At 40.4% G+C, this 72,089-nt stretch overlaps 2 protein-coding genes across 4 annotated transcripts in view; both read right to left on the bottom strand.

Moving 5' to 3' along the window:
- LOC113152416 (desmoglein-2-like) overlaps positions 1 to 11,970 on the bottom strand; it is a 22,078-nt gene extending 10,108 nt beyond the window's left edge. Inside the window, exons 1-7 of the mRNA XM_026345660.1 lie at positions 11,914 to 11,970; positions 9,107 to 9,232; positions 6,385 to 6,540; positions 5,971 to 6,109; positions 4,186 to 4,355; positions 3,521 to 3,655; positions 1 to 143 (exon numbers count right to left, since the gene is read on the bottom strand). The exon at positions 1 to 143 is cut by the window's left edge and continues 43 nt beyond it. Of these exons, the coding sequence (XP_026201445.1) occupies positions 1 to 143; positions 3,521 to 3,655; positions 4,186 to 4,355; positions 5,971 to 6,109; positions 6,385 to 6,540; positions 9,107 to 9,232; positions 11,914 to 11,970 (926 nt within the window). The remainder of the gene's footprint in view (positions 144 to 3,520; positions 3,656 to 4,185; positions 4,356 to 5,970; positions 6,110 to 6,384; positions 6,541 to 9,106; positions 9,233 to 11,913) is intronic.
- A 4,078-nt stretch (positions 11,971 to 16,048) lies between these two features.
- Positions 16,049 to 70,176, bottom strand: slc5a9 (solute carrier family 5 member 9). 3 transcript variants are annotated; one of them, XM_026345105.1, is made up of 14 exons: positions 70,084 to 70,176; positions 57,870 to 57,994; positions 57,359 to 57,430; positions 39,323 to 39,427; positions 37,229 to 37,393; positions 37,017 to 37,122; positions 27,567 to 27,647; positions 26,865 to 27,070; positions 24,625 to 24,760; positions 20,623 to 20,730; positions 19,590 to 19,740; positions 18,406 to 18,574; positions 16,955 to 17,170; positions 16,049 to 16,461 (listed from the first exon to the last, which is right to left on the bottom strand). In XM_026345105.1, the coding sequence occupies exons 1-14, from the start codon at positions 70,103 to 70,105 to the stop codon at positions 16,144 to 16,146; spliced, it is 1,980 nt and encodes a 659-aa protein (XP_026200890.1). In that variant the 5' UTR covers positions 70,106 to 70,176; the 3' UTR covers positions 16,049 to 16,143. The 3 variants fall into 3 exon arrangements, with proteins under 3 accessions (XP_026200890.1, XP_026200892.1, XP_026200891.1); XM_026345107.1 differs by lacking the exons at positions 57,359 to 57,430; positions 57,870 to 57,994; positions 70,084 to 70,176 and adding an exon at positions 55,287 to 55,462; XM_026345106.1 differs by lacking the exons at positions 57,359 to 57,430; positions 57,870 to 57,994; positions 70,084 to 70,176 and adding an exon at positions 39,892 to 39,947.
- Positions 70,177 to 72,089: the final 1,913 nt, after the last annotated feature.

The following is a 72,089-nucleotide window of genomic DNA, read 5'->3' as shown; positions in this document are numbered from 1 at the left end:
TCAATGAAGAACAGATTATCCTCATTTCCTTTAGCAATTGTAAAGACAGTCAGCCAGTTGTCTGTGTGTTCAAGGTCTTTGTCAAGAGCTTTGATTCTCATCACAACTACATCAGCAACGTTTTCATCCACTGAGCCAGAGTACTGCAGACAGAACAGGATTCAAAACATACACACAGTTGAAAATGTTAATGTCTAAGAAAGGACAGTTTCCAAATTTACTGACCTTAAATTTCCAAAGTCACCATGGACTGCATTTTTTCTTTACTCAACAAGTGTTTCTTGCCATAATATGGATTTGTACAGTAAATGCTACTACTACTACTACTCGCTCTAATCACTATGTACCCACCCTTCCTCTGCACAAGACAACTGGTCTAAAGACAAAAAAATCCACAAATCTTGACAAGTCTGTACATTTAAAATTTCAGGCAACATATTTGTGTAGAATGGAACCTCTTGGGTGGCAGCCAGTTACAGTAGCTCCTCTCTTTGTGTGGCTTTGTTAGTTTTTTGTTGTAACCATCCAACTCATGTTGTCTGCTTTTCTGAGGTAATGGGCAGAAGTGAACTTACTGGGATCTTTCTAATCTTCTGCGTTTGTAAGAGGACTTTTGGTGACCTTGTCAGTAGGCACATGTTACAATGTTTATACATGGTAACAGCTAGCTAGTTACTAGTTATACGCCTTGGCACAAATCTCGACCCTTTCATTTGACCAATTTTAGTAATATTTGAATTTTTCATCATCTTATGGCAGTCAGAAGAAAGTTCCACCACAGTAGATATCTATTAACTGCTCAAAAAAATATAGGGAACACTTAACACAATGTAACACCAAGTCAATCACACTTCTATGTAATCAAACTGCCCACTTAGAAAGCAACACTGATTGACAATCAATTTCACATTCAAATGGAACAGACAACAGGTGGAAATTATAGCCAATTAGCAAGACACCCCCAATAAAGGTGTGGTTCTGCAGGTAGTGACCACAGACCACTTTTCAATTCCTATGCTTTCTGGCAGATGTTTTGGTCACTTTTGAATGCTAGTGGTGCTTTGACCTTCATGGTAGCTTGAGACGGAGTTTACAACCCACACAAGTGGCTAAGATAGTGCAGCTCATCCAGGATGCAAGGATGGCACATCAATGCGAGCTGTGGCAAGAAGGTTTGCTGTGTATGTCAATGTAGTGTCCAGAGCATGGAGGCGCTACCGGGAGACGAGCCAGTACATCAGGAGACATGGAGAAGGCCGTAGGAGAGCAACAACCCAGCAGCAAGACTGCTCCCTCCACCTTTGTGCAAGGAGGAACTGCGGGAACACTGCCAGAGCCCTACAAAATGAGCTCCAGCAGGCCACAAATGTGCATGTGTCTGCTCAAATGATTCACCACTGGTGCCCTGTGCTCTTCACAGATGAAAGCAGGTTCACACTGAGCACATGTGACAGACGTGACGTGAGTCTGGTGATGCAGTGGAGAATGTTCTGCTGCCTGCTACATCCTCCAGCATGACCTGTCTGGCAGTGTGTTAGTAATGGTGTGGAGTGGCATTTCTTTGGAGGGCCGCACAGCCCTCCATGTGCTTATGATATAGTTACTCTAGATGACATAGCATTGTCCTGATTAATTATTGTAAGAACATTAGAGTTTTATTTGAACCTTTGCCTTTCATAAAACATTTACTTTCATTTCATTTGGGAGATGCTTTAATCCAAAGCGACTTACTGGGATTTAAACTCCGACATTGAAGGCGGTGATTTTACCACTATAAACACTTATACACTATAAAAGAAACTTCTGTACTCCTGTCCTGTACCTCTCTGTCTTCCACTCGATTTCCGTTTGTAAAGAAAAAGTAAAGACATACATCTGAAGACAGTTCTCAAGACCTGCGGTTTTAAAAATGCCTAGAGATTACCATTGTTGTGATTTGGTGCTACATGACTTGACTTGACTTGAATTGAAATTAATTGAATGGAATTGCATAACAAGCTAGCAAGAGCAAGACCTGAGAGCAAATCCACAGGTTAGCTGGTTGTCTTTCTGTGTGGATTTTGCAAAACAACAACAGCAGAGTGCAAAGCAGAGATGGTGCATTGTCTCATCTTCCTTCGGAGTGTTTGTTTGTTTGCTGGATTAGCCTGTTAATTGTAGCCACATTAGCTGTACAGTAACGCTACAAAGTTAATGTGACTATTGTTAGCCACATTATAATTTCATCCAGTCCTACCTCATAGTAAGGAAGCTCATTGAACAGTTTTGGAATGTAATGGTAGACTTTTTAATTTCAGGACTGTGACCAGATAACAGCACTGCGTTCTTCAATTCAATTAAATTCAAGCAAGCAAAGAAACTATGGAAGTTTATATGAACAGTGAATGTAAATGAATCATAATAATCGGATTGTCTCTGATGAGCAAGCCGAGGGCAACAGTGGCAAAAAAAAAAACTCCCTGAGAAGGCAATAGGAAGAAACCTTGAGAGAAACCAGACTCAACAGGGAACCTTATGTGGTTGATTACATACTATGTTGATTACATGATAGTCTGTTCTTAACTCCCGGACACTATCCAGTATTTCTCTTGGACTGACTTGTTTTGGATTTTTTGGACTCTGCCTCCCCTGGACCCCGTCTTTGCCTGACCCCCCTCACAGTACTAGACCTGTACCTGTATCTGCCTTATTCCCCTTCTCAGACCTGCACCCCTTCTACCCTGGATTCCCCCTCACTGGACCAGCCTGACCTGACCCTCTGGTACTGTGAGTTTTCCCTCTGATCTGTTTTCTCCCTCGTTGTCCTCTTCCCTGCTCTGACTGTTTGGACCCCTTTGTGTTTGGACCTGGATTGTCTTTCTGTTGTGGATTTTGCCTGCCGGACTTATCTCGGAACTGCCTAACCGTGTATTACCTGGATTACCCTCGACCTCTGAGTTTAGCCTAGTGGATTATTGTTTGGCCTGTACGTGTTCTTAACCCCAGACACCGGGTTTTGACATTGGATTGTTTCTCATGGTGCTCGCGTGATAATTTTATTACACTCCTGAACCTTCTACGTTGTCCTCCATTTTGTCCATGTGTCGGCCATCTTGGTCGTGACGTCACTCCTGGTTTCCACCCAGACCACCATACTCACCCAACGTCATCTCCTCCCATCTAGTGACTCTTAAGTTTATTGATTTATGGTTGTTCTTTTGTTATAAATAAAGATTGACTATTAAGTTCTGTCTTGTCTTATCTCTGGCCATGGAGTCCTTCCTCCAGCTCGTGACAGGTTTGGCTCACTCAGTGTTAGAAAAAAAGATAATGACAGGGAAAGCTTCTTTAACCATTCCTTTTAATGAGCTTTACTCACTAAGGTAAATTGATTTCTTAGTTTACAGTTAGGGTAGGGTCAGATTTATTGTAGCTTGGAATAAGACTCCTTTGAAATTAATAGGTCACTATAAAGTCACCACAAAGAATGAATTGTGTTTATGTGAGAGAAGGAAAACAGAGCTAAGGCCACATTCCTCACCTCAGATTTTTCAAGAGTGGGGATATTGTCATTGATGTCAAGGACCCTGATCTCCACAGTTCCTGTGCCTGTTAGACCCTCTGCTGCTCCTCCAAAATCGGTTCCCTTTATAACCAGTTTGTAGAAGTCATATGTCTGTTGGAGAACAACAACAGAAGAAGAAGAAGAAGAAGAAACGCTTTTATTTGTCATTTGTATGTTACAGACGAAATTGGTCCTCTGCATTTAACCCATCCCCCTGGGGGAGCAGTGGGCAGCTACATACAGCACCCGGGGAGCTAGCGTGGAGTGTCTCGCTCAAAGACACACCTGGTGTCTGTGATGGGGTTTGAACCCCGAACCTTCTGCATCCAAAGCAGATGATCTAACCACTGAGCCACCAGGCCGCTTCAACAAACTATGAACTAAAAAAAAAAACTTATTAGGAGTCAGATCACACATCAACACAACAACGGTCTGGAAAAAGTAGCTCAGGTCCACATTTTGATGCTTTAAAACCTTTAAAGTAAGTTATTCAGATTCAGTGGCAACTGAATTACCCATTAAACTCAATGGTTGAACTGAATAGGTAAGTTAAAGAGAAACTCAATATTTGTCATCATTGTCATTTTAGAAGTCAGGAAAAGCTGTAGCTATGTATATGAATTTATGTACAGTACACTCACCTCTCTGTCCAGTGTGGGCTCCTTGACATAAAGTTTGCCTGTCTTTTCATCTATAGTGAACATATGATTTGTTCCTTCAGGCTCTTGACTAATGATGCTGTAGGAGATCTCTGCATTGATTGTTCCAGCTTGGTCATCATCTTTCCCCTTAATCTGCATAACAAAAGTTCCTGCAGTGGATCACAATACAACAAGGCCATCTCAAAATAATTTATCAAATGGGTTTAGTTGACCTGTTTAATCCAAGCAGCAACAACACTATATTTAGTGGTTGGAAGGCAGTCTATCTACATTATATATAAACAAATTACTGTTCATACAATATATATACCATGTATCAATCTCTCTAGTTCAGTACACGCAAACAAAATAATGTTGACTTGACAGTTGTCCAGAAAATGGTTATTGGCACTCGACAAGGAGGTTAAGCAACAGAGGTTGCTGAAACTGCCGACTATTCGCAGAGTTCTGTATCAAAGCATATTCGTGTAAAGGTTGTCCCAATCCATACCTGAGGGGTATTGCACAAAACCCAAGATAAGGGATTAAGCTGGGATTTTACGATGTCCTAATTGAATTTAGTTGGTTGCTTTAAAAGCTTTTCTCAGCCTGCCTGTTACCAGATTGTTGTGTCCTGTCACTCCAGCCCTGCTTCCAGTCCTGCTTCAAGACCTGCTTCTTTGCTTCCGTACACCCTGGACTTTGCCCCCCTGGATCTTGGATCATACAAGCCTGTGGTGGCAGTGGTGTGATCTGGGGTTGCTGCAGTTGGTCAGGTCTAGGGTCATCTGACTACCTAAATATACTGAATGACCAGGTTATTCCATTAATGGATTTTTTATTCCCTAATGGCACAGGCATATTCCAAAAGGATAATGCCAGGATTCAGTTCAGGGAGCATAACACATAATTTTCAGATATGGATTGGCTACCACAGAGTCTAGATGTTGAACCTGTTGAGAATCTTTGGAATGTGCTGGAGAAGACTTTGCACAACAGTCCAACTCTCCCATCATCAATATAAGATATTGGTGAATAATTTATGTAACTCTGGAAGGGAATAAATGTTGTGACACTTGTAGAAGACATTTTAGACAGTGACCTTTTAATGTTATGCGATGACTCAGCTGAACCCTTCAGTGAAGATATGTTTCTTTTATCTGTGAAACTGGGTGTGCAGAAAACTCAAGAAGCTTTGTGTACAAACATTGTACACAAAGCTACATAAAGTTTCTCTAAAAGAAAAATGACAAGCTTTTGGAATTGTAAATTGTCCAAAACTATTTCAGAAATTCTAAATGTGGTAACAATCTGATTCAATGTTTCATGCCACAAAATTTTACATACTGTAACTTTAATATAAAAAAATAAACAACTACTGCCAAAGAGTAGACAAAGAGTGTTGGCAGTTTGTCAGTTCACTTAATAACAACACCCCATTGTCTGGTTGATATGATATACAAGTAACTTTTATATTTCTGTCACAATGCATGAGATAAGCGCAAAATGAGGAATTCGATTCTGTCTGTTCTTGGGCTTCAGCACACATTGAAACTATGTGTCCACACTCTTCCAACCAACCAAACATTTTGCAAGGTAAACCGGTGGTAATCAGTACTTGTTCTTGTATGTACTTGTTACTTTCATTGTAACATTAAATACTTAAGTTTCACCTTGATACTAATTTGAGGGTGACATGATGTTCAGTTTGTTAATTATAGCTAACATTCATGTAGCAACTATCACTCACATCATGAGAAAATTTTGTTTTAAGTTTAGCAATACCTTCTTTGCTTCCTTCTGTGATGTTTCCAGTATGCAGCTCGAAATATGGAGCATTATCGTTCTGGTCCAGCACTGTGATTGTCAATGGGATATCATCCTCTGCTGTGGTCCCATCTCTATATTTAGCAATTCCGGTTAGCTGCACGAGTTACATGAAGAGATGGGACAGAATCAGAATATCTTTTTTGTAAAGATTAAAATTCATACAGATTTTTTTTTGCTTAGCAATTAATGGTAAACAAGCTGTTTAACCACTTCACACACAAACCTAGGCAATGCACTGCCATTGTAAATATCAAATGTTTGAAAACTGAGAGATGCAAGACATGAGGAACCCCAAGCATTGAACCTTTTCTCGCAACAGCCTTTACCCTATGGGATAGAAACCCCTAACAGGTTCATGGGAATACTTACATTGAAGAATGGATATTTCTCCCGGTCCAAAATATTTGTGATGCGTACAAAGCCAGTGTCATGATCTACCACAAAGAGGTTGAAGGGTGGTTTGTCAGCACCTGGTCCAGAGAGATAATACTCCACCTTTGCATCTTTGTCTTTATCAGAGCGAATCTAACAACAAAACATGGATGTGTAAACATTATAATTAAAAACATTAACTTTATCAGCATGCAATTACTTTCACGAAATTGTTTTGTCTGTTGCTCTAAGAAGGGTTGGCAAAGAATTACACTAGCCCCAAAAAGAAATCATCTGATGTATGGCATTCAAAACTGTGTTAACTATACCCACCTTACTTGCTTCACTGAGAACCACCTGGCCAACATACCCATTCTGTCCCATAACCAAAGCTGCTATTTGGTAAGGTGTGCCCATTGACACCTTTGCCAATTTACATTGCACTTTAATATGTTACTGTAAAGGTGCTCTGGTATCCATTTTATACAGGTAATTGGCACCCTGGCTTTACTTTGACATCATGGGATGTCAGAAAAGATACTACATAAAGTTTCTCTAAAAGAAAAATGACAACCTTTTGGAATTTTAAATTGTCCAAAACTATTTCAGAAATTCTAAAAGTGGTAACAATCTGATTCAATGTTTCATGCCACAAAATTTTACATACTGTAACTTTAATATAAACAACTACTGCTATGGACTTATACTGCTGTGAGACCTCCCTTGATGCACTAAGCTGCGCTGAGCTACTCTCTACTAATTTTATACCATCATTATATGTCATTAACTGTCTTCTTTCCTTCATAGTTGTACTTTCTCATCTTCTATCCCCCTTTCTTGGTACCTTTGTTTTATCTGTGTTTCCTCTGTTGCTTGTTGTTGCGTGTTTTTTACTCTCTGAGTTCCACTGACTCCAACTTGGCAAGGTAGATGACTACCAAGCCTGAAAGTGTTTCCACTAGAGATTTCCTTTGTTAAAGTTTATTTTACATTAAAACGTATTTAAGTTGATAACATAGAACAAATAACATTAGTGAAAACAATTTGAAAACAAAATAATACTTACATCCTGTTTGCAGTTCTTACTTTTAGATCAGGACTATAATTGCTAACTGTGCTTTCGAGTCTCACTCTTATCCTGGACTTGTCTATGTTCTGTCTTTTATGTGAATTTACCTTTAAATAAATGTAATTAAATTAGACTACCAGTGCAGTGCAGACTAGCAGTGGGCTTTTTAATATCTATGTGTATTAGGGCTGGACAAAAATATATATAAATATCACTTTACCATCTAAAAAATTTCAACAAGCAAACTGTATGTTACAGCTACCAAAATAGTTATCTAAACTCTACATAGGGAAGGAATTATCGCCCTGTGTCCCTCTTGAGTTTTGCTTCAGTATTACTCACACCATGAGACTCAAACATGTCCACACCTGACCCACTTGAGTGAGGAACAGAAATTCTTACTGCTCAGATCTTCTTGTTCTGTCTGGTTCACAGAATTTCACCCTGTAAGCATGCGCGTGTTGGTGTATCAATCAAGCAGTAACACAAATTACCACTATAACTTATAATACTGTGGAGTGATGTGTGATTAATTGCCTATGGTGCGTAGTAGATACAAAACTTTATCATAAGCTTCTGAGCTGTTGCATGCACTTTTGCTAGTTGACCCATAATTACCATCATGAAACAGGAGTTCAGTGAACATTTAGTTTATTTTGTGGATTGCATTAAATACAGTATGTTGCACATGTTATTTGGAATTTGTGCAATCAATACTGCAAAAATGTAATGGTAAACGGTCTGCACTTATATAGTGCTTTTCTACCTAGCTGGTACTCAAAGCGCTTTACGCTGCGTCTCATTCACCCATTCGCACACACACACACACCGATGGCAGAGCTGCTATGCAGCTGACCTGACTCACTGGGGGCAACTTGGGGTTCAGTATCTTGCCCAAGGACATGGCAGCTGGGAATCGAACCACAAATCCCACGATTAGCAGACAACTGCTCTACCTATTGAGCCACAGTCACAGCTTGAGAAATGATGATCAGATCACTCTCATTGAGAATAAAAGAGACAGATAACTTACCTCAGCAGTTCTTTACTGTATTCCACATTAAAGTGGCCGTACAACAACTTTCACTTCCTCCTCCTAACTCACACCTGTTGCTATAATATATATTCCCAAATAAGACCCAGGTAAACGCAAGGAACAACCACATAGGTGGATTTGGAAAATTTCTTAAAATTGTTGAGGAATTTATTTAAAATTGCTAAAAAACTATGTCAAATATCAGCTGTGTAAATGTAAATATATAAATACTTTAATTTTAAATATGTTAGTGTAATGGTAACTATTTTTATGTCTGCACTATATAGCGCTTCTCTACCTCACTGGTACTCAAAGGGCTTTTACATTGCATCTCATTCACCCATTCACATACACACCCTCACAGACCGATGGCAGAGCTGCTATGCAGATGTGACAGGAGGAGCCAGGAATCAAAGCACTGATCCTATGATTAGCAGACAACTACTCTACCTCTTAAGCCACAGCTGCTCCCAGGAAAGCCAATGATGTGAAGGAAATCAATTTTTTGGTTTAGGAAGTTTAGCAATCTAGACATTGGCAACTACTTCATGATACCACAATATGCTAACTGAGAAAGGAAACAAAGATTTTTATTTTCATCAAACCCAAATGACCTTAGCAATAAATTCCTTGTGGGTGTAGTCAGTGTTCTCCAGCAGTTTGGCAGGAGGAAGGATCCACTCCCTCTTCTTCCTCTTCAGTGTCTGTAGGCTCTTCTGTTTTGCCTCAGCACTGAGCATCTGGAACCATAGAGCAGACATACAGCTTTGTTTGCTTTAATGAAGACCGTAGAATACAGTATGATAATTTTCACCTCCTTAAAAAGCCTCCAGTTAATCCAAAATGCTGCAGCCAGAGTTCTGACTGGAATTAGCAAGAGAGGTCATATTTCTCCTACATTAACTTCTCTCCATTGGATCCATTGGATCCCTGTAAGATCCAGAATTGAATTTAAAATTCTTCTCCACACTTATAATACACCTAATAATCTTATAAGACCATCTTCCATATTTTCCAAGCATAATTCTACATTCTCAGCCTACTTGTGGTACTTTCCAAATGTAGAATGGGAGGCAGGCAGACACCCTCTCCACATTTAATACTAGACTTAAAACTTTCCATTTTTAAAAAGCTTTTAGGTAGAGATAGATCAGGTGACTCTGAACTATCTCCTATTTATGCTTATATAGGTTAGTCTGCTGGGGGACCTCTATTGATACACTGAGCTCCTCTCCTCTCTCCTTTCTCCTACATCAATTCAAATGACACCATTACATGTCATTAACTTTGTGTCTTCTCTCTCCTGTAGTTGTGTTTCCTCCTCTCTGTCTCCCTCTCTCTCTCTGTACTGTTCTACAGGTATCCTCGGCCTGTAGCCGTATATCTCCAGAATCCAGTTGACCTGCCCAATGTTCTTGCTGCTTGTTTTTTTTTTCTCCTCTTTCCACCCACCAGCCTGGTTCTGCTATAAAAATAAAATGGAATTGGATTGAAATAAATCTTTCAGGTTTTTGTGTATACAGCTCTATGTAAAATGGTAATAACTGATATAGAGTGTTGATATGTATCATACACACTAATGATATATACACTAATAACAGCACTGAAATGGTTAGATATAAGTTTTAGGCACTTTAAAGGACACAAAAAGAGGCTGGACAAGATATTTCTGCTTTATATGTGTTTTAATCTCTCTTTAAACTAAATGTTGTTTGCTAGAATGTAAGAAAATACTCAAAAACATTTGTTTAGAAATAATTACATTTAAATTAATTTAAACAATGGTTGATAGGAGGAAGAGATACCAGGATACATCCAAGCAAATCCCCAATACTGTTACAGAGCCTGAATTTCAGTGCTGGATCACGAGTATTGTGCAAAATTTTGATGATGACTGCAAATCTATCTCTTATAATGCAGAAGATTCCTTTACACGTTTAAAGCGATTTTAAATAATGTCCCCTCTCTACAGGACTATGGGAATTCTCTGCTGTTGCAGTATCTATCGCTGAAGTGCAGTCCAGTTTCAGTGATACGAACATGAAAGTATGCAAAAATACATTGCTGGCTAAAATATCAAAGAAGGTTAAAAACCCCCACCAGATCCCAAAAGGACTAGCGCAAACAAAGATGCAAGTGATCCTCAGACAGGTACAATAATATTACAAAAATGAAGCAACAGTCCAGCAAAGACAAGTTTCAGTCTATGGTGCTGGGCCTTTTACCAGCTGATCTTATTAAATGTACAAAACTTTAAGTCACCACTCAGACCATGATATATCAGCCTCACAACCCATCATACAGAAGCAGTGAAAAGAAAGCATGAGGCATAGTCTCCAAAAAAGGTGATAATTGCTTCTACTAAAGGAGAAAGAGACAAAAATTAACAGCAGTGCACAGGCAATCCCTAATGCCAGAAAAGACTGTATGAGATTGATGTGAGCCTGGATGCTGTATGCATATACCAGTCCATATCTGACACAAAATACATGTTCACTTTGATGCTACACTAAGCAGCTGAAAACTGTACTATAGTAAAAACTATAGGTGAAGGCCCTCAGGGCCACTCCATAAGGTGCCGTTCCAGTTTGGCTTGTTTAAAGACTCATGCTGATCTGTTCCCCCCTTCAGGTTATGTGTTAAAGGTGAACACACTTTTACTATGTGGGCCTCTAAACAGAGCAATCTTTTTCACATGTATATTCCCATTGAGAAGTGTTGCCAAATGTTTTTTGCTGTTATTTAGACTAATTGAAGAGCTAGACCAAATGCAGATATTCCCTTCAAATGTTTTTAGCTGTCCTGCTAAATTTTAGTAGGTGGGAAATTAAAAAGGTTGGCAGGAGCATAGTGAACTATCATAATCCGGAAGAGGAAGGGCAGGGTGGAATGTAATGGACTGATCTTGAGTCTTGCAGTACTACAAGCTATTATTTTGTGTAGTGGATGCCATGAATGTAAATATCTTTCTTTGCTCTGTTTCCTCATCATAGGATAATTAATTGGGAACAAATTATAGTTATTTAAGAGAAACATGACAAACATTACATATACAAATAATAACATTAGAGGACAATATCTAAGGACACACTCTTATGACGACGCTACTGTGGGGTGTTAGTGTCTTTTTCAAAGAACACTTCGACATGTAGCCAGGAAGAACCGGGAGTTAAACCACTCAACCTGGGGTTTGTAGATGAATGCTCTGCTAACTGATCCACATATCACACATTATCTGCTCTACAGCTAGCTTATAAAAATGTAAGTCTATTATTTGTGCACTATATCTGTTAAGTTTTATGTTTTAGAAATAACAGTAAAGTTAGCCCACTAAAAATAATTCATTTTCTTGTAACAGAGGCACTTATGTTCATTATGTATCAAAGTTCAAGATAAGATTAGCTTCAAGGTAAATACTCACCAAGGCCAGCACTAACAGAAGCAGCAGGCTCATCTTTATGAGGAAGATGTGACCCATGAGCTCAGAGAAGCCACAACTTATGCCAGGCAGCCTGTTCTGAAAGCTCCAGTCAAGTAGTCCAAACAGAACAAACTGATCTGCCTTGTCTATTTAAGTCTCACCCATGTCAGCTTTATATTCCTCACAACAACCACACCTGGTAGACCCCCCCCCCCCCTTAAAACTTCCAACTGTCATATATATGCATGTTTCTCAAAGGTGTGTCTGCTCACTGCAGCATAGTTTGAAAGGTTATACTAGCGCTTCTGGGTTGAATACTAAGCAGACTGAAAGGGACTGCTAGACAGGCAGTGTAAAAACACATGAAAATGAATCAGGAAATTATCTACCAGTTGCATATTAAATTTTTTTGCAATGTCTCTTGGGATTTTGCAGTAGTCATTCAACCTATAATGCATACACCACCCTATCCTGCAGTGATATTAGGCTCTTTCAGCGACGGTACAAGATCTGGTGTTATGATAACTTCCCTTTGGCAGTACTCACTGCTTGGAATCTTCTTGGGTAAGTCTCTACAAGTTCCTCACACCTGGATTTAGGCAGTTTATCACATTCTTCCTGGCAGTCCCATCATAATACACAGTCGTAAGAATAAGTATGTGAACCCTCATGGTTTTGTCATAAAATCTGATCTGATCTTCATCTAAATTAAGAGTATTGACTTACAATAGCCTCATGACGTTTTTTACGGTTGTTCTCAATAAAGACATGAAAGATCAGAATTCAATAGATAATAGAATAGATAATAACTAGACATCACAGTTGATTCTCGTCCTGGGGTGAATTTAATGCTGGAACATCCTATCTCTAATCCTATCTCAATCCATCTCTTTTATAAGCTTTATAAAAAAGGAAAGTTTTAAGTCTAGTCTTAAATCTAAAATAAACTAGGTGCTGGTTCCACAGGAAAGGGTATTAATAGCTATAGGCTCTGCCTCCCATTCTACATTTTGAAACATTAGGTACCAAGGTAAACCTGCAGCCTGAGAACGGAGAGTTCTGCTATAAGGTCTTTAAGATAAGATGGAGCTTGATAATTAAGTGATTTATAAGTGAGGAGAAGAATTTTGAATTCAAATCTAGATTCTATAGGGAGCCAATGGAGAGAAGCTAACGTAGGAGAAATATGATCTCTCTTGCTAATCCCAGTCAGAACTTTGGCAGCAGCATTTTGGATTAATTGGAGGCTTTTTAGGGAGTTATTGGGACATCCTATTAATAATAAATTACAATAGTCCAGTCTGGAAGTAACAAATTAATAGAATAGTTTTTCAGCATCACTTTGGGACAGGATGCATTACAATTTTAACAATGTTTGACAGGTGAAAAATGGCAATTTTAGAGATTTCTTTTACGTATGAAGTAAAGGAGATATCCTGGTCAAAGATTACTCTGAGATTTCTTACAGTATTACTTGAGGCCGATACTAAATCATCAAGGGTAAGAATGTTATTAGACATAGTGTCTCTGAGATTTTTCTCAATCAAATACAAATTGTTCAGATCCTGAGAAGATGGGAAAAGGAAGAGAAATTTTATCGCATCAGGCCCTTGTTTGTCTCTTCATAAGCCCTGAATTCTTTCAGCCATTTCAAGTCTGGTCTGTGATCAGTGCAGGTGAATCCTCTCAGTGACTTTTTTCAGTACTTCTCTCTTGCTTCACAACTCCATCTCCCCAATTGTTGGTGGTTTTCAGGTCCTCTTTCTGGGACCAAACCTGTGTTCTGTAGCTAACTAGTAGCTAATAGCAGGCTACTTATTGCCATATAAAACAAATCTGTATCCATGGTAGTGTATTACTCCTGATAAAGTAACCAAAAGTCCTCTCACAAACGCAAGAGATTTGATTTAACAGGTTTATGTTCTACAGCCACATCGGGTGATCATGAGTCATCAATACAGCTTTGCTAGAGTCAGGATGGTTTGTTGGCAGCCAGACTCAAGACAAGGAGAAAACAAAGACTGTCTGTAGGCTCTTCACTGTAGAATACAGTGTGATCATTTCACCTCCTTAAAAAGCCTCCAGTTAATCCAAAATGCTGCAGCCAGAGTTCTGACTGGAATTAGCAAGAGAGGTCATATTTCTCCATGTTAACTTCTCTCCATTGGCTCCCTGTAAGATCCAGAATTGAATTTAAAATTCTTCTCCACACTTATAACACACCTAATAATCTTATAAGACCTCACAGTTCCATATTTTCCAAGCAGAACTCTACATTCTCAGCCTGCTTGTCGTACCTAGGGTTTGTAGAATGTAGAATGGGAGGCAGAGCCTTTATCTATCAAGGCCCTCTCCTGTGAAACCAGCTCCCAGTTCAGGTTCGGCAGGCAGACACCCTCTCCACATTTAAGACTAGGCTTAAAACTTTCCATTTTTAAAAAGCTTTTAGGTAGAGATAGATCAGGTGACTCTGAACTATCTCCTATTTATGCTTATATAGGTTAGTCTGCTGGGGGACCTCTATTGATACACTGAGCTTCTCTCCTCTCTCCTTTCTCCTACATCAATTCAAATGACACCATCGCATGTCATTAACTTTGCGTCGTCTCTCTCCTGTAGTGTTTCCTCCTCTCTGTCTCCCTCTCTCTCTGTACTTTTCTGCAGGTATCCTCGGCCTGTAGCCGTATATCTCCAGAATCCAGTTGACCTGCCCAATGTTCCTGCTGCTTGTTGTTTTTGTTGCCTACTGTTCTTTTCTCTCTCCTCTTTCCACTCACCCCAACTGGTCTAAGCAGATGGCCGCCCATTATGAGCCTGGTTCTGCTGGAGGTTTCTTCCTCCAAAGGCAGTTTTTCCTCTCCACTGTTGCCTAAAGCTTGCTCAAATGGGATTGTTGGGTTTTCTATATCATTTTTTTATAATCTTATTTATAATATACTCTGTGAGGTCTTAAACCTTGCACTGTAAAGTGCATTGAGATTACTTCTGTTGTGAATTGGCGCTACACAAATAAAACTGAATTTAACTGAATTGAATTGAATTAAATTAATCTGAGAACTTAATAGTGATGGACTTTAGGTAATCTTTGAGTCCTATCACCTCTCTATACAGGAGGCAGGGGTGGGGGTCATATCATAGTACAAATATGGCTGAACAAAGAACTCATCAGCACTGCACAGAAAGGCTCAGAGCCAGATGTACTTTCTGAAGAGGCTCAGTTCTTAATAATAATGTATACTTTATTAATTCCCTTTGGGAAATTCGTTTTGGACAGCTGCCAGACTGAGTCAGCACTAGTAAGGGGTTTCGGTAGTGTTTTGTCCAAGGACACCTCAGCAAGTAGCCAGGAGGAACTGGGAATCGAACCACTCCCCCTGGGTTTTGTAGACGACTGCTCTATAACCTGAGCTACTGCCGCCCCAGCAGCAGACAGTGATTTCTACTCGGCCGTTCAAATGTTTTATATATTTATATTATTATATATATTATTATTTTTTAATTAATATTAAAACTACATGAAGGATTCCAGTAATAATGATGATAATAATAATAATAATAATAGCACAATCCTGCGGATGTTCACATAATCACTTCTTCATTAAGCTGAAAGTCCTTCTTTCCCAAACTTCACATACTCCCACCCCACTTGTAATTTTCTGCTGGAACCTCAGGACTTCTTATCTTTAGCATTTTTCCATCCTGGTCTTGGCCACCCTCCCTAACAACATGTCCACTCTACCCTAGACACAGACACTGGCAGGTTCTGCACTACACTTTCAACTTGCCTGGATAGACTCTGTCCTTTGTCTTCCAAGCCTGCCTGTACATCGGCTCCTAGAGTGCTGAGAGGAAGTGGTGCAAGTCCTACTCCATCTGTTCCACACCCACATTTTAGAGTTCCTAAAGAGAATCCAGAGCAAAAAGTGGCCAGAGGCAGAGAGCAGAATCAAGAGCTAGAAAACAAGGTCCAAGCCAAAGTGAGTGGGACTGATTAAGTCTGGGAAGGTACAGATAAAAACAATCAGGCTGATTAGGTGGATGTAAAAAAGGAAAACCAGTGAGTGAAGTTCATGTGTGGATCAGGACATTGTAGCTCAATTGATACACTGTACTATCAGATCATAGCTTTGTGACTTTAATACAGATTCTCCACATCAAATTTGATCAACACAAGACAAAATGGTAGTTCAGTATAGATGTCATAATAATTTGTTCTAGATTTTAGTCACATTAAGCAAAGTATCCCCATAGAAACACATTAACAGCCAAAAGCAGCAGGGCATTAACATTGCAAATTCTTCTCCAAAGGGGCTCCTCATGCAATGAGTTCAGTTCACTGTTTTCAGTCAATGGAGGTGCCGAGCCAGTGGTTGTACCAGTTAGACCACAGAGCCAGAGAAAAGTTCTTCGACACCAGGATTCTGGTAAGTGGTCATGGCTTGAGACAGGGTTGAGGTCACAGTCTACTTGGTCCAAAGTCATCGGGGGACCTGTGAGGTTGATCCGAGGCTCCTGGCTGTATCTGGATCTCCACGTCAGCCTGTATAGCTAGATAGTAGAGGAGGAGATTGAACACATGTCAGTGGTTCTGCTTGACACTCCTTTAGGTTTAAATCAGAAACGTTTTCTAAGTGAGTACATGTAACACAATGTCCTCTAGCCTTTTCTAACTACAGTAATTTAACATGTATACATTATGGTGGTACTGCTTTTGGTTCCACATTTTCCACCTGAGTTGACCGAGGTCAAGTATAAAGTTCTCTAAAGACCTGTCAGCAGTGCAATTGCTTACAGTGTATTGGGACCTGCATTACTAAAATTATTGAGAGGTTTGCAAGCAATGGCTTAAAGATAGTAATTGCAAGGTTCTGTTTGGTGCATATTTAGAAGAGATGCAGCTGGATGAAGTCTTATGAAAACTATTGTACAGTATACAAAAAATGAAGAATGTCAGTATGTTAATCTGATTAATTAAAACAAAATTTCTATTTCTCATTTTAAATATAAAGCATAAAGGAAACTCTTTCATGATGTTTCTTACATGTTCTTTAGGTATTGGAGCAGTAGTCCAGCTGATAACAACAATGACAAGACAGGTGAGAGCCAACAGGATTAGAGCAAAGTACAGGTAGTGGACATCAGCCAGGACAGCAGGTCGACCATCAGGCTGACCACAGGAAGGAGCTGTGTGAGAGAACTCCAGAACCATTCGGATAACTCCTACCACTAGTCCAGTCATCAGACCCCAGAATGCACCCTGGGAAACACACAAAAATGTCTATTAGGTGCAATGTCATTAGATACTTGCCAAATAAACTAATGAAAAAGAAAGAAAATGGTATTAAGTCTAGAAAGACCAAATGTAATGTAACAGAGTCTTTTGTTTTTCTAGAGTTCTGATTAGTATGGTGGCCCCTTAGAACAACAAAAGGGAAAACACAACATTTCACAAAACACAATAAAAAATATACATTAACATTTCACAAAATATTATGCCAAAAGAGAAAATGCAACAACAAAAGAGAAAACGCAACAACAGAAAACAAAATGCAATGACAAAAGAGAAAACACAATGACAAAAGAGAAAATTGGTAAATGTTGGCTGTATGGAAAGTCTCTTCCTTCCTTCCTTTCATCCTCCACTGAAATTATTTGTCTGAAACCTAAACTTGGACATCAGTTAAAGTTTGAAGCTGTGTGTTACAAACAGAGTTAGGTTGTTTTTGAGAGACTGTTTACACAAATTTTCAAACTTCAAAAATCTAGTGAGCAGATGCCAATGTATTTGCCTATACATTTTTCAGCATGAAAATGTATAGGCAAATGTAGGGTCTCTGGGGGCCATTTTTGGACACTTTACAGGAGTCAAATTATACTGCTTTTCAGGCTAAAAAATATTGGTCCTGGATTTTTTTTTCCTGGAAATTCTCATGCCAAAACAACATGTAGACCACCTCCACTGACTTATCATAAAATGTCCCTAAAACCTTCTGAAAGAACAAGCTGTTTTGGGGTGTGTCACTTAGAAAGCAAATAAGATGCCATCCCCATGCAGAGTTCAGGTTACAGTATCCTTCTCGTTGCCCGCTCCCAGGAGTCAATGCAACGGGATCAAGACAGTTTTCTAAATCTTATTTTTAATATGAAGATTAGAAATTGTAATTTAGTATTTTTTTAGTACTTGTAAGTTTTTTTATGCTTAAATTTGTCAGTGGATTAAATAAGTAATTGAAGACATTATTTCATGCAGTTCATTGTTTGACATGCCCATTGCCATTATTTTCCAGTTTCATGTTTCATCCCTTTTTTATTTGAAAAGTTAAAACTGAACATTAACTAACTTAACTAACAGCTTGGTAACTAAGGGCTTTTTTAAGTTCGTATAGTGAAGATTACTTTTTCTGTAGTTGTACTCTTTTTTTAACGATGTCAGAAAAACAATGATTTTGATTTTACAGAGTGTTTCCATTCCCCAGAAAGTCTTTGACCTACCTGCTCATTAGCACGTGGCCAGAAGATAGCCATTAGGAATACGGCAGTAATGGGAGGAGCTAGAAAGCTGGTCACTGACTGGATATAATCAAACAGCTGTCCACTGTTGGCTGTCTGAATGACTGGAATCCACAACAGACTGACACAAACCAAGACCAGGATGAATACCCTAAAATGCACAAAGTGTTATCATTAGATTACTTTTGGACGAGAGAAATTAAAAAAATGTTTCAAAAAATCATTATAAATGGCAAGTGAAAGTGAATAACATTTTTTCATTTGTCTCTAGGCTCTCTGTTTAACAACACAGTTATTGAATTTAAGTCTGACAGTTAACCAGCCATGCTGCTACTGTCATCAAATTTAGCTAATAATACATTCAGAAATTCTGAAATAAATATAATTAATGCAACAAAAAAATGACAACAACTATGTTTGTATTAATCCAATAAGACTGTACATTGATTTAGCCCACATCTGGATTTAGACTGCTAAAACTCTACCTATTCTTCTCAGGGTTAGAGTTAGGGTTAGTCAATTTAGTTTGTTAATTTCTCTGTCTTTAAAAACAGAGACCCATGACTTTCATTATGCTCATACTATTTTACCTGTCCTGCTCTATTGTGGATATATTAAACTGACACCGTTATATCATGTTGACAATAATAGAATCACATAATTGTCAATTAAGTGACAATTATGTGATTCTATTATTGTCAACATGATCCACAGTTGCTGATGTGTGCGCCACTAAGAAAATAATGACTTTTTAACAGTATTAATTTTGTTTTGTAGTTGTTATGTTGTTCCACAAACTTTTAAATATGAAATTTATTGCAAAAAAAGAAAATGTATATAGAAAATGTATAGTTATATTTTTGCTACCTGAGACATGGTGTAGAACAGAAATAGCAACTCTACCTTGTAAAATGTGTGCTTATGTGGATCTAGTGTCTATTGTGTGCATTGAAATAGGCTTCCTTTGCTCATTATGATTTGACTGATCTTAGTAGTGACTGTGTGTCCTGATGTTTAATTAGGCAATGCAAATTCATAATGAACAAAAATCACCACATAACTCTAAAATTCAATATCCAATATTATTATTTCTTCTGGACAGGGAGTACATTTATGGCGCAAAGGGTTTGGAGTTATTCAATATGTATAGGCCGATACAGGCCTACCTTCCAACGATCATGAGTTCCCTCTCAGAAGCTTTAGGCCTGGCTCTGTGGTAGAGGTCCAGCGTGAACAGAGTGGCGCTGCTGTTAAAGATGGACGTCAAAGAGGACATCAAAGCTGCTAACATCACTGCGAGCATTAGGCCACGAAGACCTAGAAAGACATGGAGCATCAAAAGCATGGGTACTTAGGGTAAATAATAAACTATTCAGGGTTTAACAGATTTTTTATATTAAATATCATGAAGAAAATAACACATACTGTAGAACATCAAATCAGTGGTCATTATGTGTGTTTGGTGTCAGTCAGAGTTCACATACAATATAAAGTTGATGTACTGGAACTCTAAATAGTTGAGTAATTGTATTAAGTTTGAATTCTAGCTAAAGGAAACCCATAAAAAAAAAAGGTAACCTATTTCTGCTAGTTAAACATCAACAATTCTTCCTCTATGCTCTGTGTTGACAACATCAGATCTGACTTCTTAATGAAGGGCCTTCTTTGTGTATACTGGATTATCATCCCATAGAGAGAAACACAAGACTGTAATTTTCCCTTCAAATTAATAGATAATAGTTTAATTATTCACATACTTTTGCCACACACAAATGTTTAATGAATCATGTTCTATGATTAATAATTGAATTTAATACACACAAGCAGACACCTTACATAGTGATAGTTGATTTTTGTACTTCCATATACCTTTCTTGCCTCCAAACTTTCGTACAACAATAAATCTTAGAATTGACTTAAAACAACTGTGAGTCTGCATGCTGAAGGTATTTCTCACTGTGGGGATTTAAATCATGCTATACAGTTACAGAGTTACTAGTGGGGACATGACCTTTCTCTTCCAAATGCTGATCAATTCTGGTGGTAAAGAAATTATTAAATTGATTATTTGGTTCATGGTTAGAATAAGGTTAGGTTAGGATAATGTTTAGGGTAAGGGGCAAAGGTATGCATTGTGTGTGTGTGTGTGTGTGTGTGTGTGTGTGTGTGTGTGTGTGTGTGTGAAACAGAGAGACTCACCCACAGGCATTAGCTCTACCACTAGTTTAGGGTAGGCGATGTTGGAGCAACCAACTGAAGCTCCACACACACTCTGACAGATATCTGGATCCACACAACCTACCTCATCTACAAATGCACACATAGATAGTAAGTAAGTAAGTAAGTAAGTAAAGACATTAAAATGCCCTATGCATCCATAAAATATTTATTCTATTAACACCTTTTCCACATTTTGTAATGTTATAGCCTTGTTCCAAAATGTATAAAATTAAATAATTCCCTCAGCATTCTACAAAATAAAAGTGTATGTAGTTTCTTTAAAATCTTGAGCTTGTGCATTCTGTTTCCACTAATCATTCTTAAGGTCTTATTAAAACTTCTTTGAAATCCAATAATACCACTGTCTTGGAGTTGGAGGTTGGAGCTGTTTTGTCAGGAACATGCATACCAGTAGTCTGCTGGAGGTTATTTTGTTAGGGTCTTACAGTGCTCCTTCTATGCTACTTTATTTTCATTGCATATCATGTGTACAACAAAATTAGACCCCTTCTTCTGAAGAGGCAGATGCCAGTCCTGCTGCTGGGTTGCTGCTCCTTTTGCAGTTATGTTAACACCCACCTTAGTTCCCTGTTTTGTGTAGTTTTCTCTAATAAATCTAGTTTTAGTTTATATATGCCTTGTCCTCTTTCCCTTACTTGTGACATACAAATGCCACTCCACTCCACTGCCTCTCTTTCAGTCCCCTGTCTCTGCTAAGGAGACCTCTCCCGTCTCCCAGTCTGCTCAACCAAGAACTCTCAGAATTACTATTAGTAATTCCATGTATGATAGTTTGGATTTCACTGCCTGTTTATGCAGCCATCTCTAGTTACTAGCCTTTGTCTTTAGTTTGATTTCGTCTGTCTGCTAGCTCTGGCCTGGCGTGTATTTGGTCTCTGACTGCAACCTGTGATTAAACGCTGTTTATGGCTCCAGCCTACCTACGCCGTGCTTTTGGGTCCTCGCCTCGTTGTGCCTGTGACAGTATGGGCTGACCACTATGGATCCAGCAAACGTGGCTGGTGAACTACAGGCACAGGCCAAGGCAATCAGGAGCCATGACCTGGAGGACCTCACACTGCAGCTAAGGCATCTGACTCTGCAGCAAAGATCCGCATTGGAGACCTTGTCACCATTAACGGCCGCATGAGCGCCTCAACTACCCCCACCTGAGAGGTTTTTGCAGCCATCTCCGTTGCCCTCTGAAGATGCGCAGATAGCGTACATCATCTCGCTACTCATAGGACCTGCCCAACAGTGGGGAACGGCAGAATGGGATCGACGCTCCGAGATCTGCTCTTCGGTTCGGATGTTCACGGAAGCCATGAGGGGGCTGCGTGTTTAACTGCGCAGCCCCCTCCAAGAACGCCTCTCATCGGCTGCTGCGTATAGCACAAGGGGACTGTTCTGTGATGGACTACGCCGTGGATTTCCGTACGCTGGCGGCAAGAAGTAGGTGGAACGAGGATGCCTTGTTTGATTTGTCAGGGCCTATCGCCTATTATTAAAGATGACTAAGCCACTAGGGACTTACCAGACACACTGGACAATCTGGTAGAATTAGCCACTCAGGTGGATCTTCGCCTGCGGGAAGGACGGGAGGAACCCCAACAGGAGGGCATAGTGCGGCACTGATCTTCCCTAGCCTCGGCCCCATCCCCTCTGGCACCTCGGCTCCAGTTGGGCAGTTCCCGCTTGTCTCCAGAGGAACGCCAGCGCCGTCTCAAAAGTAATCTCTGCCTGTACTGCAGCTCACCTGGACATTTTCTAAATTGTCTGAATTGGGCTCATCAAGAGTACTTCGTAATGCCAGTGGTTTTTGAGGCCTTGGACAACAACGTGCTGTGAGACATGATCAACTGTTTCGTATTTGTCTATTTGGATGATGTCCTAATCTTTTCCAAAGACATCCAGGAACATATCAAACAAGTCTGGGCTGTTCTCCAGAGGCTCCTAGCTAATGGCCTCTTCTTAAAGGCTGAAAAATGTGCCTTCCATGTCAAGTCCACTAGCTTTTCTCGGTTACATCATCCAGATGGACCTTGGGAAAATGAAGGCTGTCCTTGCGTGACCCGTTCCCACCTCTTGGAGAGAGCTGCAGCGTTTTCTGGGGTTCACCAACTTTTGCAGGCAGAATTACAGTTCTGTCACTTCACCTCTTCACCAACTCATATCTGGACCCTTCCCCTTCGTCTAGACCCCAGAGGCGGACCAAGCCTTCCCACTTCACCTTAGCACCTGTCCTCACCATTCCCGACCCCAAGAGACAGTTTCTGGTCAATGTAGATGTCTTGAGCTGGGCTCTGTTTTTCACATGGCCTGGCCTTCTGCATCCACTTCCCTTTCCTCGCTGTCCTTGGTCGCACCTGTCTCTGGACTTTGACACTGGACTCCCCACGTCTGAAGGTAATACAGTCATACTCATTGTTGTTGACAGATTCTCAAAGGCTGCCCACCTTATTCCTCTTCCCAAGCTGTCATCATCCAAAGAAAGGGCGGAGGTTGTTCTCTCTCAGGCGTTTCATCTGCATGAGAGTCGGAAGACCGACCAACGTGGTCTCGACAGGGGACCTCAGTTCATGGCCAAATTCTGGAAGGACTTCTGCCAACTACTGGGAGCCATGACCAGCCTAAGTTTAGGATTCCACCCACAAACAAACGGCCAGACTGAGAGGATGAATTAGGAACTGGAAAGGACCCTCCGGTGTCTCTGCTCCAAGGAACTAACTTTCTGGTCCAAGTCCCACCTGTGGGTGGAATATGCTCACAACTCCCTGCCTTCCTCAGCCACTGGGTTTTCCCCCTTTCAATCGCCACCAACCTCCCCTCTTCCCATGCAGGACTCTGATGTGCCTTCAGTCCAGGTCTTCATTCGCTGTTGCAGACGGGCGTGGATCAGGGCCCAGAGCACCCTTCTCCCTATGTCTCGTCATTATGTTAGGGCAGCTAACAAGCTCCACTCTCCTGCCCCCCAGTACGCTCCAGGACAGAGTATGGCTGTTGACTCGTGACCTACCTCTGCGGGTGGACTCCAGGAAGCTCGCCCCCCACTTTGTCCTTTCCCTGTCTTTAAAATTGTGTCCAGTGGCTGTGGCCCCCAAGCTTCTTAAGGCCCTCCGGATGCATCCCACTTTTCATGTCTCCCACCTCAAGCCTGTCAGGACCAGCCCTCTGGCTTGTTTATGCAGCTTTAGTTACTAGCCTTTGTCTTTAGTTTGGTTTTGCCTGTCTGCTAGTTCCTGCCTGCCTGTATATTTGGTCTCTGCCTGCAACCTGTGATTACAGGTTGATTTTGTTGTGATACACTGAGCTCCTCTCTTCTCCTTTATCCTATATCAATTCAAATGCCACCATTGCATGTCATTAACTTTGTGTCTCCCTCTCTCCCTTTACTTTTCTACAGGTATCCTCAACCTGGAGCTGTTATGTCCAGAATCCAGCTCACCTGCCCAATGTTCTTGCTGCTTGTTTTTGTTTTTGTTGCCACTATGAGCCTGGTTCTGCCTAGCATTGTAAAGTGCCTCGAGATAACTTTTGTTCTGAATTGGCGCTATACAAATAAAACTGAATTGAATTGAATTGAGAAGGCGAGAGACTGAGTGAATATTTGTGTGGAAAGTGGGTGCTAAAAATAAACCAAGGAGAAAACCAGAAGACCAGATATGGATCATGGCATTTCATTGTACTGTATGTATTGTATGCAAAAGTAGTGTTCTTCCATCCAATACTAATTTGTCTAATTGCAAAATTGACAAACACAATAGTAACACATTTTCAAATGTTTTAAATGTTAGCTATTCATTTTTCAGCTCTTATTTCAAATAGAAATAAATAACAACTGGATGGAGCATGCTTTTCTTGTTGTTTGAAGAAGGAAGTAAGGGTCGCAACCACCTTTAGGAAGGCGATTATCATATGTTGCATTTACTTCAATAAAGTGCCTTTGACATGACAGCCTAACAGAAAAACAAAAAGACTGACCTGGGAAAAGTGCTCGACTGATCATGCCTGGCATCACAATGAAGAATGTTGGCAGGAGTTTGAGGTAGCCTCCTAATACACTGCCTGCTTTGGCATGAGACAAAGACTTTGCTGACAGAGACCTCTGGACTATAACCTGAACACACACACACACACACACACACACACACACACACACACACACACACACACACACACAAGAAGAAGACACATGCACATACAATACATAACATAATATACAAATATTTTTTCGCACTGAAAGTGAAGGATGAATACAGTGATTTTGAATACAACTACAGTATAGTGCAATTGATTCAAAGTCATACATAGTCGTACCATAAAAACAACATTTAAAATCTTTTCAGGTAAATTTTTCAGGTTGTACAATTTTTTACATTGTCTCTTTCATCTAAACTACAGTAACATGGGGCCTTGTGGGTTAGGGTATTGCTGGCCTTGGGGGCGGGGGGCCTCTCAGCTAGTGCAGGAGCGGACCTGGGGGTCTGGGCTTTGGTGCCCTGGGCCTGTGTGGTGTTTCGGTGGGTGGCTATCTGCATCCAAAGAGGGATGGCGGGAATTGTGCCTGCCTTGGCAGTTGGGCGTCCTCTGGCAATCAAGGGGCCTGAGTGGTGGGATGTGGAGAGTGTGGTAAGGTAAGGGGGTAGTGACCATCCTGGCTGTGGCGGCCAGTGGGCTCTTTGCTAGGTTGTAGATGTCTTGTGTACCTGCGTCAACCTATGTACCTTTGAGCAGGAGGTATGTGTAAGTACAAGTGCTTTGTGTTTGACTGCACGGGGGTAAATAAAAGCATGTGTGTGGTAATGGCTGTGTTGATGTGTATGTGTGCATAGCTGTCTGGTGACAGAGTGCAGTTGTTGTCTGGTCACCTGTGATGCCCTGGGCATCACTGTGGCGCCCTTTGGGGTCAGTGGGCCTGGCATATTTAGGAAGGTCAGGGGAAGGGACGACCATACTGTCAAGCCAAAAGTCATTGTATCATGCAAAGTTGATGCCTCATGTGCTAATTGCTCTGCTCTCACTTACATGTCATATGACCACAGTGTAATCATAGACTTTGCAATTAGAAAGTCTTCTTTTTTCATTTTGGCATGGAATCGCAAATGCAATTAATTGTTCATCCCTAATAAAAAATGATTCAATTGACCCAACCCTGTCCCACCTAGAGCTGAATACCCCACAGGACCTATGCTGTGGGGTATAGGTCCTGTGGTTTTTTTTCTCTGAACATATTGTTGTGTGTTTTTTCCAAACAACTCAATTTTGGTTTCATCTGTCCACCAGTAGTGCTGTGGAACATCCAGGTGCTATTTTGAAAACTTAAACGTGCTGCAATATTTTTTTTGGATAGCAATGGCTTCCTCCGTAGTGTTCTCCCATGTACTCCATTCTTGTTTAATGTTTTCCTCATTGTAGACGTGTCAACAAAAATGTTAGCATGTGCCAGTCTTTAGCTGACACTCTAGGATGCTTCTTTACCTAGCATTCTGCACTGTGCTCTTGCAGTCATCTTTAAAGGACAACCACGCCTACGGAGACTAGCAACAGTGCTGCAACAGTATACCCAGAACTGGTGTGTTTTTCAATGGCAGGACAGCTTTCAGAAACACATCCAATATCATCACACTGATTGGACTCAAGGTTGACTCACTCCTGGTCAAGTCATTAGGCTAGGGATACTTTTTACACCCTGCACTGTGAATGTTTACATGTTATGTTTATAAAAACATGAAAACATATGATGTTTGTGTACTATTTTCAGCAGACTGTGTTTTTGTATTGTTGTGAGTTAGATCGGAGCACATTTTTTGACCAATTCATGGTCTAATTATATATATATATATATATATATATATATATATATATATATATACACACACACTCAACTTGAACTGAAAGCAAAATTGTCCAGTAACAAAAAGGCATCTTTTACTCAATGTTGTATGCTATCCTGCCGGATGGGATACAGTAAAAAAAACTAAAGGGTGCAGCTCCAGCAGTGACAGGAAAACAATACTTCATTTACTTAGATTTAAACTGTTTAAATAGTGTCGGGAGCATTAGGAATCACTGGTGGTACTGCCACAAAAGTTGCACTACCTGAGCTGTTAATGTTAATTTCCAATGTTAATCCCTGCAGTATTAAATATGCTAGCATTTGCAAATTAAAACAAAATCTATGGACTACATATAGCTGATAGATAAAGTGTAGTTAACCTTACCTGATCTGTGCACCAGACCCACGTAGCCAAAACTGTGAGTCCAAATACCAGACCTGGCCAGGGTAAATCCCCTGACACAGGGTCTCTGAACATGTGGAAGGCATCACTACGAGGCAGGTGGCAGGTGGTGTTGGTGACTGTCACTGAGGGAACAGCTGACATGTAGTAGATCACAAGCCCCTCATACCAACCAACTTTAGAGAATCCTGAGGAATGCACGCATGCGCGCGCACATACACAAATACACACACACACACACACACACACACTTTACTATCAGTGACTAGATGATGCTTTAATCAACATCATTACCATTGGCTAATGTTTTTGTGAAATTTTCAAATGTTCACACAAAAGTGAGGACTAAAAATCTGTTAATATATTAGTTCTCTGTTGTGTTTTCATGTACATGTGTATGTCTTTATTTGCTGTCAGCAAATTTTGTGAACAAATTTGGTTCAAATACTATTGATGGTCTTGAGGATATTTAGCTGGTCCCCATATTAGGACAGTGGGCATTTTGTTGTAATATGCATATGAGTGTTCTGACAAGTATAGTGTGGCATGATGTAAATGTTTTAAATTTTTTTCCCAGTGCAATTCTTGAAAGAAAGACTTTTGAGGACCTTTCAGCTGGTCCTCACAACATCTGAGACAAAGAGTGAGTGAGTGTCAAAAAGAGAGAGAGACGGAGCAACCTACCTATGAACGTTAATGCACAGGCTCCACCAACCATGATCAAAGTCTGGAATGCATCGGTGTAGATCACTGCTGCCAAACCACCTACACACCCACCCACACAAAACATACCTGGTGGTTTTAATGTCGCTGATCAGCATATGATGTAGTTTTAAGCAAGGGACTTTTTGTTTGGAAAGGACATAAATAATATAGTAGCCAATTGGTCTAAATCATTAACTTGAATTTTACATAATCTTACAAATTTCTATAGAGCTACAGTAGTGGGTGTGTTCCAGTGGTACATATGTATGACAAATAACAGAAGTGCCTTGATACAACTCTTTTGACTTGGCAATACATAAATAACCTGTACAAATTAATGTCAGATTTGGTCTCACTACCACATTTAAGCTCTTCTCCAGTAGGTCCTCCAGCAGATTAATCTTAATTAATAGCACATATTTGTAATAATTCAACTACAAAATGCATAATGTGTCACAAAACGTAACCTGAGGTCTTTCGGACTGTACCAAGAGAAGTGAACAGAACTGTATCGTCACATCTGTCATTCCTAAACCAAAACAAAAACAAAAAAAACAAACAAACAAACTTTTACTTCTTGATAATTGACATCCTAAAACCCTACTTAAAGGAACAATATTTCATATATTTACTACATTAAATGATAACATTTTAAAGATTTAAGAAACATGCCTGTCATGAATAAGGGGAAAGGGACCAGGCAGGCAAGCAAAAAAACTAGATTTATTCACAAAACTGGGAACTAAGGGGGATGTCAACAGACACTACAAACAACTGCCAAAAACACTAAGACAAAGTAACAACAAAACTACCGAAATGGCGGGGTACAAAGTCACAAATCAGAAATCAAAGTGCAAAAGAAAACCACTGCTCAATGGCAGGAAAACAAATGTCCAAAGTTCAGAGGGGCTAAGTCCAGATGATCAAGGAGGGGAAGAAAACAGGGCTAAGGAGGGTGGCCAGGAGCAGGGCTTAAAACATTCTCTCTTACATTCTCTTTTAAACTTTTCTTTCCGAACTAGTAGTTTTATTTCCACTGTGCCCTATGCAAAATAAATATAGCCTAGATAGATATGAAATAATTATGTAATTTAAATATAACAACTTAACTGTAGACTTTCTAGGTTTAAAAATTAACAATAAAAAAAAACACAAAACTTTCATGATTCAGTCCTGGGAGCTGAGAGGTATTGCAAGATAAGAGATTGCGCAGGGATTTTCACAGATACCCTGGTTAAATCTATCCTTGACGTGGTTGCATATAAGCTAGATCAATTAATTCTAGTCTAGTTACCATGTAGATGTATTCTGTGTTGCCTGTGTTATAGTTATCCACTCATCCCAGCTTCATTTAGCCTAGACTCAGTTGCATGAAAGCATGTTAAGTTAAGCTGAATTAAGCTACTATGGACATTTGTTCTCTAAATTTAGCCTGGTACAGTGAAGGCTAACATCTAGGATTAGATAGATAGGGACTAATCTTTAATGTTTTCTGCTATATGTTGCCTCATTTTATATGTTCATAATTTAATTATGCCTATGTTGGTTTGTTTTTTAACAGTATTGTTTTTTTTTTGATTATTCATGTGGTAATAGTGATCGCTGTAAGAGTTATTATATATCGGTAGTTTAATAAAGATTGCAGTTCATGTGGTTTAGGTTTGAATTGTGATTGTTGAGTTTATTAGAAACAGCTAATGATTTTTCTAGGGCATTTTTATTTAGGTCCATAACATGGAATCATGCAGTACAGTGTATAATAAACTTTAAAAGGACCAATTTACAAGTTAATCTTACCGATGGCATGCCTTTTCTTAATGTTGACGCTCAGTCAAGACTCCAGGCATCACAGAGTTGTCTGGGACAAACCTGATCCTTTAGCATTTAAAGACCATACCTGATTGAGAGGTACAGATTGTCACGTGATATTTATGTCGACTTTTATGTCCACATATAAAACAACAGACAGTGCGGCGCTGCACAATAGGAAGGGTTGTCCTGGTTATAAAATTACTTGTTCATGTGTTTATAACTTTCCCTGTTCACAGAAGTCCCCTCTCCATAAAGGAGGAGTTCTACAAGATTGCAGGTAACATGAATGACAATGGCAATGGATTGCACACACATGAAACGACCCTTAGGGGAGACTATGTAAGTAGAAAAACCTTTCACAGTATCACTGCCTAGGTAAGAATGATTTATGGCCAGCCTGCAAAATGTTCTTGTACTTCACCTTGATCTTGTTGCAGTTCCTCCCTTTGTCCCGTGTCGGTTGGTTTTAGTTTTCCACCTGGTCTCATCTCACTCCCCTTACCCTAGTTACCCATGTATGGATTTTCTCTTTCTCCACTCACTGGCTCATTAATCATAGATTTGTTTCACCAGTTTGTCCCCCTTTCTTTATAAGCTCTCTCAGTCTTTTGTTTTGCTGGTTTGTCAAATTGAACTTCCCCATTTCTTAGTTTGTTTGGTTGTTGGACTACATTTTGGAAATATTATTAGTTGGATCACCCTGGACTTCACCTCACCTTGTTTGTTCATGTTTTTGATCCCTTTGGACTTTGTTTGCTGGACTTTGTTCTTGTTTGTAAGTTTGTGCTTTTGCCTGCCTTTGCAGTTCCTTTTCTTTGTTACTTTGTATGGTTTGCTTCGTATGTTTGTTTTCCTGCCTTTGGCAGTGATTTTTGTTATTTTGTATTGCAGTAGTGAGTTCATTTCGTTTAGGTGTGTAGTTTGTGTATAGTTGTTTGTTGATTGTCTGTTGTATTTTGTGTGTTTAGTTTATTAGTTCATATTTTGCCTGCGTTACGGCAGTATTTTCTGTTGGTACTTTGTATGTCTGGTTTATGGTTCTTTTGTACTTTTGTATCCACTGTGTTTTCGGGTCTTTTTACGTTGGTACTTTGTTAGTGTTTGTTGGTTCCCCGAGTCCCCTGTCTTTTGTTAATAAATTACCCTTTTGTATTTACTCGTTTGTCACGTTTGTCAGTTTTGTAACAGATCTGCTGCCAGGTTCTTTTTTGGCCAGACATGTTTTTTCTTTTGAGATAGCATTAATACGGTAGATAATTGATAGAAATTTACCAAGATTATAGACTTGGTTTAATAAATATATTAACTCCTGAAAAACTATGTTTAGTGTGGATTTTACTGAATAACATATGCACTGCTGATGATCACAATACATTTATAGTGTAGGCTACAACTGTTTAAGATATGATAAACTTTATTAATCCTCAAAGGTGATTAATAAGGAAAGCATCTTGACATGCATCAAGGGTGAATCAGATGTGGCGGAGGGAATCTGGTAATTTTCGAAACATCGTTCAGAATCAGATGATAAATATAAATGGTCTGCACTTATATAGCGCTTTTCTACCTAGCTGGTACTCAAAGTGCTTTACACTGCGTCTCATTCACCCATTCACACACACATTCACACACTGATGGCAGAGCTGCTATGCAGCTGACCTGACTCACCAGGGACAACTTGGGGTTCAGTATCTTGCCCAAGGACACTTTGGCATGTGATGTGGCAGCTGGGAATTGAACCACCAATCCTGTGATTGGCAGACAACTGCTCTACGTATTGAGCCACAGCCACCCCCAAATAAAACGGAAATGTCTGGCTTGGTATTTATTGACCCATGGACCGGTCTGCGGCCCGGGGGTTGGGGACCATTGGTGTAGGGGATGGTCAGTGTACCGTAGAATGGTCTCTCTCTTGACCTGCCTTTTTTTTTTTTTTTTTTTTTTTTAATCACAGCCTCTTGGGAGTCCAACCTCAGACCAGTTACTGTGTAGGCTTTATGCACCAGCTTTTCCAGGCGCTTTACATCCTACTGCTTTATACTGCCTCCCCAGCAACTTCCACCATAAAACACCACACTTGCTACTGTAATTTGATAAAACATTTGTAGCATCTTCGTGCAGATGTATAATGACCTGTACATCTGCTGCATCACAAACGGTGATGGGATGAACCTGCAGAAATCCACTACCATCTCCTTGGTAGTGTATCTCCTGTCCATTCCTGATACATGCAACATTTAGCAGTATAATCACAGTACCTGTAAATGTGGCCACACTTTTGTGAATTGTACTTGTACAGGAATACATGAAAACAGTCCCCTGTGAAGCCCCAGTGCTGCTTAGAACTTTAACAGAGATGCATTTGCCCAACCTGACAATCTGTGGCCTTTCGGTCAGGTAATTAGTGGTACAAATGAGGGGTCAACCCCCTTACCTCTCAGTTTTTTTCTTAAGATCCTTCCCAGTTGCACCTAACCGATGGTGGAGCATGCTCAGGTGATGGAGAGGGGATATCTTTAGAGGTGGACATGCACACAGGTATAGGGAAAGGAGTTGGACTAGCTGGAAACATTGAGGAGGAATGAGAGGTTGTGGGGCGAGAGGCTGCATTTGTAAACAATCTGTTTATTCAAACATTCAGTGTCCACTGCGAAACCCCCCCCCCCCCCCCCAACTGCTAAAAGCTTACACTGTTATTGGTCATAGCGCACCCCTACTTCTGATTCTGACAGCTGATACTAATTTTAACCACCAGGTTATGAATGGGAATGTGAAATTATAATAAATTTTTACCTACCGTATTTTCCGCACTATAAGGCGCACCGCATTATAAGGCGCATGGAAAAGACGCTACAGTAGAGGCTGGGGTTACGTTATGCAACATTAGATAGAGCTGTGCTAAAGGAAAATGTCAACAAAACAGTCAGGAGTGTCAGGAGTTAGTAGGACCAATAATAAGGCCGAAGCAATCTACTCAGTTTAGTGCGTTTATTGCGGCACACAAACAAAACTACAGCGCAAGCATCAGCTGAGCAGTCTTTTCTTTAGAAAAACACAAAATGAGTAAATATTAATACCTGGTGAAATCAAAAAAGATAATCCAAATCCAATAGGATATCCAAAATAATCTAGTGAAAACAACAAAACACAAACCGGGAAAAAGTATCACAGTCCATACTCCAAAGCAATAATCCATGTAGCAGAATCCTCAGCCATTGAGTACTTTAAGTCCTCCACACTAGTTTGTCATGAGTTTGTCGGGTGCACAACAGGTGCAATCAATCGGATTAACGAATGTCAAGCTGCTGCATGAACACCATTCCGCCCGAAAACGGGACCTTCAAAATAAGAGGTCAGCCTGAAAGGTAGTCGGCGGATCCTCACACAGAGAGGTCGGTCAAACTTTATTAATAGATTGCCATCATGCCTTTCAGTTCAAGTGATAAATGAATAACAATAAGTTGTGACAAAGGCAGGTAAAAAGTATTATAGTATTGTTCTTAAAAATTTATCAGAGTGAGAGTTGTGTATTTTAATTGGTCTTTGTTAAGATAATTAGTTCAGAGTGAGCGCTCTTTACACTCTCTGTTCAATAGTACAGCTTTGACGTATTTTCTCCATCGGTAAATTAAGCTAGTTTCCACAGTAAAACGAACTGGTTCATGTCTATACTGAGTGTGCTTTATACGTTTGTGCCTTGGAAAGCATTTGTCTTTGTAAGTATTAACATGTTTATTGTCATTAGAAGTATGTTAGTTGTTACCTGTTACATGTGATAAATTACGTGTGCGTGTTATTGTAATTAGCTTCATTCAAGTCAAGCTAGCGTGTGCGAGTGTAACATACCAAATGTGTAACGATGTGTATTATTTGTTAATTTAGTTTCTTTCAGTTACATAAAGAAAAGATAGGAGTTTGACCTCCAACTGTAGCCATCTCGCGTTGTTCCCTCAGAAACTCTGTGTAGTCTTCTTTGCTTAGCCATCTTGTTGCTGCATCCACTTCTGCACCATTGATTGGTGGCTCATAAGGCCACCAATCAATGGTGGCCTTTAATGTCAAACGTTTATTCCCGTGTTCTACTGCGTGACTGACTCAATATTGATCCATATATAAGGTGCACCGGATTATAAGGTGCACTGTCGGCTTTTGAGAAAATTTAAGACTTTTATTTTGGATTTCCTATTGGATTTGGATTATATATGTTTCAAGGACTTTGATTTCACCAGGTATTAATATTGACTCCTTTTGTGTTTTTCTAAAGAAAAGACTGCTCAGCTGATGCTTGCGCTGTAGTTTTGTTTGTGTGCCGCAATAAACGCACTAAACTGAGTAGATTGCTTCGGCCTTATTATTGGTCCTATTAACTCTTGACACTCTGTTTTTTTGACATTTCCTTTAGCACAGCTCCATCTAATGTTGCATAACGTAACCCCAGCCTCTACTGTAGCGTCTTTTCCATGCGCCTTATAATGCGGTGCGCCTTATATATGAAAAAAGTTTTAAAGTAGGCCATTCATTGAAGGTGCGCCTTATAATGCGGTGCGCCTTATAGTGCGGAAAATACGGTACATGTTATGTGGTGATTGCCCCTACTAAGTCAGCCAGAAACCTGGGGGTCATCATTGACGACCAGCTGACCTTCACAGATCACATCGCCACAGTCGTGTAGATATGCCCTCCACAATATCAGAAAGATCAGACCCTATCTGACGGAGTACACAACCCAACTCATTGTACAGGCGTTGATCTTATCTCGCCTGGATTACTGCAATGCACTACTGATGGGTTTACCGGCATCCACGACCAAACCCCTCCAGATGATCCAAAATGCGGCAGCACGCCTCATTTTTAATCAACCTAAAAGGTCTCATGTCACACCGCTCTTCAGATCTTTGCACTGGCTTCCTGTGGCTGCAAGGATCAGGTTCAAAGCTCTGTCTCTTGCCTACAGAGTGGTTAACTCCACAGCTCCACCTTATCTCAATTCAATCGTTCAGGTCTACATCCCCTCCCGTCCACTGCGCTCAACCAGGGAACGTCGACTGGTGGTACCAGCACCACACAGTCGACACCAAGGAAAACTGTTCAGGTCAGTGATCCCACGATGGTGGAATGAGCTGCCTATCTCTGCACGCTCAGCCACCTCACTTGCAATCTTTAAAAAACTGCTGAAAACAGAACTCTTCCGCATCTTCCTTCCCTTTCTTTCTAACATCTCTTGAAACAGAAACACTTTTTCGATAGCACTCTGCTTTGATGTTGTTTCTCCTTGACTTAGATTTTGTTTGCTTGCCTTGTTCCTCACTTGTAAGTCGCTTTGGATAAAAGCGTCTGCTAAATGACTAAATGTAAATGTAAATGTTATGTTCAATAAAAACATGTATGTATGTATGTATGTATGATTGTACATACGATGTTCTTTACGATGGTAAAGAATGCCAGATCTAAATACTTCTCAGACCTGATCACTGCTCACTGCCATAATCCTACATTTTTATTTCAGACTGTTGACAAGTTAGTAAACCCAACCCCTCCTAGCATCCCAGCTGAAAGTGATGCAGATTGTGAGAAGTTCTTAACCTATTTTAATGATAAAATAGAATCAATCAGAGCTTCTGTCATCCCCAACTCCTCACCAGTCATAGTTTCACACCCTTTTAGAGAATGCACTTTAAGCCAGTTTCCTCCCATGACCTTATTTGAGCTACTACAAACTGTCTCTAAAATGAAACCATCTTCCAGCCCAGTTGATGTCATCCCAACTCAGTTCTTAATCTCGATCATTGATTTGCTTGCTCCCCCTGAATATTTTCAATACTTCTCTGTCCACTGGGATTGTGCCAGATTATTTTAAAATTGCATCTGTGCAACCTCTTTTGAAAAAACCTGGTCTAGATCCCTCATCCCCCGAAAACTACAGACCAATCTCCAAACTACCCTTCATATCAAAGATTTTAGAAAAGTAGGTGTCTAAACACTTATTTCTAGCTGCAGACAACTATAAGATCTTTGACGAATTGCAATCTGGTTTTCGCAAACACCACAGCACAGAGACCGCCCTACTGAAGGTAATGACATTCTGTTGGCTTCGGATGCTGGTTTGTGCTCTATTCTTGTCCTCCTTGATCTTAGTGCTGCTTTTGATACAGTAGACCACCAAATTTTGTTAGACCGGCTAAAGCACTGGGCTGGAATAGAAGGCACTGCACTGGACTGGTTCTCCTCATACCTGTCCAACAGATCGTTTTGTGTTACAGTTAATAACTACAAGTTGTCTTTTTCTCCTGTAAAGTACGGAGTCCCACAAGGTTCAGTGCTGGGGCCAATCTTGTTCTCTTTGTATATGCTCCCTTTGGGACATATTATTCGCAAACATGGTGTTTCTTTTCATTGCTATGCTGATGACACTCAGCTGTACTGTCCCTTTAAGATATCAGACCACGGAGGACTGAGTTCCTTACATGAGTGTATAAATGAGATAAAAAACTGGATGGCTCAAAATTACTTGCAGCTGAATTCTGACAAAACAGAAATAGTTGTCATCAGTCCACAACGTGTAGCCAAACACATTCTGCCCTGCACAGATTCTCTCTTAGCTAATTCTAAGCCAACTGCAAAAAGTCTTGGTGTTTGGTTTGATAGTAAACTTAACTTCGAGCATCATGTCACAAAGCTTGTCCAGGCATGTTTTTATCATGTTAGAAATATCTCCAAAATACGTTCAATTCTTTCTTTTCATGACACTGAAGTAATCTTACACGCATTTATTTCCTCACGCCTTGACTATTGCAACAGTCTGTTCACCTGTCTCAGCCAGAAATCTATTAATCGGCTCCGGATTGTTCAGAATTCAGCTGCAAGACTCTTAACTAGAAAAAGAAAATACGATCACATCACTCCTGTATTAGCTTCCTTACACTGGCTGCCAGTATGTTTTAGGATTGATTTTAAGATTTTATTAATAACTTTTAAAGCTCTGCATGGCCTTTCCCCCAGCTATTTATCCCAGCTTTTAAAGCCTAATGAGCCTGCACGTAGCCTGAGATCCTCTGGTAGAAATCTTCTGTATGTCCCTGATGTCAGAATGACTACTAGAGGTGACAGAGCCTTTTCAGTTAGAGCCCCTAAACTCTGGAACAGCTTACCCGAGGATATAAGATCAGCTGACTCAGTAACATCTTTTAAAACTCTCCTTAAAACATACCTCTACCGGCGAGCCTTTTGCGATCTTCTGTAAGCTAAAACAAATCTGTCCTTGGGAAGACTCTCCATTAGATTACAATGTCTTTACGTTGGAACTGGTCTCCCCAAGGACCGATGTGGAAGTTGTTTGTATTATTGTTTTGTTTGTATAACTGTTTCCTGCTCCCCAACCGGTCGAGGCAGATGGCCGTTTAACTTGAGCCTGGTTCTGCTGGAGGCTTCTTCCCCTAGGGGGAGTTTTTCCTCTCCACTGTTTGCCTAGTGCTTGCTCAAGTTGATCTTGTTGGGCTACATGTGTTTCTTGTCTGTCTTGTGAAGCACTTTGTAACATATGTTTAGAAAAGTGCTCTATAAATACATTTATTATTATTATTGTAGGACAGAGAAGTGTGTGTGTGTGTGTGTGTTTACCTGCCACAGTGTAAGCAGCAGTGAACAACAGGAGTATGCCCGTGGACAGATAGAGATCCCAGCCCAATGACACTTGGATGAACAATGCCCCTGAAAAGATATCTGTCTGTGTAACACACAGACATTTTCTTTCTACCTTATGGTTGATTTTACCTCGTTTGTATGGTGCTTTGGACAAGAGTCTGTCAAAAGTAAAAATGAGTGTGTCTTACAGATATTTTGGTGAAGATGTAGAGGATGAGTGACAAAACAGACATGTATATGCGTATCCTCTGGCCTCCGAAACGTTTGGCCAGGTATTCAGGCATGGTCACCACTCCAGCAGAGATGTAGACGGGAATAAAGACCCAACCCAGAGCCACCAGCACCCATGATGCCTGCACAGACACATGAGCATTGTCTGCTATTTTGCATATTTTATGCCTCCACAGCAGTGAAAGCCAGGGCGGGACACATTAATTTTTCAAATTATCTGTATATTTGTGAGTCTGTCTGTGTGTTTTGTCCTAATCTGGCTGGCTAACTGTCAAGTTTGACTCATTAGAAAAACTCATTAGAATTTGGTGTCCAGTGAAGGAGGCCATGAGTCGAGAAGTACCATACAAATAAGCTACTGATTGGGAAGCCAGGAGCCTTTGAGTTACAAGTGGGTGCAGGAAACTGAGTAAAGTGATTTAAAACTGAAGAGGAGGCAATTAGTGGCAGATAAGTGAGTTGAGAGATAATTATTTTAAATTTGTTCCGACAGAAAGTGGCTGGGGAACACTGACAGGAGATTGGCATAAAAGATTATACTTTGCCAGAAAACACCAAGAAAAGCCTTAATATGTTGTAGAATTGGATTCTTCGGACTGAAGAAACTAAGATAAAATCAGATCAGAATGATGGGAAGAAAAAAAGTATGTTCAGGAAATGCTCATGATTCAAAGCAAACCACAACTTAAAGAAACATGGAGCCTCATGGCATAGGCATGAAGCTGTCAATTGAAAGTCTCACTGGTCACTGGGCTCACCTTACTGATTATGTGACCCAAGTAGCAGGATGAAGTCTGAGGTGAAATTTTCTTTAATGAAATATTTCTTTAACGAAAAGCATATTTATTCTATTTGAGGGGATTATTTCAGGTTGTATGTTTCATATTGAGATTTCATTATGCTTTCTCTCAAAACCATTCCCTTGCACACAAAATGTCTTGTGCCCAGATTCTTTCTGCTCCTTTTGAAAACTGTAATTGTGCTCTTAGATTAACTGGTACACAGATTACCTGTGCTCCTGCTTAAAACCCTTTCTTCTTGCACTCATCTGCTGCTCTGTGATCTCAAAACATTTGCTCACAAAGGGTGGTGTTCACCATTGATAGGCAGCGACGCTACAATGTTTCAAGAGCTGTTTTTTTTTTTCTTTTTAAAGAAATGATTTGAAGCTTTTAACAAACTGATCAAGTCACTCTGTTGTGATTTAATATACGGCTTTTTTAAGCAAAACTCTTGAACATTGTCACTGCCTCATTAATAGTCTCAATCCCTTGCATTCAGTCAAATAATGTAAGGCTGTTTTATCACTTTTTATAGTTATTTATACTAAAAGATGCATAGATTCTTATATTCCGTTTCATATCGTAGCACAAATATAATTTATCAAGTTTTGCTATTGTGAATTGGTACAAACAGGTTGCACATACTCTTGCCACTACATCATTTTATTACATGTAACCTTTATTCTTCAGTGGCCTATAAGATTGTAGAATGGATATCACACACAAAAAAAGAAAATTCTGAAAAATGCATGATTACTGGTTTCTAAGTGTCAATTACATAGAAATATAAAAGGTGAAATCAGGGTTTGAAATGATGATTGTGAAGTGAAGGCCTGGTAAGGCATCTGTACAGAGGAAACCAAGAATGTGAGGACATCTGTTGACATTTTGCAGTATGGAAAGTTATGGTTATATTTGCAATCATGTCATCTTTTCCAAATACTTTTAAGCCTCTGTAAAATACTTTTCCTAAAATGGACCTAATTCCTAAATGGTAAATGCTATATTTTTGTAAAACCTTTTATTTCAAATCTATAGTTCAAAGGGACAATCAAAAAAAAAAACAAAAAAAAAAAAAAAAAAAAAACACTTATCTAGATACTCATGGGCCTACATATAATTCTGTCTAAAGGTCATAACCTGAATATAGACTGCATTGTGATGGCTTGTTGTGAATCTGCAACATACAAATAAACTGAATTACAAAGAGAAAATGTTACTGTATAATGTAATTATATTAAAATGTGTACATCACACCATGCTTCTTACATTCCATTCAAATCCCCCAACAGCAAGTCCTCCAGCTGCTCCTGTTCCCGCAAGACCAATGAACAAACCACTGCCAACATTACTGGACATCAGAGAAGCTCCAATCTGTAAACAGAAAAGGGTTGCAGAGTCGGATCAATGTAATGTGTAGACCCAAGGGGTCATACTGTTACGAACAGGACTAACGAGTAAGAACAAAAAAGGTTTAACAAAAAGGTAAGGGGATACAGGGAACTAACGAACATCAACAAAGTATCAAATGAAAGAGGCCCAAACACACGGTGCTACAAAGTACAAATAAACCCGGACAAACCTACAGAAGTACCAACTAATAATCACTAGACAAAAATACAAACAACTCACTAACAGAAATACAAAGTAACAAACGAAAATCACTGCCGAAAGCAGGAAAACGAGAACAAACATACGAAGCTAACAGGGTAAAGTAACAACGAAAAACACTGTATAAACGCAGACCAAACAATTCAACCCAACTAACAAACAAAACAGCGGTTCCTGACAGACAAACGAACAAACAAACGAACGAACAAACAAACAAACAAACTGACCAGATTCATGGAGCATGGATGAGCACAGAAGTGTGAGGACAAGAATGAGCAGCATGAACGACAACAAACCAGCAATGAGCAGAAGACTGAGGGGAGCTTTTAAAATGGAGGGATGCACAGGTGAATTGAGTCTGTAATTAGTCCGGTGTGTGGAGAGTGGGGGAAGAGGAAGTCCATATGTGGGTGTGGCAGGAGGGTGAGACCAAGAACAAAACAAAACCAAACAACCCGACAGGGGCAGAGGGGGGAATTGTAACACATACACGAGGTAGTAGCCAGAATAGTGAAGGTGAACAACATATTGAAAATGTTCCAACTAGTGGGATTTATTGCCTATGGTGTCTGGAACAACAGCAGTGTAGTGGTGTTTAGAGAAGTGAGCAAGCAGTAATTCAATTCAATTCAATTCAATTTTATTTGTAGAGCGCTTTTTACAATTGGCATTGTCACAAAGCAACTTTACACAACCAAAGAACAGTACATGAACAGTGAATGTGTAAGAATCATAATAATCAGATTGTCCCTGATGATGATTCATAGGCTGGAGGCTATAAAGCAACCCTGGAGGCATGTGCACTAGGCATGGCAGCTGAAGCCCCATGAATCTTCCAGAGGGTTCATCTGATCGTGCCGGAAAAGGAACCAAAGTTGCGGGGCTTTGAAACCACACAGAACAGTGACATCTGTTGGTGGTGCACTGCAAGTGTATCATCTGATTCAATCAGCCTCCTTTTCCTTGGTACATTTCAATATGTACATGATAAAAAGCGTAAAACAATGCAAAACAGTTTGTGATAGTTTATGTGAGAAGTGCTTTTTTTACATTGTGAATAATAAGTATTAAGTGAAAGGGGGTGTGCTTGTGAAATGGGGCCAGGCTAAAATGACTGCATGAGATGGATTTCACAGAATTTTATTCAAAAACAGGATTCTCTCAGTTGTGGTGGGTTTCAGCCTGTTTGGTCGCTGATGATCACAGGGCACATAGGAAGCTGTTGTGCACAAAAAGTTAATCGCCAACTTGTAAAGGTGCAGGTATACCACCTTGTGGGTGACCCAGTACCTCTGATTTTCAAATTAATGAGAAAACAAACTGGGAGCCAGTGATGTGATGCCAAGATCAGAGTAATGTGCTCTCGTTTTTTTCCTCCGGTTAAAAGCTGGCCAGCCGCATTTTAAACTTACTGCAGTTGAGCAAGTGATCTCTGACCAAGCCCAACATAAGTGTGTTGCAGTAGACTGTGAATTTTGATAAAAGCGTGGATTCAAATTTAAAAGTCATGGCTTGAGAGAAATTTTTTCACTTTGGCCAGCTGTCTCAAATGGAAAAAGCTGGACTTGACCACTGAACTGATCTGGGATTGGCTGCTCCTCCTACGGTAGGCGTATCGTATCTCTTCCTGTTCTCGACGCTGACTCGCTATTCAGTTGCTCTGTTTGTTTTGCTAAATTTAACAAACTTTAAACTAAATTCATAGTGTTAGTGAAAAGCACTACTGGCGTAAGAGTTATAACATAGCCCGCTAGCATAGTTCCCGTTAGAGGTCCCCCAGCAGTTCCTGAGCAGCCGGGAAGTCAGGCCGGCTGGGTGACAGTTTGAAGGAAGCATAACCCTAGACACTCGCCCAACGTTCACCACGACCAGGTTCACGTTTCTAACAGATTTTCCCCACTCAGCGACACACCCGCTGAGAAACCCACCCTGATCATTGGCAGCTCTATAGTGAGAAACGTGAAGTTAGAGACTCCAGCGGCCATAGTCAAGTGTATTCCTGGGGCCAGAGCGGGCGACGTCGAATCCTATTTAAAACTCCTGTGTAAGGATAAATGTAAATACAGTAAAATTATAATTTACACAGGAGTTAATGACGTCCGATTACAGCAATCGGAAGTCACCAAAATTAACGTTGAATCGGTGTGTAACTTTGCCAATATGATGTCGGACTCCGCAGTTTTCTCTGGGCCCCTTCCCAATCTGACCAGTGATGACATGTTTAGCCGCATGACATCATTCAACCACTGGCTGTCTAAGTGGTGTCCCGCAAACAACGTGGGTTACATAGACAATTGGAGAATGTTTTGGAGGAAACCTGGGCTGATCAGACGGCATCCATCCCACTTTAGATGGTGCGTCTCAACTATCTAGACATATGAGTTTATTAGACGACCTAAACCCTGACAAGTCTTACACACCTCTCTGCAGCTTCCTTACAGCCGTCATCCCCCAAAACTACATAACCCCATAGAGACAGTGTCTGCTCCCCTACTACCTAAATTATTTATATCTAAAACTAACACAAGGAGTTATTCATAAAAACGATTTAAACCACTCTAGTGCTGCCTCAACACTGCATTTAATTCACTTTTAGACTTCATTGGTTTTACCCAAAATGTAAATAAGCCCACTCACTGTTTTAACCACACCCTTGATCTTATTCTGACATACGGTGTGGAAGTTGATCAGTTAATAGTTTTTCCCCCAAACCCTCTTTTATCTGACCATTTCTTAATTACATTTGAATTTACATTACCAAAATTTACTAAACCTACAGATAAGATTCACTACAGTAAATGTTTATGTGAAAATGCTGTTGACAAATTTAAGGAACTGATTCCATCTTTTATTTCAGAGCCATGTACCAACACAGAGGAAGGCAGTTATTTCAACGTTACTCCAGCACAAGTGGACTACCTTATTACTAGTTCTGGTGCTTCACTCGGAACAATACTTGATACTGTTGCTCCTCTGAAAAAGAAGCTAGTGAGTCAGAGGAAGTTTGCTCCATGGTAGGATTCACAAAACCGTAGCTTAAAGCAGAAATCACGTAAGCTGGAAAGGAGGTGGCGTTCCACCAATTTAGATGAATCTAACCTAGCCTGGAAAGATAGTTTAATAATATCTGAAAAAGCCCGTAAAGCTAGAACATCATATTTCTCATTATTAGAGGCACATAAGAACAATCCTAGGTTTCTTTTCAGCACTGTAGCCAGGCTGACAAAGAGTCGTAGCTCTGTTGAACCTAGTATTCCGTCAACTCTCAGCAGCAATGATTTTATGAATTTCTTTACAAATAAAATCATAACTATTAGAGAACAAATTGATCAGATCCCTCCTGCATACAGCATGGACTGTATAACAACTCTAGATTCATCTGCAAGACCACGCTCGTACTTAGACTGCTTCCTCCCCATAGATCATTCTGAATTAATTTTAGTCTAGTGTTCTCGTCCAGGGTGTTGAAACTCTAAACTAAACACGGAGCTAACCAGACTTCAAATGAAGAGGATTCACTTCGTCAAAGTGCCGTTTATTTTCTTCTCTTCACTTTAAAGTGCATGAGCTTATATGGTCATTTGTGTTTTTGGTAAAAACTGTAAAACACAATACAAAGGAAAACATTCAGTCTTTGAATGCTAGCACCGAAACTTATACAATCTCAATATCAATCAAATACAACATCGTATGCTTAATCGTTTTAACACGATACATATGCAAATATAACGTTTATAGTATGAACCATCAAAAATACAAACTTACGGCATTGCGTCTATGGTATTTCTTAGCAGATGGCAATAGATTCACATGACGGTCGCATGTGCCTAGTTTCTCCCGTATCCCGTCGTAAACAGGAAATTACCAACGTGATCCTCCGCAAAACCGGAAGTCACGTCACACATATCGCGAGATTATATAAACTTCTCAAATTAGCGATTTGTCCTAACAGAAAACATTTTAATATTCCTATAAACATAATTATAAACATTTTGGCTGAACACTTTGCATTAAACAAACTTAACTACGAATTTAGGAATAAATATGCACAAATTAAAGATTGCCCTAAAGGCAACACACTCCCCGCCTGACCTTTGTAAGGTCACTGAACATCAGAACATATAAAACAGTTATTACTTCAGTCTTTAGACATGAGTAAAACAACCTCTCCTACAGGTCTCAGGAAAGTCTTTGGATTTCCTCCCTCAGCTGTTTGCAACTCGATTTTCCTGACATGTCCATCCTTACCAGGGAATGTGGCAGTGACTCTGGCCATTGGCCAGCAGTTGCGTGCAACCTGCTTATCCTTTAGTAGGACCAAGTCTCCGACTTGAAGGTTCCTTCGAATTTCCGTCCACTTCTGTCTGCGTTGCAGAGTGTGCAGATACTCCCTTTTCCAACGAGTCCAGAACTGATTTGCTAGGGTCTGAACTTGTCTCCACTGCTTTGTGTGTAGATTTTTGTCCGAAAACTCCCCTAGTGGAGGAGGAACTCCTACTTTCTGTGTGAGGAGCATCGACGGAGAAAGAATGAAGGGGTTTTCTGGATCCGAGGACACAGGTGTAAGCGGTCGTCCATTCATAATGGCTGTAACCTCTGCCATCAGCGTGCACAGTATCTCATGTGTCAGTCGAATGTTCTGCTGTAAGAACATTGAGTCGAGGATTCTTCTAGCGATGCCTATCATTCGTTCCCAGGAACCTCCCATGTGAGAGGCATGGGGTGGGTTGAATACCCATGTGCAACCCTGCTCACTCAGGTAACTATGCACCCTTCTGTCCAAACCCAGTTCTTTGCTTGCACCGATGAAGTTAGTGCCACAGTCAGATCGCAACTGCTTTGCAGGGCCTCTGAGTGCGAAGAAACGCCTGAGGGCATTGATGCAGCTGGATGTGTCCATAGACTCGATGACCTCGATGTGGACTGCTCGTGAACTCATGCAACTGAACATGATAGCCCACCTTTTGCTTTCCGCTTGTCCTCCTCTAGTACGTCTGATGTTGACAGACCATGGCCCAAAAACGTCTAGTCCTACATATGTGAATGGAGGGCAGACTTGGAGTCGTTCAGGTGGCAGATCCGACATACGTTGCTCTTCCTGTTTTCCCCGCAGCTTGCGGCAAGTCACACATTTGTGAAGCACTGAATTGACCAGAGCTTTGCCTCCCAAAATCCACAATCCAGCAGCCCTGATAGCACCTTCTGTCAGATGGCGACCTTGGTGTTTCACTTGCTCGTGGTAATGACGCGTGAGCAGCACAGAAATGTGGTTGCGTTTCGGCAGGATTATTGGGTTCTTTTCCACAGATGTGAGGCCTGAATATTTAAGGCGTCCTCCTAAAACAAGAAGACCATTATCCAGGATTGGATTGAGTGTCCTTAAACAGCTGTTGGTAGGTATCATTTTGTTGGTTTGCAAGGCTGCACATTCCTTGGCAAAAGCTGACATTTGCGTTGCTTTGAAGATAACGTCCTTGGCTTGATCACGTTCCTCTTGAGTGTGGGGTAAGTTGCATATGTGCCATCCCTTGCATTTGCTGTTTTGAACTGAGTGATTGTATGATTTGGCAATGTGGATAAGTGATGTTATGCTTCTTACCAATGAGGTGAAGGTAGAGAATTGCTGGAAGCGTTCAGATGTTAGCACTTTGCTGTCCAGAAAAGTAGCACAGGTTTGTACTTCTGGTCGAATTTCCACATCTGTTTCTGGTTCGATTAACTCAAATGATGGACTGGGTTGTGTTTCTTTCACAGGTGACTTACAGAGGAAGTCAGGTCCTGTAAACCATGAGGTCTGAGCAAGATGAGATGCAGGCACAGATCTTGAAGCATGGTCAGCAGGGTTCTTCTCTGTATGGACGTAGTTCCATTGTTCTGGCCTTGATGACATCCGAATTCGCTGGACTCTATTGTGGACGTACAAATAGAATCGTTTTGATTCATTACAGATGTAACCAAGAACCACTTTACTGTCTGTGTAAAACTTAACAGCATCCAGTTTCAGGTCCAGCTCGTCTTGTATGAGATCAGCCATCTCAACTGCTAAGACAGCTGCACACAGCTAAAGTCTTGGGACTGTTGGGACAGATTGTGGTGCCAGCTTCGCCTTACCCATGATGAATCCCACCTCGACATGGCCGTGTTCTTGGACTGTTCTTAAGTATGCTATTGCACCTATAGCTTTGACTGAAGCATCTGAGAACACACACAGTTCTTTGTATGTTGTTTTACTAGGTGAAGCTGCAGTATACATACGTGGCACGTGAAGCTGTTTCAGATCTTGAAGTGAATTTCTCCAAGCTTCCCATTGGTTTAGCCTGTCTGCAGGCAGTGGTGTGTCCCAGTCAGACTGCTCGGAGGCAAGTTCTCTTAGAATTGCTCTTCCCTGGATTGTGACAGGAGCAATCAGGCCCAGAGGATCAAAAATGCTACTCACAGTAGACAGAACACCTCGACGAGTGAATAGCTTGTTATTTGGTGGCACTGAGAAGGTGAATGTGTCCGTTCTGATTTCCCACAGAAGACCTAAACTTCGCTGTGTGGGTGTGTCTTTTCCACTCAAATCCAAGTTCTTCACCACTGCACAGTCTTCTGGTGAGAAGGCCTCTGTGACTGCCTGACAGTTTGAAACGAGCTTGTGCAAGCGCAGGTTAGACTCTGCGAGTGAAGCCTGTGTTCGTTTCAGAAGATCAATTGCTTCAGCTTCAGTTGGCACTGATATTAGGCCATCATCAACATAAAAGTGTCTTTCCACAAACTTGACGGTGTCGTCACCATACCTTTGTGCACCTTCCCTTATGGCTCTTCGCAGCCCATAGACAGCAACTGCAGGCGACGGACTGTTGCCAAAGACGTGGACTCTCATTCTGTACTCCACAACCTCCTTGTTGATGTCATTATCCTTGTGCCAAAGAAATCGCAAGAAGTTTCTGTGGTCTTCATGTACTAGGAAACAGTGAAACATCTGTTGGATGTCAGCAAGGACTGCAACCTTCTCTTTCCTGAACCGCAACAGAACACCTAGGAGACTGTTATTTAGATCAGGACCTTTAAGAAGCACATCGTTGAGTGAGGTGCCAGACCACTGGGCACTGGAATCAAAAACCACTCTGATCTGGTTGGGTTTCTGTGGATGATAAACTCCAAATGTTGGGAGATACCAGCATTCCTCATTTTCTTTCAGTTGAGGTGCCACCTCAGCATGTCCATTGGCGAATATCCTTCCCATGAACTCCACATACTGTTGCTGCATTTCTGGTTTCCTTTTCATTGTTCGTTTCAGGGAAGTGAATCGGCTGATTGCTTGCTCTTTGTTATTTGGCAAACGCTGTCTGGGTTCTCTGAAAGGCAATGGCGCAACCCAACTGTTATCTTCGTTTCTGTAGACCTTTGCATCCATTAGTTTTAGGAATGCCTTGTCTTCCACTGATGGAGCAGGCTTGTTGTCATGTTCTGTTTGGATGAACACTGACTGTCCTAGTATTTTCTCATTTACACTGCACTGCTGGTCATAATCATGCCGTGCTTCTCTGGCGTGTATGAAGCTTGTGCAAGGCTGAAATATTGAAGATCGGCCGTTCTCTAGCACATTGGTTTTGAATGTCTTTACCGTGGGTTTGTGCATGTTCCCAAGACACACATCTCCTACAACCACCCAGCCAAGGTCCAGACGTTGGGCAAAAGGTGCGTTGTGTGGTCCATTAATCTGCTCTCTGACTTTATGTGCTCTAATGACATCTCTTCCCAGTAGCAGTAGTATTTTTGCATCTGGATCTAAGTCTGGGATGTGTTTAGCAATGTGTCTTAAATGGGGTTGGTGCATGATTGCACTTGGAGTTGGAATCTCTGAACGGTTGTTCAGGATGTCGTTACATTCCAAGATTGGAGGGAGACAGATGACGACTTTGCCATCGAGTGACTCTATCTGGAATCCCTCAGCCTTTCTGCCTGATGTTTCTGTGACTCCAGAACAAGTTTTGAGGTAGTAGAAGCATGGACTGCTCTCTATGTTAAACAGTTCAAAGAACTCTGACCTAGCTAATGAGCGATTACTTTGATCATCCAATATTACATAAGCTTTGATGGCTTTGTCCTGAGCGCCTTTTGGATAAATCTTAGTGAGACATATCTTTGAGCATGAGCGGTTCCACTGACCTGGGCCGCAGACTTCTGTGCAGCTTGTGTTGATGGCATCCGTTTGCTCTTCTCCCTCCCCGCCGTCTTCTTGAGCCGTTGAGGGAGCCTTGACTGTTTGGTATGATGAGTCAGGGTGCATTGCTGCATCGTGATAGCTACTACTGCATTCAGAACACTTCACAGCTGATGTGCAGGCTTTGGCTAAATGGGAAGTGGATGAACAGCATTTGAAACATATTCCTTTCTCTTTGAGGATTGCCTTCCTCTCACTGTAGGGTTTGTTTCGAAACATTCTGCATTTCTTAAGTGGATGAGGTTTGTTATGTAGTGGACAGTTCTTGTTAGGATCAGTGTTGGTGATGGAAACATTTGTTTTGTGCACAGAGACTGGTTTGTTTGGGATTAAATGGTTTGAAGTGTACTTAGCTGGTTTAGAATGAGTTGTGGGGCTGGACTGATACATGAAACTGGGGTCATTTCTCTTTTTTGCTTCTTGGCACACAAACTTGCAAAAGTGCTCAAAGGGTGGAAAGCGACCAAAGTTCTCTTCTTTGTAAAAGGAACCAATAGACACCCACCTCTCTTGAAGACCGAATGGAAGTTTTTCCACAATTGGTGCGATTCCCCGTGGAGTGTCCAAGTATGTCAGGCCTGCGAGGTAGCCATCTTCTTTAGCACCTTCGATTTCCTGCAGCAAATCTCCTAATTCTCTTAACTTTATGTTGTCTTTAGCAGTAATCTTGGGAAACCTCTCTAATCGCTGAAACAGTGAGTTTTCTAGGATTTCTGGAGCTGCATAAGACTCTTGTAGCCTCTCCCATGCTTTAATTAAGGCTAATCTGGGGTTATTAACATGGACTGAGCGAATGCGTTTTACCAGTTCACTAGAGTCTTTTCCTAGCCACTTAGTCATGAGGTCCAGTTCCTGGGCTGATGTGAGCTGGAGACCGTTGACAGCACCGGAGAATGAAGAGTACCAGGCACGATAATTTTCAGGCTTATCATCATACTGGTACAGCCCTGAGTTAACCAAGTCTCTCCGTGCTAGATAGAGTGCCACAGGTTCTGGATCCGGCTGTCTGGCAGATGATGGAATATACTGTGGTATGTATGCCAATGCATCAGCATTCATGATGGGGCTTGACATCTTCTCATCGTAGCTGTTGCCCTTGTGGTTCCTTAATTCCTGTGTAGGATTTAACTGGAATTCCTCTTTTGCAGGTGAGTGCAGTTTTACATCTGTGTTAGGTGGGATGCTTGCAGGCAGGTTTGGAGGAGGTGATTGTCGTTGAAGGTCGTTTTGTGAATCCACATATTCCTTTATGCGTTCCTCCTTGACTCTTTCTGAGACGGATTCTCCAGTTTTATCTAAAACCAGCAGTCCTCCAGCACTCTCTAATGCATCTGCTTCTGCTATAGCTGCATCAGCCTCTCTCTGTAGATTCAGCACTTCTAGCTCTGCGTCGATCCTTACCCTTTCCAGCTGATTCTGTGCGTCTCTTGTAAGACTTTCTGCTTCTCTGGCAGCCTTTTCCATCTTTAGCTTAGCTTCTTTGCTAGCATATGATGCTCGTACTTTGGCAGCTTCTGCTTTAGCTCTAGCGATGGCAGCTGCACTTGCTGTTGACGAACACGTCTTGCTACTCGATGCTGATGACTTGGAGCTTCGTCTGCTAGCCATTTTGTTGCTTGTAGAAATACGTGAAGTTTATGCCTTTTTACTCTAGTGTTCTCGTCCAGGGTGTTGAAACTCTAAACTAAACACGGAGCTAACCAGACTTCAAATGAAGAGGATTCACTTCGTCAAAGTGCCGTTTATTTTCTTCTCTTCACTTTAAAGTGCATGAGCTTATATGGTCATTTGTGTTTTTGGTAAAAACTGTAAAACACAATACAAAGGAAAACATTCAGTCTTTGAATGCTAGCACCGAAACTTATACAATCTCAATATCAATCAAATACAACATCGTATGCTTAATCGTTTTAACACGATACATATGCAAATATAACGTTTGTAGTATGAACCATCAAAAATACAAACTTACGGCATTGCGTCTATGGTATTTCTTAGCAGATGGCAATAGATTCACATGACGGTCGCATGTGCCTAGTTTCTCCCGTATCCCGTCGTAAACAGGAAATTACCAACGTGATCCTCCGCAAAACCGGAAGTCACGTCACACATATCGCGAGATTATATAAACTTCTCAAATTAGCGATTTGTCCTAACAGAAAACATTTTAATATTCCTATAAACATAATTATAAACATTTTGGCTGAACACTTTGCATTAAACAAACTTAACTACGAATTTAGGAATAAATATGCACAAATTAAAGATTGCCCTAAAGGCAACACATTTAGTAATTAATTCCTCTAAACCATCAACATGTGTCTTAGATCCCACCCCGACTAGACTCCTCAAGGATGTCTTACCTTTGATCAGCACGTCCATATTAGATCAATCTATCTTTACAAATAGGCTATGTGCCACAGGCTTTTAAGGTTGCTGTAGTCAAGCCCATACTCAAAAACCCTACTCTGGACTCAGGGGTCTTGGCGAATTATAGACCAATACCCAATCTGCCCTTCATCTCAAAAATAAAAGGTAGTGTCTGAGCAATTGTACGACCAACTGCGTAGGAATAACTTGTATGAAGATTTCCATTCAGGATTTAGCATCACAGAAACAGCACTGGTAAAGGTCACTAATGATCTTCTATTAGCATCAGACAATGGTCTACTCTCTATACTCGTAATGCGAGTGCTGCATTCGACACTATAGATCACAACATTTTATTACACAGACTGGAACATGTCATTGGGATCAAAGGAACAGCACTAGAGTGGTTTAAATCGTATCTATCAGATAGATTTCAGTTTGTACATGTTAATGATGAATCTTCCATGCACAGCAAAGTTAGCTATAGAATCCCATAGGGATCTGTGCTTGGACCGATTCCTCTCACTTTATATATGTCCCTTCAAGCATGCTTAAAAGACATAAAGGCCTGGATGTCCTCCAATTTCCTTCTCCTAAATCCAGACAAGACAGAGGTTATACTGTTTGGGCCTAAAAATCTCAGAGACATTATGTCTAATCACGTTCTCACCCTTGACGACTTAGTATTGGCCTCAAGTAATACTGTAAGAAATCTCTAAGTTATCTTTGATCAGGATATCTCCTTCACTTCATACATTTAAGAAATCTCTAGAACTGCCTTTTTTCACCTGGGAAACATTGCTAAAATTAGGAGCATCCTGTCCCAAAGTGATGCTGAAAAACTAGTCCATGCATGTGTTACTTCCAGACTGGACTATTGTAATTCCTTATTAATAGGATGTCCCAATAACTCATTAAAAAGCCTCCAGTTAATCCAAAATGCTGCAGCCAGAGTTCTGACTGGATTTAGCAAGAGAGATCCTATTTCTCCTACGTTAGCTTCTCTCCATTGGCTCCCTGTAAAATCCAGAATTTAATTTAAAATTCTTCTCCTCACTTATAAATCCCTTAATAATCAGGCTCTTCCAAGCAGAACTCTATGTTCTCAGACTGCAGGTTTACTTGTGGTTCCTAGAGTTTCCAAATGTAGAATGTGAGGCAGAGCCTTTAGCTACCAAGCCCCTCTCCTGTGGAACCAGCTCCCAGTTCAGGTTCGGGAGGCAGACACCCTATCCACATTTAAGACTAGACTTAAAACTTTCCTTTTTTATAAAGCTTATAGTTAGAGATGGATCAGGTGACTCTGAACCATCTCTTAGTAATGCTGATATAGCTTAGTCTGCTGGGGGACCTCTACTGATAAACTGAGCTCCTCTCCTCTCTCCTTCTCCTGTATCAATGCAAATGCCACGATTGCATGTCATTAACTTTGTGTCTTCTCTCTCCTGTAGTTGTGTTTCCTCCTCACTGTCTCCCTCTCTCTGTACTTTTCTGCAGGTATCCTTGGCGTGGAGCTGTATATCTCCAGAATCCAGTTGACCTGCCCAATGTTCTTGCTGCTTGTTGTTGTCTTATTGCCTGCTGTTCTTTTCTCTCTTCTCTTTCCACTCACCCCAACCGGTCGAGGCAGATGGCTGCCCACTATGAGCCTGGTTCTGCTGGAGGTTTCTTCCTCTAAAGGGAGTTTTTTACTCTCCACTTTTGCCTAAAGCTTGCTCAAATGGGATTGTTGGGTTCTCTATAATTTTTTGTATAAATATTTTTTGTAAGGTCTTAAACCTTACACTGTAAAGTACCTTGAGATAACTTCTGTTGTAAATTGGCGCTATACAAATAAAACTGAATTGAATTGAATTGAATCTGCGCATCAAAATGGACAGATGTCAGACACCTTATCTGACTCCGTAAGATAAGAGTCTGTTGCATTCTCTCACAAGGGAAAATGATATGCTTCAAAATCACTTGTCTCACAAGTCTTACAGTTGAGAGAAACAAATGTGAAAGAATGCAAGAAACAAATGTGAAAGAATGCAAGAAATGTAAAAAGTATAACTCTCTGTACAATTTTCAGTTTCATTAAATAAAAGTTATTCTTTCTTAGTGGCTGTCATCTCCATAAAAGTGGAATGAGATGCCGTGTTTTCTGACAATTATTCCAAGAGGAAGTAGAGCCAGAACAAAGTGGCCCAACAATGGATCCTTGAGGCACCCCATATGTAAGATGTGATGAGAAGGAGCATGCAGTTCCAATATGAACACAAAAAATTTCTATGTTAAATTGGACCTAAACCAATTTTGTTTTTGTTAAAAACGCATGTTTTAAAAAAAAATCCATATACAACAGGTTTATACCAAAAAACTTTTTTTTCATGCCTAGGGAGGAATAAAAGGTAAAAGAGCTGGAGCTGTACATCTCCAGAGTGCAGTTACCGGCCCTACAGACCTTTCCAAGACAAACAAGAGAATTGGAAAATTAGGATACTGTCCTGATAAAGACTATAAAAACCAGAAATTCCTACCTACAAACATGAGGAAGCATGAAACTACCCAAGAGCGAACATTTTTGGATCCAAGATTCTAAAACAGCTGCACTGATGAAGATAAACTTTCAAACATGTCTGATATGGAAATTAGTATATTTGTATCCTGTCATTTCTTTAGATAAACACTCTGGCTTTTTAATATTTGCTTCCTTTTCTGTATGTCAACGGATACATCTTAATCTGTGAGTAGCTCAAGCAGAGAGAATCCTGACGTCGATCTACTTCCATCAGACAAAAAAAAAGCAAGGAGGTACTTAGGAAGCTTCTTCAAAACTCAGCCATGCCAGCAGCTCTGCAACTTGAATAAATCATAGCCTCTGAATTAAACAACTACTTGCTTTCTCTATCCATTGATAGTGAGGAAAAGGTGGAGACTCCATCAGATAAAGTTTTCAAAGAATGACCAGGGTTGCACAAAAGTATTGTTGTATTCCTTCACAGACAGTATTTAGTAATGGGGCAAATGTGGTTACATGTCACCGTTCATAAACCAGGAATGTGGACATGCTAGGTTTTCTTGCAAAATACCTTAAGAGAGCAATCTATTTTTGGAATTTGGATTTTATCCATTGTTGTGAATAGAGTTTAGGTTAGTTGATGTATTATTCATTTACATAATTATGTGATAGCAGAAAGCAACATAACAGCACAGATTTTGCAGTTGAAGTGATAGAAGTAAAAGTTTTTCCTAATGTTCTTTGGATGCTTCTGAAACTTTGTGTAATTGTATAACTTCCATCTGACTAAATCGTCCCCAGTTTTTCACTTTCTGCAAAAACACACTTTTGACTCTTTTGATTATTCCTTATACTTTACCAAAACATCTTCAAATTTGGAACATGCCCTTTTTGGACCACCCCCAAATTCAATGGTACTACCCATTTTGCAACCATTACTACTGTATAACTGTAATTGTGGACTTCAGAAATTCAGTGGCATAGCTCCTTAATACAGGCAAATAACGCAACAAACTAAGTTACATAATATTCTAGAGTAGTGCTCTATGTACACCGAAGATGGCGCAGATGGAGTGGATTTATATATACTTCAACCACCGTATTTAGTTTATACATTTAGAAGGCAAAGAAAAGAAAACAGCCATAGTTCATTTAGTATACTTTATTTAGTTTGGTTGCCAGTGCATTTAATTTCTATAAGTAGTGCCCACTTATTATCACAGTTATCGTCTGTAATGTCATACTTATGTTTGTTTAACAATTCTTGCCTGTGTTAATATATATTTTTTCAGTTACCAGTGCTGAGGTTGGCCAAAGTTAGTTGCTTCTGCTGCTGCTGGTCGTCTTCTCAGGCTGGGGCAAAGGATGCAGCCCTGAAAACAGACCTATTTTATACAGGAAGAGGCTCATTGGACTGTACCATAGTCTACCACCTTTGGATGGAGTTATTTTTTATTAATTGTTTAATGATATACAATTAAAAAGACTGACAGTGATGTTGTGCTGTTTGTTAGTAGCATTTGTTTGTTGTTACCCCCTGTGTGTCCATTGGTCTGATCAGCCATTATATGTGTTCCCTTGTGTGTTCATTTTTGGAGGTCAGTTGGTTTTTGTTAGTCAGTTTATGCAGTTGAAGTTAAGTTTGTCTAGTCAGTTTTGTCTGAGTTTGGTTTCTTTTGTTGATCAATGGACCATCTAAAATATGTTAAAAATAAATATGTGAATTTACACTTACTATCTAGGACACTTACTATCATGGAATGATAGTAAGTGTCCTTGAATACTGCATGACAGGACAAGAAAGCTCTGGGGTAATAAGTACGGCACAAAGAATCATTGGCTGCTCCCTAACCTCACTAGAAGCCATTTAAAAGTGATGGTGTCTGAGCAGAACAAGTAAAATCCTAATAGATGACTCACACCCTGGCAAGAGAATAGGAGCATAAAAAGCCAAACATTTTACACCTGGGTCGTTAGACTCCTAAACACTACATAACTATCGTATCATACAGACATGTACTTCTACAATACATTTGCAATATGCATGTGCGGACAGTGAAAATGAAATGACAGTGATTAGTCTATGAGACTATTTATATTTTATGCTGTACTATTTGGATTAAGAGCTCAGCAAATTTTTGTTGTATACATGATTTACAATGAAAGTAAAGGTAATTCAATTAAATTCTATTTTATTCTATGAGTTTCATGGAAACACTTGCCACTAGGGGACAGTATGGGTGGGTGGGGTGGGGGGTGGGGGGGCTTATGTTTTCATCTTTAGAAATCAAAAACTGTAATTTACACATGTGTGACGTCTCTTACACTTATATCATACCATGTGAAATGCTTAATATACTGAACTACTACAGTAGGCCACGCCACCTTGTGGCTAATCATGCAACGGCAAATGTTAAACTTACGGTTAAGCTTAGGCAATATAAACATAAATTGAATTGAATTGAATTTAGAATACTCTCTGTGGCCAGAACCAATGCAAATAGGGCGAACCTAATTCAGCTCAGAGGAGACACACATCATACCTGTGTCTATAGTGAGGGGGCTTCTCGCAGTGCGTCCTGTCCAATAAATGCCAAGGCTCAGCAGCAGACGAGGGGGCATAATTAAAGCACAAGTACATTTTTCAGTGAGTAAATGTAACAGATTTCTTTCTACCAATGTGTAGAAATTACAGCTATAAGTTAAATGAGAGAATACCCACTGCGATAAAAAAAAAAAAAAAGCAGCTGGCTGTAAACTAATGCATACAATTGTTCCCAAGTAAATGTTTCATAGTTTGCCAACTATCTGTCAGACCTGCTTAACCAAAACTAACTGCTAACTAACAAATTCTATAAACACATTTGCAGAAAACACATAAGCAGAACAACAAATACAAACACTACTACAAGAACTACTTACTTACAAAGTCCAGCAGGGCTGGGCCTTCCTCCTCTGCTTCTTTCTCATTATTTCATTCTATAAACGTGTAACAGAAAATTGATTGAAGCCTTTTACCCGTTACAAAGTTGTCACGTTTCCTCCTCCTTTTTCTCTCATTCCCGTATTTGGTCAGTTTCCTGGTTGTTCACCTTCTTGCCACATGACCTCCTGATTACTGATTGACAAATGTTTGTGACAAATGGTCCTTCTTATAAATCCAGAGAGTAAACTAGGTGCAGTCACATAGTCACAAACCAATCTGAGAGCAACACTTTCTCGCATTACCTTTGAACTGCCTTGCCTTGCAGCCTGCTTTTGCCTGACCCTCTGGTGCTGTGAGTTTCATATCCCCTGATCTGTTCTCTCCATGGTCCTCTCCCTGCTCACAGTACCGGACCTGAACCCTGAATGACCCATCTCTGCCTGATTCCCCTTCCCATCATCCACTTTGCCCTGGAATGCCATTATTTTATGATTCCAGCTTTACTTCGGGTTTTTATTTTGAAATTCACTTCCACCCTAGCTCACCAATCTGTCTGATTGGTAACACCGGCTTCCGTCTCCCTCTGATATAAGCTGCACTTTTAACACTCACCATTGCCATCTTCTCTCTCATTACTGGCAGCCATTTTGTGACCCTGCCTTACCCCTACTTCACTCCCCCAATACGGTTTCCACCAACTTCTACTGACACTTGAACAAACTCATAAACCAGTCAAGACCAGTAAGAGCAGTGAGCTAACTTTAAGTAAGATCATTCCTGTTACTATTGGTAAAGGTAACATTTGGTTTTGGTTTAATTCAGTGAGTCGCACGTCACACTGAAGGTATAGTGTGTATGTACACACATACACACACACACATACCTGTAGTGAAGATTTATCGCAATGAATAAGTATGAGGGTTAGAGATAGGTAGAGCAGAGGACATTTACATGATTTTGGTGTTTTCTCCATGCCGGCATGTTTGTATTAAATTGAGATGGTTCATCACACTGAGTCCTTCCTTGAAGTCTAAGATTTCACAACATTTAGAGGAAAAGGAAACATTTCTACGACAGGCCCAAAAGTGTGTTTGTCAGACTGAAAAATCAGGCCTGTGATTAAAATCAATTGCATATAGTTCCAAAACTGTATTATTAGAAAGACAATTAAATTTTTTGTTTTAATTATTTTAAATAAGTTAACACATGGTGAATAATACGCATTTTGGACACATTATTTAATTTTTGTTTTTGCACTACTATTTTGTACACTATTTTGCTCATTTCAAAAATGTAGTCACACCCATAGTAGATGTTGTCCTGCAATTTTGCCAAGTCTAGCCAATGTCATAATAAAAACAAACTATTTTTGCACCATTAATGAATGGTGAAAAAATAGTGTGCATAAACTTAGCAGGATGTTAAGAGTAACATGAGTTGGTTTAGACTGGTAGGAAAGACAAGTTCATGACTTTAGCCACTAAAATTGCAGAAACAACTGGGTTTGTTTCTGCACATTTCCTACTGTCAATATTGACAACTGACTGCATCAAAATAGCTACCGTGTAATGTAAAACTAAGCAGGCAAAACAGAAAAATGACAATAGAGCAGTACAGTATATTGTTACACACATTTTGCTCACTGTCAAGGACACAAGCAGAACTGTTCTGTAACAGAACGGTACTCACAGGCCACCAGGTCATTGAACGGCCTGCCAAAAAATACCCCCCTACAGTGCTGCGATTGGCTCGAACTGATGACTGAAAAAGATTGAGATTTGATTAGACCAGCAGTAAACTTAAAACAACACTAAAATCCACACTTGAATAGATCAACTAAGTCTTATTCTAGTGACTTGGACTGATGTTGAACCAGAAATGATAAGCTGGAGATAGTCATCTCAGTATTTATGCTTGGGCACTTTTCGCATCAATGGAAATCATAGTCAGAGTGACAACAGCAAACATGTATTTTGAATAAGGAAAGGACAAGAACCAAAAGAGACAAGCACTTGTCAGGTACCCTAGATTAAGAGACGACGTATTTATTTAAAACTTTATTATATTTGATGAACATGGCACTTTTAAGCCCAAGTTGACTCTATGTTGTGTATTGTTCAATACATTACAAATTAGTGTGTAAAAAATAATGTTCTTTGAGTTTAGTGTGTATGCGCAAAATGAGTTAACAACTTCTTACCCAGATTCCAACCACCATGACAAAGATAAAGTAGATGACAACCACAGTAATGTCAGCAGTCTCCAGACTTATCCCTGTACTCCGTGGAGCTTCAGTGGTGAACCAAGAGGAGCTGCTGTCTGTATCTTTAGTACAGAAGAAGAATTTCAATATAATAGCATAATATGATAGCATCTCTTTCACTGACCCCAAAAATACAAAAACAAAACAAATCACAGCAACCTTTAGACCAAATAACCCATCCATCCATCCATTCTCATCCGCTTATCCGGGGCCGGGTCGCGGGGGGAGCAGCTTAAGCAGAGATGCCCAGACTTCCCTCTCCCTAGACACCTCCTCCAGCTCTTCCGGGGGGACACCGAGGCGTTCCCAGGCCAGCCGAGAGACATAGTCCCTCCAACGTGTCCTGGGTCTTCCCCGGGGCCTCCTCCCGGTGGGACAGGACCGGAAAACCTCCCCTACGAGGCGTCCCGGGGGCATCCGAAACAGATGCCCAAGCCACCTCAACTGGCCCCTCTTGATGCAGAGGAGCAGCGGCTCTACTCCGAGCTCCTCCCGGGTGCTCCTCACCCTATCTCTAAGGGTGCGCCCAGCCACTCTGCGGAGGAAACTCATTTCGGCCGCTTGTATCCGCGACCTTGTCCTTTCGGTCATGACCCAAAACTCATGACCATAGGTGAGGGTAGGAACGTAGACTGACCGGTAAATCGAGAGCTTTGCCTTTCGGCTCAGCTCCTTTTTCACCACGACGGACCGGTACACCGACCGCATTACTGCTGCCGATGTACCAATCCGTCTGTCAATCTCACGCTCCCTATTTCCCTCACTCGTGAACAAGACCCCAAGATACTTAAACTCCTCCACTTGAGGGAGGATCTCCCCCCCAACCTGGAGGGTGCAAGCCACCTTTTTCCGGTTGAGAACCATGGCCTCGGCCTTGGAGGTGCTGATTCTCATCCCAGCCCCTTCACACTCGGCTGCAAACCGCCCCAGTGCCTGCTGGAGGTCCCGGTCCGATGAAGCCAACAGGACAACATCATCTGCAAAAAGCAGAGATGAAATCCCGTGATTCCCAAACCGGATTCCCTCCGACCCCTGGCTGCGCCTAGAAATCCTGTCCATAAAGGTAATGAACAGGATCGGTGACATAGGGCAGCCCTGTCGGAGTCCAGCATTGTTCCTCCTGGATCCGAGGTTCGACTAGGGGCCTAACTCTCCTCTCCAGCACTCTGGAATAGACTTTCCCAGGGAGGCTGAGGAGTGTGATCCCCCTATAGTTGTAACACACACTCCGGTCCCCCTTTATAAAAAGAGGAACCACCACCCCGGTCTGCCAGTCCAGAGGTACTGTCCCCGATCTCCACGCGATGCTGCAAAGGCGTGTCAACCAAGACAGCCCTACAACATCCAGAGACTTAAGGTACTCGGGGCGAATTTCATCCACCCCTGGTGCCTTGCCACCGAGGAGCTTACTGACTACATCGGTGACTTCGACCAGGGAAATGGACGAATGAACCTCCAAGTCCCCAGCCTCTGCTTCCTCAACAGAAGGCGTGACGACGGGGTTGAGGAGATCCTCAAAGTATTCCTTCCACAGTCCTACAACGTCCCCAGTCGAAGTCAGCAACTCCCCACCTCCACTGTAAACAGTGTTGGCAGGAAACTGCTTTCCCCTTCTGAGGCGCCGGACGGTTTGCCAGAATTTCCTTGAGGCAGACCGATAGTCCTCCTCCATGGCCTCGCCCAACTTTTCCCAGGTCCGAGTTTTTGCCTCTGCGACCGCGCTGGCTGCGGCACGTTTGGCCTGCCGATACCCATCAGCTGCATCAGGAGTCCCACAGGCCAACCAGGCCTGATAAGACTCCTTCTTCAGCTTGACAGCTTCCCTTACTTCCGCTGTCCACCACCGGGTTCGGGGATTGCCGCCACGACAGGCACCAGAGACCACCAATCGCGCCCCTCCAGGTATCACTGTCATTGCCCACGTGGGCGTTGAAATCCCCCAGTAGGACGACCGAGTCCCCAGTCGGAGCACCTTCCAGTACCCCTTCCAGAGACCCTATGAAAGCTGGGTACTCTACACCGCTATTTGGCCCGTAGGCACAAACAACGGTGAGAGACCTATCCCCTACCCGAAGGCGCAGGGAAACAACTCTCTCGTCCACCGGGGAAAACTCCAACACATGGCAGCTGAGCTGGGGGGATATAATCAAGCCCACCCCTGCCCGCCGCCTCTCACCATGGGCAACTCCAGAGTAGAAGAGAGTCCAACCTCTCTCAAGGAGTTGTGTTCCAGAGCCCAGACTGTGTGTGGAAGTGAGCCCGACTATCTCTAGCCAATACCGCTCAACCTCCAGCACAAGTTCAGGCTCCTTTCCACCCAGTGAGGTGACATTCCATGTCCCAACTGCCAGATTCTTTGTCCAGGGATTGGGTTGTCGAGGCACCTCCAGACGGCTGCCACCCAATCCACACTGCACCGACCAAATAACAATTTGCCAAAATTAATGTTAAAAAAGCCTGTACAGTTCTAGAACAACATCCTATGCACAGTGTCTACAGATCCTATAAATAGATGAGACAAAAATCCTTGTATACCAAAATTTTAGACTGATAAGAATCTGGAGAAGGGAAAAGAATTGATAGAACCTCTTCATCTATGACTGAAGTGAATTATACACACAAATGATAGAGAGATGTGTGCTTTTTCTTGAACCCATATTCACAATGGACTATGTACTTATATTGTCTTCTTGTCTTTTGTTCATGAGACAAAGGCTCCATTCCGCTCTGTAACTGAGAGTATATTAGTTTGTGACAAAATTACTATCTTGCTGTTATGCTCTGCAGACTGTTCGGACGGTCTGTAGGACTGCCTTAGCCTTTATTAGGAAAATAAAACTCATAAAGTTGGTCCATGAGTTTTTATTTCACTCCTCACCACAAATAATATTGTAATATATGTCATTTCCATAACTGGATTATAATATATACAGGACTATACACCTTAGATGCCTATTTGTATCCACAGCCATTAGATTGTACAGGAATTGTGTGCCTGTTATTGGAGTTGTGCACTTTAGTAATAACAAGTAACAAGTAGCCCCCTACCTGATACACCCCCAATAATGTGTCTGTAAATTAAAAAAAAAAACTGTGTAGGTTGTCTTCCATTGGCCTAAATAAAAATGTGTGCCTCAAGCGTGGTTAAATACTTAATAACCATCTTGAGTTACGTATAACCAACTTAGACCTGACGTCTCAGCACAAAGTTTGCACAGATGTCCAAACATTTCAACAGGACAGGAACTTCTGAATGGTCGGTAAACAAGCTTATGTAACTCTATTTTGGGATATGGCTAACTGTAACAGAACAATTTTGATCACCTATTTACTTCAAACTAGTTGGTTACTAATACCACCATGAGCAGGTTACATTATTTTAACTGGTAATATTTGTCAATCATGATTGTAAACATAATTCAGCTTGCTTACTGTAATATAAGGCAAAAGGTTTTCATTAGCAACTTTATGCAGTGACATTAAGGATAAAAACAAGACCAGCTGGGGCAACAACCCAAACCAGCTGAGCAGCATCACTTTGCAAGGTTCCTCACTCTTTTCTATTTCCAGGTCTCTGCGTCAGCTGGTTCACCTCTCACAGGTGATCAGTAACTTTGTATTTATGGACTGGTTTGTCAGCTATTAGTTTCCTAGTTTCTTCCTTGACTTTTTTCAACCCTTTTACCTGTTTATCTACTCCCCTGACCACGAGCCTTATTTCCCATGGTATGTTAAATTAGTTTGAGATCTTGTTTGGTATTTTAATAATCTTGTTAGCATTAGTATTGTTTCTTGTTTGTTTATTTTGTTCGGGTAATTGTTAGCTCTGTGTTGTGCAGTTTTTCATTTTTTGTTGCTTTTCCAATTAGTAGCTTCCAGCCTTTGCACCAATTTTGTTTTTCTCTAATTTCTACTCTTCTCTCTCCTTGCAGAACAAAATAAAAATACATATATCAAATGTGGACTGTTGAATATCAGATCTCTCTCATCTAAATCCCTGTTAGTAAATGATTTGAGGAGAGACTATCAAATAGATTTATTTTGTTTTACTGAAACATGGCTGCAGTAGGAATAATATGTCAGTAAAAATGGGTTAACACCTCATGTCGTTAATCATCTAAGTTCCTAACGGCACAGGTCGGAGTAGCAGCAATCTTCCACTCAAGCTTATAAATCTTAGACATAAACGTAGTTTTAATTCATTTAAGAGAGTTACTCTTAGCCTCTTTTATCCAAGTAGGACAATTAGTCTGTAAAATCTGTATATGAAAGTTATATTGTTGTTGTTTAGAAGTCTGACGGCCCAGGGATTAAAAACTGCTTTCAGCCTATTTGCCCGGCCCTTATGCTTCTATATCTCTTGCCCAAGAGCAGTAGAGTTAAAAGACACTGGCCAGGGTATGAATCATGTCTTAGGATTTTCCTGGTTCTTCTCAGACACCCAGACTTTGCAATGTCTTCTAGTAAGGTTAGGTAGGGAGCAGCTGGTGATTCTTTGTGCTGTACTTTTTACCCTCTGCAGAGCTTTCCTGTCCACGGTTATGTTCCTCTGCAGCGACACAGTCCCACTTACAACAAACTGTGGTGAGCTGTGACAGCTGGCAGAAAAAAGGCAGTCATGCGAGCTGTGGCTCAAGAGGTAGAGCAGTTGTCTGCCTCACATGCCAAAGTGTCCTTGGGCAAGATACTGAACCCCAAGTTGCCCCTGGTAAGTCAGATCAGCTGCATAGCAGCTCTGCCGTCGGAGTGTGTGTATGTGTGCTTGTATGTGTCAATGGGTGAATGAGACGCAGTGTGAAGCGCTTTGAGTACCAGCTACGATTACAACCTCCAGCTTGTATTATAGCTGTTATCATGACAAGCAGGCTGGCTACCCTCTGCTTCTCATGATTCTGGCTGATTGGTGTTTGTATTTTATATTTTACGTTTTAATTGTAATTTTACAAAATCTCATCTGTTAAGTATAACATGTTTATTTTTGTATTAAAAAAACATTGTGCTGTCCTTTTTGTAATTTTAGCTTCATTGTGTTGTTTTTGTGTATTACAGTTTTTGAGTTTAAAACACAGTACTGTAATACTGTAAATATAACACTGCGACTTTGTTCTTCTATATGCAATTTGTTTTTGCATTCCACCAATTTAAATTAATCTTGTTTAATAATATATATTAAAAGAAAAACCCTCTGTAATGGTAGAACCAAATATTATTCATCATTAATATTTCAAATAAGAACAACCCCAGGAATCTTTTCTGCTCTGTAGGTAGGCTGACATAGAGTCATGCCTCTGAGTCTCTGAATCCCCTTAATGAGTAGTAGTATTACTTACTTACTAATATAATTATAACTTTTAGATAAATAATTGATCAGGTCCTTCCTGTAACCAGCATGGATAGATTTGCATATACAACAGCTGTTATCTTGTACTCACACTGCTTCTTCTCCATAGTTAATGCTGAGTTAGTTTAAATAATTAATTCATCAAAACAATCAGCCTGTCTCTTAGACCCCATCCCAAAAAGACTCTGCAAAGATGTTTTACCTTTGATTAACGCGTTCATATTATATCAGATAAATTTATCTTTACTAACAGGCTATGTACCACAGGCTTTTAATATTGCTGTAGTAAAAGCTTCCCAAAAAGCCTACTCGTTTCATCCAATTATAGACCAAGCTGCCCTTTACCTCTAAAATCCTTTAAGAATGAATTTCAATTTAATTTAATAAAAAAAAAAAAAATTTCAATATAAATATGTGACCACCTGTGCAGGAATAACATGTATGAAGATTTCTGGTCAAGGTTTTGGAGTACATTGTAGTACAGAAAAAGTACAATGTCACTCGGAACAATACTTGATACTGTTGCTCCTCTGAAAAAGAAGCAAGTGAGTCAGAGGAAGTTAACTCCATGGTACAATTCACAAATCCGTAGCTTAAAGCAGAAATCATGTAAGCTGGAAAGGAGGTGGTCCACCAATTTAGATTAATCTTGCCTAGCCTGGAAAGATAGATTAATAATGTATAAAAAAGCCCTCCGTAAAGCTATAACCTCATATTACTCCTCATTAATAGAGGCAAATAAGAACAACCTTAGGTTTCTTTTCAGCACTGTAGCCAGGCTGACAAAGAGTCATAGCTTCTTTGGTTGTGTAAAGCTGCTTTGTGACAATGTCAATTGTAAAAAGCGCTCTACAAATAAAATTGAATTGAATTGAATTGAATAGCTCTGTTGAGCTCTCAACTCTCAGCAGCAATGATTTTATGAATTTCTTTAAATGGTAAATGGTCTGCACTTATATAGCGCTTTTCTAGCTAGCTGGTACTCAAAGCGCTTTACACTGCATCTCATTCACCCATTCACACGCGCAAGCACACACCGATGGCAGAGCTGGCAGCTGATCTGACTCACCGTGGGCAAGTTAGGGTTCAGTATCTTGCCCAAGGACACTTTGGCATGTGACGTGGCAGCCGGGAATCGAACCACCACATTTTTCTTGAGAAAAAATTGATCAGATCCTCCTTGCATACAGCATGGACTGTACAACAACTTTTGATTCATCTGCAAGACCACGCTCGTACTTAGACTGCTTCCTCCTCGTAGATCATTCTGAATTAATTTCAGTAATTAATTCCTCTAAACCAGGGGTGTCAAACTCAATTGCACAGGGGGCCAAAATCCAAAACACACTTTAGGTCGCGGGCCGAACAGGATAAACATTTATTGAGCACACTAAAACTTTTAAAACTTAACTTTTTTTAACATAAACCTTAAATAACTTATAATATTTTGCTCTCTACAGAAATATATCCTCTCTAAATAATATATTATATATTAAGTTAGAAATAAAGTAAACATTAAAAGAACAAACATTCAAATTTCTTTAATCTTATGTCATTTTATATAAAAAAATAAACTTAAATTTTAAATATCCCAAAAGATTTTGCTCTCCATAAAAATATATCCTGTCAAAATTATACAAATTCAAAATGTGAACATGCTGCATAACAAAACCTGGAAATATAAATAAAATTAGTGCTTTTCAGCAATAACAAATCAAATCATTCAGTCTTTGCTCTTATGTCATTTTATCAGAGCTACATCTTTTTTTGTCAACAAATTCGTTTATATTTGGTGTGAGGTTCTGTGTTGTGGAGATTCTCAGGATGGACTGCAGGTTTTCACCAGTGAGAGGACTCCTGTGTGCTGTTTTGTTAGTCTTCATCACTGAGAAGAGCTTCTCACTAAGATTTGTGCTACCAAACATAAACAAGGTTCGAGCCGCATGTGGACGGAGCTGGGACATTTCTGCGGGAATGGAGTGAATAAACTGTCCTGCGGGTCCTGCAGTCTCCTACTTTACCTTCAGTCATTACACTGCAGCTCAATCAGCTCCATCTGAATCTTCACAGGTGCAGTTTCCACATAGACGGCAAATGGGTTGCGAAGCAACTCAAAATTCTTTTCTTGTTCGTCAAAGTCACCAAAGCTCCGTGAGAGCTCAGTTTATCAGCAAAGTGCGTATTTGCGAACCGTTGTAACGATATGGTTCAACATTACTTGGCATCCTGAGGACTAGCTTCGCAATAACTTGCAGCATCATAAGCTAAACTTGATTACCGCGGAATGTGTTCGGCAAGGCAGCTGAAGCGCTGCATTATGGGATTTGTAGTATTAGCGATGAATGAATGCGCTGTATAATACCGGCGGGCTAGCTCTAGTAGTCATTTGGTATAGCCTCGCAGGCCAGAGTTTGACACCTATGCTCTAAACCATCAACATGTCTCTTAGATCCCATCCTGACTCGACTCCTCAAGGATGTCTTACCTTTGATCAGCACGTCCATACTAGATCAGATCAATCTATCTTTACAAATAGGCTACGTACCACAGGCTTTTAAGGTTGCTGTAGTCAAGCCCGTACTCAAAAAGCCTACTCTGGACTCAGGGGTCTTAGCGAATTATAGACCAATATCCAATCTGCCCTTTATCTCTAAAATTCTTGAAAAGGTAGTGTCTAAGCAATTATATGACCACCTGCGTAGCAATAACTTGTATGAAGATTTCCAGTCAGGATTTAGAGTACATCATAGTACAGAAGCAGCACTGGTAAAGGTTACTAATGATCTTCTATTAGCATCAGACAATGGTCTTCTCTCTATACTCGTCTTGTTAGATTTTAGTGCTGCATTCGACACTATAGATCACAACATTTTATTGATTCTTTTCACTTAATATATGTCCCCCTTAGGCAATATTATTAGGAAACACTCTATAAATTTCCATTGTTATGCAGATGATACCCAGCTATAATTATCTATGAAACCAGGAGAAACTGATCAATTAGTCAAACTTCAAGCATGCTTAAAAGACATAAAGGCCTGGATGTCCTCCAATTTCCTTCTTCTAAATCCAGATAATACAGAGGTTATACTGTTTGGGACTAAAAATCTCAGAGACACTATGTCTAATCACGTTCTCACCCTTGATGACTTAGTATTAGCCTCAAGTAATACTGTAAGAAATCTCTGAGTTATCTTGGATCAGGATATCTCCTTCACTTCATACATCAAAGATATCTCTAGAACTGCCTTTTTTCACCTGAGAAACATTATTAAAATTAGGAGCATCCCGTCCCAAAGTGATGCTGAAAAACTAGTCCATGCATTTGTTACTTCCAGACTGGACTATTGTAATTCCTTATTAATAGGATGTCCCAATAACACATTAAAAAGCCTCCAGTTAATCCAAAATGCTGCAGCCAGAGTTCTGAATGGAATTAGCAAGAGAGATCATCAAAATTCTTCTCCTCACTTATAAATCCCTTAATAATCAGGTTCCATCGTATCTTAAAGACCTTATAGTTCCATATCTCCCAAACAGAACTCTATGTTCTCAGACTGCAGGTTTACTTGTGGTTCCTTGAGTTTCCAAATGTAGAACGGGGGGCAGAGCCTTTAGCTGCCAAGCCCCTCTCCTGTGGAACCAGCTCCCAGTTCAGGTTCGGGAGGCAGACACCCTCTCTACATTTAAGACTAGACTTAAAACTTTCCTTAAGTTCCTTAAGTCTTAAACCTTACACTGTAAAGTGCCTTGAGATGACTTCTGTTGTAAATTGGCGCTATACAAATAAAACTGAATTGAATTGAAGTCTAACTGACTTGACTGACAAGCTATAGTTTTATGGTATGCCAAATTTAGATTTATAGGCAGCTTTAGCCAACATGTTAAACAAGAGAACATGGAAAGCAGAGATGGAACTTATGGTTCCATAGTATGGTCTATCAGAGCAGGTCATTCTAACAGAATTAAGTCTGGGACAATGGTTGTGGGGTGGCTGTGGCTCAATAGGTAGAGCAGTTGACTGTCAATCACAGGATTGGTTCAATTCCCGGTTGCCACGTCACATGCCAAAGTTTCCTTGGGCAACATGCTGAACCCTAAGTTGCCCCTGGTGAGTCAGGTCAGTTGCATAGCAGCTCTGCCATCGCTGTGTGAGTGTGCTTGTGCGTGTGAATGGGTGAATGAGACGCAGTGTAAAGCGCTTTAAGTACCAGCTAGGTAGAAAAGCGCTATATAAGTGCAGACCATCTACCATTTACTTGATGCTAAACTGTGATAAAAAAAAATTAAACTTTAGCTTTTTCATATTTCTATATGTACGCTTAAACAAAATGTTTTTATTATTTATTACACTTCACAGTTAACTTTGAAACTCTTATTTTCTTCTTGCAGGGACAGGAATGTTGCCCTCTATAACCTTGCTGTTACCCACTAGAGAAATGCTTCTGAAGAAATTTCTGGACATGCAGCTTCCTCCTTCCTTAGACCAGTTTCATCTGCATCAAAGGCAATGGGGACTGAAAAGAAAAGCATTTTAAGACTGGGATGACAAAACAATTGTGCTATCACATATAAAAAAATAGCTAGACAGCACTTGTTTTTTTACCTCAGAAATATTGCCAAGATAAGGAATATTTTGTCCCTAAATGATGCAGAAAAATTAGTCCATGCTTTCATCACCTCTAGGTTGGACTTCTGTAATCCTGTCTGGCTGTTCAACCAGGTGCTTAAACAAGCTTCAGTTCAGAATGCAGAGTCCTCACTACAACCCGAAGATACTAACACATGTCCAGAAGCATTTCTCCAGTGGGGTGGCTGTGGCTCAATAGGTGAAGCAGGGTAGGCAGATAGGGTCCTCTCAGGTTGGTTAGCGCAGAAATGAGCACGAGAAGGATTTGAATAAGAACAAATCTATGGGTTTTGAGAGAATGCAACAAAATCTGAACACTAAATTATTAAAGTCTGCACTCAAATGGAAAAAATACGTGATAAAAAAAAACCGATGTCATCCCATTATGCCAAACTAGACAGTTTGTCTATTCTTGGCCTTGGTTAACTGGCTATACCTATTTAATGTAAACAAAGTGGGAAGAGCATTCATAAAGTTTATTAATTAACCAACTCAAACTGTAAATATGGGAAATATTATACATGTTATGATTAAATAAGGTGATGTGTAATTTGATATGAATGTCATTTTTCTTCAACTATTATATTATAGATTATAGAGACACTCAGGCCTCTTTAATTATTTATAGATGCTGCACAGTGTTAACGTCTTCTTTAACCTTCTATAGGCACTCTTTGGATTGATGCCTGTCTCACCAGCTCCTTGAAATCACACTCTGACAACAGAGTAAAAGATCAGAAACTGATCTGACAGTTTAATATAGTTCTAATTTAATATTGTTCTAATTTTAAAACAAATCCTTTGAAGCAGGGCATATGTTCTCAACACATCTGAGTTCATCTTTCTTACTATTATCATTAAAACTAAACCCTTCTTGTGGCATCAGTGCCTTATTTGGGTCTGTAACAAATCATTACAGTCTCTTCCTGTCATCTCACAGGATGGGTCACATGAACATAAGCAACACTGTGAGCCATAAAGGGATGCATTACTTTAAAAGGAGAAACTCCTGGTGTTTAAATTTCGCAAAATAGCAAATCATTTTATAAGAAAGCAATATGGTTTAGAAGTAAAGAATGCTAGAAGGGTAACGCTTAGCTATAACATCACAAATGGTAAATGAGCAGCCAGGAATTGAACCGGCAATCCTGTGTTTGGCAAACAACTGCTCTACCTATTGAGCCACAGCCACCCCAAAACCATTGTCCCTGACTTAATTCTGTTAGGATGACCTTCTCTGATAGACTTTTCATTCTTAAATGGGTTACACATTGATAGCGTATATTACTAGTTAAATAAGGAAACTGATAGTGTTATAGTATATATGGACAAAACCCCTTCCTGCTAAAACAATTTAGATTCACTCTATAAACAAAGACAATAAATGCTCCACAGAAGGAGATGCCTTGGAATCAGACACCACTTTAACAACCTGCAGCAGTTCACACCAGACATCCCAAGAATATTGCTACACTGAAACAGTTTTGTGAAGAGGAGTGGTTCAAAATTACTCCAGATCATTGTGCAGGTCTGATCTGCAACTACAGGATTGGTTGAGGTTATTGTTGCCAAAGAAGGGTCAAGCTGTTATTAAGTCCAAAGGTTCACATACTTTTTCCACCCTGCACTGTGAATGTTTACATGTTATAAAAACATATAATGTTTGTGTAGTATTATTTTAAGCAGACTGTGTTTCTCTATTGTTGTGACTTAGATGAAGATCAGAGCACATTTTATGACAGATTAAGTTTTTCTTGCCACTGTATACACAGACTTAATTAATAGCCCAGTCTAGCTGCCTATCCACAATCAATACTTCAACTTTATTAAGTTAGGAATAATGGTAGAAGTCAATAGGAAAAAAGATATAATCTGCAAATAATTACCTCGTCCTTATTATACCTCTTGGCACATTGTAGTCAAAAACAATAAATATGTTGCCAATCTCAGTTAAGTCAGCTAAATCTGCTGTATTTATTTATTATGTGTTACAACGACGTATACTTCTTATAACACATATTTGTCTCAATAAGTTCCATCTCTGCTTTCCATGTTCTCTTGTTTAACATGTTGGCTAAAGCGGTCTATAAATCTAAATTTGGCATACCATAAAACTATAGCTTGTCAGCAATCATAAGTATAGCCTGCAATCAAAATACTAAGTTAAAGATGGTTCAGACCTGTAGTGAGACTGGTAGACATGTTGATTTAAATCTTCTAGATTGTGTTGAATTCTTGTACCGAGTCCTTCACTGATTTCAAGTCTTCGTCTGGCTGTATAACAGTTAGTTGGCCCAGTAAACCCGTGCAATCAACCTAAAGCTTAATCATTAATCACTTTGTTACTGATCAGTCAAACTCCACTGGTTAGCTGTAATCTATTGGCAAAAGCTGATACATGATGTGAAAAGGTGTTTTCCTTCTTCCTAATGTGTTTATTTTTTTGCATATTTGTGAAATGTAAATAAGTCACACCAACTGCATATTAACATTACACAATGATAATCCCAGAAAATGTATGATAATAAATGGTGATTTCTTTTATTAGGGAAAATGACCTGCCCCTATGTGAAGACTAATTGGGACTCCAGGAAACAACAACATCTAAAAGTATTCATGATGTACCAATAAGACAGTTGACCCTTTTCACTAACCCTAACCAGTTGAGACAGATGGCTGCGCACCCTGAGCCTGGTTCTGCTGAAGGTTTCTGATTAAGCGAGTTTTTACTCTACCTCTGCTACGGACTCAAGTGATGTTGTTGGGTTTTCTACCGTTTTCACCGTTTGCCCTATGGGATGCGTTTGGAGACTGGAGTTGGTCACACACTACTAGGAAGTTGGTCTTGGCCTCGGCGGACATCGGCAGCTGTTTCTCGGAGGTCTCGACTCAACGCTCGATCGTCCAGGAAGGGAACAAGTCTGCCTGCAATTAACTAACTGCACTCCACATTAACTTAAAGACATTAACTGTTATACTGGACTGCCAGCTGCCTACATAGCATGTAATGACCCATATGAGGATGGGTTCCCTGTTGAGTCTGGTTCCTCTCAAGGTTTCTTCCTGTTGCCTTCTCAGGGAGTTTTTCCTTGCCACCGTCGCCCTCGGCTTGCTCATCAGGGACAATCTGATTTCATGATTCATACACATTCACTGTTCATGTACTGTTCTTTGGTTGTGTAAAGATGCTTTGTGACAATGTCAATTGTAAAAAGCGCTCTACAAATAAAATTGAATTGAATTGAATTTTCTATGTAATTCTGTATACAGTTGTATTTTATATATTATTATTAAGGTCTTACACTTTACATTTACATTTAGTCATTTAGCAGACGCTTTTATCCAAAGCAACTTACAAGTGAGGAACAAGGCAAGCAAACAATATCTAAGTCAGGAAGAAATAACATCAAAGCAACGTGCTATCAAAAAATGTTTCTGTTTCAAGAGATGTGAGAGCAAAAGAGTAAAAAGTTTTTTTTAATTATTTTTTTAATTTAAATATAAGTGTTAACTTTACACTGTAAAAGGTTTTTGTTGTGATTTGGCACTGTATAAATAAAACAGAACTGAATAAAAAAAATTGAGTTGTCAAAAATGTCGTCCATGAGAGGTTTCCAATGCGAAAGCCACTGCTGACTAAAAAGAACACAAAAGCTTATTTCACATTTACAAATGATTAGATTTGAATTATAATTTACTTGGAGAAAAGGGAAACTTCAACTGGCAGGGTCAGTGGAGTAGTTTCCTTCTAAACAGTTTAAGGTGTGCATCTCGTACAAATCTGTTACCTTTTTGTAATCAAACACCAACAGTCAAATATGCTGGTGGTAATGTGATCTGGGTGACTTGGCCTGAAAGTGCTTCCCATCAGCTGCAGGACTGCTTTGAATCCACAACACCACACCATAGAGCAATTTACCACAGCTGTCCTGGACTACATCATCTACGCATCTACTGCAATGATGATCTGGGATTTTCCCAAAAGCAAGTCTGACACAATAAGTCCAATGGCTTCTCCGAATGGTAAATGGTCTGGACTTAAATAACGCTTTTCTACCTAGCTGGTGGTACTCAAAGCACTTTACACTGCATCTCATTCACCCATTCACACACACACACACACACATACCAATGACAGAGATGCTATGCAGCTGACCTGACTCACCGGGGGCAACTTGGGGTTCAG

This window comes from Anabas testudineus, chromosome 4 (assembly GCF_900324465.2).
Source record: "Anabas testudineus chromosome 4, fAnaTes1.2, whole genome shotgun sequence".
NCBI lineage: Eukaryota > Metazoa > Chordata > Actinopteri > Anabantiformes > Anabantidae > Anabas > Anabas testudineus.
Note: the sequence above shows the minus strand (reverse complement) of the source record. Positions and strands in the feature narration are given on the sequence as shown.

Coding starts and splice junctions, on each gene's coding strand:
- slc5a9 (XM_026345105.1), bottom strand. CDS start 70,105: ATGTCTACCAGTCTCACTACAG. Junction 18,575..19,589: donor GAACTCATGATCGTTGGAAG/GTAGGCCTGTAT, acceptor TGTGCATTTTAG/GGTATTCATCCTGGTCTTGG. Junction 16,462..16,954: donor CTCCAATACCTAAAGAACAT/GTAAGAAACATC, acceptor TCTACTATCTAG/CTATACAGGCTGACGTGGAG.